This window comes from Plecotus auritus (genome assembly GCF_963455305.1).
Source record: "Plecotus auritus genome assembly, chromosome: 1".
Lineage (NCBI taxonomy): Eukaryota > Metazoa > Chordata > Mammalia > Chiroptera > Vespertilionidae > Plecotus > Plecotus auritus.
Window position 1 is genome coordinate 61499926 of NC_137770.1, and position 63237 is coordinate 61563162.

At 46.3% G+C, this 63237-nt stretch overlaps 1 protein-coding gene across 1 annotated transcript; it reads left to right on the forward strand.

The window, feature by feature from the left end:
* The first annotated feature begins 17233 nt into the window (after positions 1-17233).
* Positions 17234-60394, forward strand: ONECUT1 (one cut homeobox 1). The gene is made up of 2 exons (XM_080649173.1): positions 17234-18656; positions 53028-60394. The coding sequence occupies exons 1-2, from the start codon at positions 17543-17545 to the stop codon at positions 53315-53317; spliced, it is 1404 nt and encodes a 467-aa protein (XP_080505299.1). The 5' UTR covers positions 17234-17542; the 3' UTR covers positions 53318-60394.
* Positions 60395-63237: the final 2843 nt, after the last annotated feature.

Below are 63237 nucleotides of genomic sequence, written 5' to 3' on the forward strand. Positions count from 1 at the left end.
ATTTACTTTAGATTAAGAACAGTGTAAAGTAGAGAGGGGGCTCTCTATGACTGGCTATTAGGGATGTTAATTAAATATTTATAATGTCTAAATTAGCATAGTGAAAGCTCAATTCATCAATTTGTTCTGGTCTGTTTGTGAGGGGGGAAAATAACTCCAAATGCCCCTGAAGAAAGATGCTTATGTGAGTCAATAGGAAGATGACTGAACAATTTATTATGATTGTGGTAAACTTTTTATTTTGATTTTATTTAAAGGTACTTGTTGCAGCACCTTACTTTAAAGATCATTTACCACAGTCAATATACTAGTGGTCTATGCATTATTCATTGTTATCCAATGAAAAATTTGCTAAGGTGCTTCAATTCTGAATGTCTGATTGATTAATTGATTTGATAGTTACTTCCAAAAAGTAGGGACTAGGTTTAACGTTGAGAACTGGGGCTGGAAGCCAGAAGCCCTGGGTCCTTCTATAACTCACTAGCCTGCTAAAGGACCTAGTTGTCGATGCCTTGAAACGATATCTTGCTTTCAAGCTTCATGGTTAATAATTGAGAGGAATAGTTGGATCTTCTACTGAAAACTGCTGTGTGACTGCTTCTCCCTCTGCCTAGTATAGGGAAGCCAAAACTACTACCAACTAAATGTCCACAGCCTGTGGATGCTCAATGAATGTATTTTATGAATTCCATTCGTTAAGAAAAATGTGTTACCTCATTTTATTATGGGAAAATCCCGGAAGAGAAAGACCAACTGTCCAACCTATTTTCAACTGTAGATGAAGCTGACTGCCATGGAGACTTTTCATCACCAACACTTTTAATGGAGTTGTCTGTAGCTGCATACTCCTCACCTCTCATACACATTTGAGCAAATAAACTTAATTAGGGGAGGAAAATCTGAAATTTTTTACAAACCCACTCTTCCCACATTGGCCCATTAGTTCCATAATCATATTTAGTAATGTACTCTTCCCCAAAACTGAAAATGTTTTAAATAACACTTTTGGTGGGTGGGAAGAGCTCAACCAAGGAACTTGTATGTATATATGCATAACCCACGGAAAGACATTAGGATGGTGGAGACCTGGAGGTGGAGGTGGGCTAGAAGAAGTCATGGGGTGGGGGGAAAGAGGGACATGTTATACTTTCAACGATAAAGATTTTTTTAAATATAAAAATGAAACTTTTGCCCTGACCATGTTGCTCAGTGGTTGGAGCACCAGCCATCCACCAAAGGGTCATGGATTCAATTTCTGGTCAAGGGCTGATACCTGGGTTGCAGGTTTGATCAGGCCTGGGCAGGCACCTATGGGAAGCAATTAATCAATGTGTCTCACGTCAATGTCTCTTTCTCTATCTTTCTCTCTCCCCATCCCTTCCTCCCTTCCATTCTCTGTAAAAATCAATGGGAAAAATATCCTAGGCTGAGGATTAACAAAATAATAATAATAATTTTTAAAAAAAACATTTTAAAGAACTTTTTGTTTGGGCTGCAATTAACTGTTCTTCTCTTGTAAGTTTTCTCCTACGGAGAAGTGACCAGAAATATAGTTTTATCCCTCATTATATGGGTACATCCGATCGCTCTTCTCTATCTTTCCTCCTTCCCTAGAGGGAGGGCTGGTATGAAAGGGTTAAAGGTTCTCTGGTCAGAATGACCCAACAGAAGGAGCCGGGCCCTGAGCTGAAATCTAAGTGCTAATGACCGTTGCCCTTCACCCCCCTGCTGTCCACCGGCCAGACCTGCGGCCGGGCGGGGGCCGGGACTGGGAGAGGGCACAATGTTCTGCATTTAACATTTGAACTTCTCCTATCCGAGGCAGCAGGCCGTTTTGTCCTGGGGTCGCTGACCCTGGCTCCCCCATCAGCTGCCCTGAAACCTTAATTGAATGACAGATGGTCATCTTCGGGGGGCGCCAGAAGCTGCGGGCTGCCCGCCGCGCGGGGGCAGCGGCCCCAGGCCCCAGCGGTCCTGCCCCTGCTCTGCCAGCGAGGGGCGGCGGCGGGGTCTGTGGGCCTCCGCCACACGCGCAGCCCGCACTGCGAGAGGAAACCAGATCCTAGCGCCTCTGCCAGCCTCCCGGGTCCAGCGGCCGACGCAAGCCTGTGGCTCCGTGTCCCCTGGGCATCCACGAGCCCAGACCGGCCTCGGGCCCTGGTAGGCGGCTGAAGACGGACAAACCTCGCCTTCTTTGCCGGAAGGTCCAGGGTCCAGCATCCTCGGCCCCGAGCGTCGAGGTCTGAGTCCTGCACGGCCCCAATTTGCCCATCCCCGCCGCACGTAGCCTGCCCCGAGTGGCCAAGAGCTCCTTCGCGGGACCGCCGTTCCCCACGGGAAGCCTTGGTAGCCTCGTGGTCCCCAGCCTAATGCACGCGCTCTGTGGTCGCAAAAACACCCCACTGTGGGGAGACTTCTGGAGGGTAAAAGGCGTCCCAAAAGGCGCCCGGAGGCATCGCTGCCTCAGCCGCCCGCCAGCACTCTAGCGTCCTATTCTTTAAAATAAAAGCTGCGAGCCCTACAATTACTGGGATTACAGGGAGCGGGTATTGATCTGCAGCCCGCATTGTAGAATCATCAAGCAGGCGGGCGAAGGCAGACATCGCCGCCCCCGCCCTTCGCCGCAGCCTAGTCCTGCAAAGCACTAAAAAAAAAAAAAAAAAAATACCGTTTCTAAATGTTTTATTTCAGACGCACCACCAACACCTGCTGCAAAGAATGACATACACTCCGCCCGAGCGGCCGTACCTCCTCCCCTCCGCCCGTGGGCCTCAGGCCCGAGTCAGCTACGCCGCCACCTTCGACCTTTTGTGTGTGTGTGTTGGTGGTGGTGGGTTTTTTTTTTTTTTCCTTTTTTTAATTACTGAGGGAAAATATACACATAAGCAAAAGAAAAAAAGAAAAGCCTCCCGGGCAGGCGCGAGCGGGGGTGAGGAGGGAGGCGAAGGCGGTAATGCAACCCTAATGCACAGATAGCTGACATCAACTTCCGTCAGGCAGCTCCTAGAGATCGAACCTTTCGATTGTAACTGGGACAATTTGCATAGTGATTCCCTTTCAGAGCTTTCCCGGGTCCATAACGAGCCCAGGCAGCTATTCAAATGCAAGTTGCAACCCCAAATGCAAGGCTGGCCTGACCAAAAAGAGCCGTCCGGCGCCGGCGCCTGGGCAAGCGAGACCCACGCTCCGGCTCTCGTCTTTCTTTCTCCTTTCTTCTCTCTTATTCTTCTCTCGTTCCTGATTTAGCTGGAAGCTGCTTATTTATGGCTGCAAATGTGTGCGAGCAAGAGAGAGGGAGAATTGATCTTTGCTTGGACTTAAAGATGGAGCCGAAGGCGCTGAAGGGAATTTGGGTTTGTGCGTCTGGCTCAGACCCCGGGCGCCGAAGGGGGCTGCTTGGCACAGAGCCCGAGATCGTTCTTCCCTTCGCCCCTCACCTCGCGACCTTGCAGGAATCCGCGGGCCCCGGAGGGGCCTGGCTGACCCACCTGCCCCGGGCTGCCGAGAAAGGCTTCATGGAGGGGGCCATCCTGTCCCTGTCTTTAAAATGAGCGCAATAAAAGGTATCACCCGCGACGTGTGCGGATTACTTTTTCTTACTGTGCCTTGAGCGTGGGGGGTCGGGGGCTGCAGGTTAGGGGGGAGGGGGCATTAGGGCTTTTGAAATTAGAGTCCCTGTTTGTGGTTTATTTCTCATTTGAAATTATGCAGATTGACTCTCCTTTTCCCTCCCTCCTAGGGGGCAAATCCTCAAACGGAAACCTGACCGCTTGTCACCGAAGCAACTTGCCATGAAATCCGCTAATGCGCTGCGACTCGCCCACTGGGGTAAGCCAGTCTCACAGGCGCAGGCCGGGAGTGGGGGAGGTGGTTAGCCAGGGCAGGGGCTCCACCAGCCCGGCCACGCTGGTCCACTGCTGAGCTTGTTCCACGCAAACGGGGAGGGAGCAGAGGGCGGAGGGCAGCAGCGGCGTCACAGCCGGAGAGCCAAGCGGGGGCGCCACCCTCCCAGCCTGCATCCCAGCCAGGGCCACTAACAGATCCTCCTGTCGAGTTCAAAGTAGCAAATGAGGGCAAGGGAGGAGGCCTCCCAAACAGGGTGTAAATATCCGGGTGCGCCCAGCGCAGCGGCCGGCCGTTACTAGAACCAGTCCGCGGGTTGTATGCGGCTCTCCTGCTAAAGCACCGTGCGGCGCCACACACACCTGGTCGGTGCGAGTTGTACTAGTGGAGCCGGCCACACTCCCTCACCCGGGGAAATCCCCAAACTGGAACTTGACTACACTTTCCTAGGCTGGTTCCCGCTCTCTAAATCTCCCAGGTTGCTGGCTGTCTCTCCGGATCCGCCCAAACATGCTAAAGATGACCACAGTCCACTGTCCTTGCAGCACTGACCGTTATCGGTGGCAGAACCAGATCCTCTGGTCAGACTGACATAAAGCGGCGGATGGATAAATGCGTGTCTTTTTGTTCTTAAGTGGTGAGAAAATGTAGGCTTCTTAAGCCTACAGAAATACCCAAACATACTTCCCAATGTTCTTTGCTTATTTGGTTCGGTGCCGGAAGCTATCTGGCTGTAAGCTATTTCGCTGCTCCTGTTTTATGCAGAGCACTCGGGATATTTTCTCATTTTTTAAAGTCTTGGTATCAAAAAAAATATGTATAGAATGCTTCTCCGGTGGTTTTACAATAGGTTTCTTAGGGACCGGATCTGTAGGGGAGGGTTTGAGGATTGAATGATGAGGAAAGCAGTACAAATAAAGCCAATGCAAATTGAAAAAAAAAAAATTGAACCGACTAAATGATTATGAAAGAAGATGAGAGAATTAACTAATCTTGAAAGAGCATGTTTAAGGTCTGAATTTTCTAATGTAATGGCCACACATAACAGATCAAAAGGAATTAAGTCTATTTCTTTGCCTTGTATGCACAACCAAAGAGCAGAGGCCCTCCTGAGTGTCTCAGCCAAGTGTACATTTAGAGGCATTCAAAGGACAATTCAGCTTTAGGATGTTTCCCTACTTTTTTTTTTTTTTTTTTTTTGTAAACGACAACCAACTAGATGACCTTTAGTTCTGATGAAAAACAATTTAAAATTTATTAATGGCTGTAGGGAAAAAAATAAAAAATTAAAAACCCTGATAGTTAAATTATCATTGGTTTCTAATGGGTTAATGTTGATGTAAATAACCTACTTGCCTTTGAGCTGGGAGGGAGGCAGGTAGAGGCCTGGTGGCAAGAAGCTGCAGTCTGATAGTGACAGAGCTTTGTGGGTTTGAGGGGGCACGGGGAGGCTCTGAATCTAGCTTTGGGTTTGTTGCATCCCTCTTGCTCTTAAAACAGTAACTCAAGATGTAAGTAAAAGTGTTTTCATTTTTTATTGATCCTGCTAACATCTTTCATTATCCAGCATGTAGCCACAGCAAATTATTGCTCATTTGATACCGAGAGTTCTATTGACCATCACATTCATTCGAGAGAGAATTCTAACTACTTGGCTGCTCTGTAGTCCGTCAGAGCTGAGGCTGAGGATATTCTCAGCTAAAAACAAAACAAATTGAGCCCTTTGCCTCCAGGAATTGATGGAGATGTGTTCATTACATTGGGCCACGTGAACATGCATAGAAATCTGCTTTTTACTCTGCTGGCCTTGCCCCCATTCACGTGAAAGGTCGACCCCTTTGGAAGAGATCTGCCTACTTGGAGAGCTGGGCTTCGTTTGTCTCTTCTAGATTGCTTCTGGCAACTTCTTTCCAGCTCTGGCCTGGCTTTGGGCAACAGAAATGATAACTACACCAGTTTGATAACAACACCAGGTCATTTCTGTAATGATACTTACAGAAATCATTAGACACCCCCCCATCTCAAATAACCACAAATGATTTTATACTCTCAACATAATTTCCTAAATTAACCTGCCCCCCAACCGAGACCCCCGGTCATCAGAGAGGGCTACATAGAGGAGGAGGGAGCTCTGAGATCTGCTTCTGTTCTCTCTTGGGTGGGCAATGGGCAGTCAGCGGGAAATGAGAGACTAGGCGACACAGGACCGACTGAGCTGGCAGCAGTGCTGGGAAGAGGCCGGGCCTACTGAAGCCCTGACCTTTGACCCTCGGACTGGCTGCTTGGGGCGAAAGGCTAGAGAGGGAGGCTGGTAGGGGGAAGAGGCTGGAGAGAGGGACCGGAGAGGAAAGGAGAGGCCGGGTTTGTTCCCCAGAAAGCTGGTGGCTGGATCTGCCTTTATGCAGAAAGGAGCCTGAGCTACCCCCTCCCAGAAGCGAGGCCACCCAACGCCCCAGCCCACAGGCTGCCTTCCTCCACCCCAAGGCGACCTCCTCAAGCCTGCCTGTCCGGAACCGCGCGCCCTCGCCGCCTCCAGTCGGTGTCCGGGCAAGTTGCACCGACGCGAGGGTGCTCTGGCCTGGCACCACAAAACGTCGAGCCGAAAGTGGGCGGCTGAGCTGGCGGGGCTGGACCACTGGCGTGGAGGCCTGTCAGATTTTCAAGTAATAAGGGCATCCACGTCCGCTTCTCCTGAAGTCCTCGGCCCAAAAGAAGGCGTGGGAGGAGCCGTGCCCCAGGGACTCCGTGGAGGAGATGGTTTGTTTGGATTCATTTTCGCAACCACCAGGAGATAAGCCCCCTCCGGTCCAGAATCAAAGGAGGACCCATTAACGTCTTTAACAAGCGAGTCTGAGGCGCGTGAACCGGCGAAACTGCGCTGGTTCCAAACGCGAAGGCGCGCGTAGGGGTTCCGAGGGACCCGGCTTGCTAGTTATTTCCCTGCTGATGCGCGTGAAGCTATTCGCGCTCGCTCGTGGGCCGCGCGCCGTGAACCCTCGAGCGTTTGGGAGCTACCTTGTTCTAGAACAAGGCGGGGAACGGAGAGGAGCGTGTTCTGCGTTCGCTGGGCTCTCACCGAAGAGCAGCAGTGGAGACAGAGGATAGATTCTAACTCGGCTTTGGGGGGTGAGGGCGTAGGGGAGGGTAGTTTAAGATGAGATTCACACGGTGCCTGTTTTTTTGTTTGGTTGGTTGGTTTTCCTTTTTGTTTTTAACATAGATAAATAACCCCATGCGTTGGTGTAACCAGCGCGAGCCCCTATACAGCCTTATCCACCGCGCTTCACAATTGGAGAATCCAGCTCAGAGGATTCGGAACCCCTTGATCCCGGTCAAGCACCCCCACACACGCTCAAACGAGGCAGTGCTTCGTGGGATCGAAGATGCAGGGTACTGAATGGGGATCTAGGAGGCCACACGTGCGTGAGCCAGGAAGGCAACCACTGAGCAGAGTCCTCCTGAGAATTCCTTTTGAGGACAAGACCTGTGAGCTGGGGTGAAGTTAGAGAGGGGGCTAGGGCCAGGCCGCCAGCATTTCTTTGGAACGCAGCAGAACGGAGAGCCACCCAGCTGGACCGGCGTGGCTAAAGACTGGACATTAGGAAATGTATTCTGCAGCACACAACAGCGCGCATCTCCTCCCACGGTGGGACGAACTAGGGGGTAGTGGAGGCATGGAGTGGCCTCTGCTTTCCAGCCGCCCTTTCGGCCTCTTCCAGGTTTTGCCAGGCAAATGAAACGAGCAGAACTCGATAGTAAATTATTTTGTTCAGCCTTCTGTCTTTTTATGAAAATAAAAGGCAACACTTTGTCATTTTTAATCATATAAACAGACAATAAACCTAATTTCGATATTGATTTTTCCCCAGAATCAAGTGATTTTGTATAGTGTCTGTTGTGTTTCCTTTCGGAGGAAGGGCCTTTGCTGGCACAATGTGCAGCTTTATGGCTGTGTCTACATCGGTGCTCATCTGAAACACATACTGTGGTTGATTGTAGACTTTAAAGCTGGATAGCTGACAGGGGGCTCTTGCTGGGTGGCAGGAAATTTTATTTTTGTCTACTTGTCTAGATAATGGTTTCAACTGGGCCACCTCTGGTGCCCTAGAATAGATGTAAGGCTCGGCAGGTGCTTTTAGGAACTATGGCCTCAGCGATTCACTTCGTTTAAATTTTTTTCAGAATAAAGTCAAATAAAAATAAGCCAACTCAAAAATCTTGGTGATGTTGGGGCGGGGGGGGGGGCTGATGGGGAGCCTCAGCAAGAGGAGGATACTCTCCCGATTTCCCCCGAACCTGAGCCCCAGGCTCCAGAAAGGGGCCAGACCCTGAGCCGTGGGACACCCACTGCTGCAAAGGCCCAACAGAGTAGTGTTGGTTACAGTGAAAGGGCCCAGAGGCACCAGTGCTCCCTCCACATTCTGGTGTTCATTTGCCTCTTTCCTTTTTCAAAAATAAAATTATTTTATATCAATGCCAAATGGAGTTTGCACTTTTTATATGATAAGTCTCAAGGAGCAGAGAGGCCGGCCAGGCCTCCACCTACCTATAGAAGGAAGAGAAGGAGGGAGGGAATGGGGGAGGAGAAGTTAGGGGGGAGGGGGAGAGAAGTGGAGAGAAAGAAAGGGAGGGAGGAGAAGAGGAAAGAGAAAATAAGAAATGAGAGGTGGGAAGAACAAATGGAAGGAGGAAAAGAAAAGGGAAAGGGGAAGTGAAAAGAATGATGAAAGAGATGAAGGAAAAGAAGGAGGAAAAGCAGATTTTAATAAAGAAAATGTGTAATATTACCCATCCTTTGGAGGAAAACTGTGATTGATTGCCCTGGTAGACTACCTGGGCCTTTTACTGCAGATGCAGGCGCCTTCTCCTCCCCCTGAAATGCAGAACAAATGGCAGTCCTAAGCATAAATTAAAAGCCCCCAACTTCCTACTCCAAAAGACCAGACTCGGTGACCTGACCTGGAAGTCCCGCAGGCACCCACCCGCTAACCTAGCATCACCTGGCCTCACCTCCTCGCCTCCTAGGGCCAAGGGCCCTGGCTGGGGGAGGGGATCAAGCAACTCAGTGCCTTGCGGTGACCCTGGGGCTCTGACCTTTCCCGCTGTCCTCTAGGGTCAGTATTTAACCTTTTGTTCCTCCACCCTACTCCCCCGCCACTCAGTGGCCCTCAGCAAGTGAGAAAAGGAGAGTGGGTAGATGTTTGAGACCATCAGGGGAGGGGCGGCGCCTGGGCGGAATGGCGTGTGGGTGCAGCCCAAACCCGCGCACTCATTTTCTCCGCAGGCGAGGAACCTGAGTCTCAAGGATCCCACACTTGCCAGGCAAAGCCCAATTAAACCCTGGCAAAGTCCTAACTAAGGCACGAAGGAGAAAAGTGGGCATCTTTCCCAGTTTTTCTGTCCTGTTTAGAGCAGTTTTTCTTCATCCAAAACCCCACCTCCAAAAACCAGCTACCCGTTTACATTTTGGGGCTCCCGAGAGCCTGGGCCAGATGGGTGGGAGGCGACAGTGCAGAGCCAGATCTGTGTCCCACTCAAGCCCCAAGCATTTGACTCCTCTCGGGAGCGGGTGCCAAGAGCATTAGTAAAGCGATGGAGCCCAAGGCTGCAGGGACCGCTGCCGGACTCACTCCTCCGCACAGCAAGGACTAGCCTCCAGCTGCCCCAATCCACCAACTTCCAAAAGCCCCACCACGTCGCCCCCGGGGGCTCTCCCGCAGGGGACTGGGGAAGGCGGCAGCAAACCGGAGGCGGCCAGGGCGGGGGAGAGCGCCCCCCTCCCTGCCCCCCAGCTCCCAGCCGCTTGGGGTTTTCGCGGTCTCCCCAGCTGGAGCCAGGGCCGCCAGGAGCCGAGCGTTAGGTTCAAATGCATCAAGGCTCTGAAGTCATTTATCCGGTTTCATAAATAATTTTCTTATTACACTTAAGCCCGTGTCCTGCCCCCTTCCCGTTTTTACTGCGGGGTTTCAGCGGCAAAAAGTTTCTAAGTCGGGTGGGCCCTTGTTTTCCTTTCTCCATCATTAACATCATTAATATAAGCTATCAATAACCCTGTCGTTCGAAGCCGAGTTTCACGGTATTGATCCACGCGGCTATTCATCTCTGCCATGCAAGACACGGAATAATTTTCGCATTACAGTAGCTTGGATTTGCTTTTAATTCATATTTAAAGCTGCAACCGGCTCAGTGGAGCGCTCTGCGAAAGACTAGAGGCGCCTAATTAATAATAAGTTAGAAACGAAGGAAGGCACCAGCGAATAAATAATTAATACAGACATCTATGTCTCTTTGAATATTGCTCCTTTAAAAATTTAGACTTACCAGGACCATACTGTAAGTCTGCAATTTATATTGCGGGGATGATTTAAGAAAGCTATTTTTTTTCCTTGAAATACAATACTAAATTATTTACAGTGTTTTGCAAACCTAACTTCCTTCATTAGCCAGCCCCTCTGGTTTGTTTTTTCCAGGTGGAAAACACCAATTTAAAAAAAATAAGAAGAATCATAATAAATTCCCTACAAGAACCGCAGGCTGCAATTAGCTTCAGGCGGCTAAGGTGAGGAGGACTGGCAGGGAGGGTTCTCCGGCTGTGGGAGGGGCGAGGGGCTGCCATATAGGGGGTTTTGTTGGAGAGGGAACACAAAATCCAAAGTCACTGAGCAGTGACTTTGGGTACCCACTGGTGCATAAAGGGACAGAATTTAAGGTAAATCCTTGGAGTCCTCAAAGGGCTTTGGGGAGAGAGGAGGCTTGGATTTTAAGGGTTCCAGGTTCCCCCCAATGGCAAAAAAAAAAAAAAAAATCAAGATTTTTAGAGAAGGCTATTGAAAGTCAGGACTGAATTCCAGGCTAGCCAGGAGCTCCAGTGGGCTAGGAGAAATAACAAAATTCAAGTGGATAGAAGTGACTGAAAATCTGACGAGGTTTTTGTATCAGAGAGACTAGGATTTGTTTGCAATATTGTTAGCAATATTGATTTTTTTGTTACTTTGGATTAATGTATGTTAAACAGGAAAATACAGACGTTAGTCAAGTACATTATAATCATCTATTGTTGAGAGCAAAGCCTCTCAGGTGAGCGCCTGAGACCTGGCACTGGGAGGCAGTTCCAGGGCCCTTTGAGACCCTCCAGGCTCAGGTTGCGACCTCTGGAGCTGCCAGTGTCTGGCAGTGGTGAAGGGGAAGGGCTTCACCTCCAGCTCATTCTTTCTCCCCGCCTTTAGAATTACAGCTGGTATTTATCCAACCCGCTACCCAGATGTGTCAGGCTCGGCCTCTCTGCTGGGTTAAATGATGAGAGAAATTGAGGAGTGGAGGTGTTCTTGGCCAAAATTCTCACTGCACCCGCCCCCCCACCCCCCACATCGTCCCCACAGCCTCCCAGCCCTGCTTCCTGGTCTCTTGGATGACGGCCATCCTACAACCCTCTTGGGGCTCCCACATCCCAGCCCTGGTGGCCTGAGACCCCGAGGGCGCACAACTAGGGCCTCTACACAAATACATGCACACACGTAGACTGCACCCCGCGGCCTGAAAAAAGGCACGAGGTGGGGAGGGAGACACAGGAGCATCTACTCACGAGCTCCTGGGCCCCTCCGACCCCTAGATCTTGGGCGCTGGCCCTGGCGCAGAGAAGTGTGCCTCAGGGGTAACACAATCCTTCAAACATCCGTCTCCAGGGACTGCACCTTCCGCGGTGCGGACACCTCGCCAGGCTTCAGGGGTTGGGGGCCAAGGCCACACTCAGCTTTTCATCTCAGCCCCAATCCGCGCCCCACGTCACCATACATATAGAGCAAGACCCTGGGAGGCACGCAGCCCACCGCGCTGGTAAAGGTCTTTTCCCAGCGGAGCGGCACCGAGGCTAAAGGGCAGCACAGGCCACTTAGGTCTTGGATGGTTCAGGAGGGGGTGAGGGGGTGAGCATCAGAATTAGAGGGCGAGGGTCCCTGGGAAAAGGCTTCTGGGTGCTGGAGGACTCCATCGTCCTGCGTCCTGCGCAGGGATGGCGCTGGGGCCAAAGGGCAGGCAGGCGCTCTTGCCCAGAGCCCCAAGGGTACCCCCGCCCGCCCCCCGCCCCCAGGCTGTCAGCCACGCAAGTGAAGGGATGAAGAAGCCGAGACAAGCACCGCGGACAGGGCAGGGTGGGCAAGAAAAGAAGGGAAAGTGTGCAAAGTGTAAAGAGGAAAGAAAAGACGGAAGGAAGGAAAGAGGAGGCGAGGCCCGAAGGAAACTGAAGGCCTGGAGGGAGGTGCAGGCAAGGGGTGGGGAGCCAAGAACACAGGCGTTTCATTTTTAAATCATCTAGGTGTCCGCGTGTCAAATAAAGACAAGGGCGGTAACGATTATTCTGTTAAATCTATGGTACTTGACTGCGCAAACACTAATTGATTAGACACCAAAATGATTTGTTTAAAGAGTTTTCCTTCCCAAGTGCAGCTGCTCTCGTCATCCTGCGGAGCTGTGGAGGAGTTTGCCGAGTGGGCCGTGCGCCCCCGGGCTGCAGAGCCCCAATGGGCCCAGGGGTGGGATGGGTGGTGCAACTGGTCCTGTCCGCCGCCGCCGCCGGAGGCTCCAGGCTGGGCTGCAACCCGTGACTTGTGTCCTTCCTTCCTGTCCTCAAGGCCCGGGATGGTGCATCTGGAGACCATCATGAGCCCACTTTGGTCTCCCACCGCCCTCTATGCTCTGAGTTTTCCCACCTCGGAGTAGACCTGCACCAGCAAGAGCGCCCCTTGCCCCTTGCCCTGTCCTCCTAGCCCCGAACCCTGGCACTCTACCCTTGCACCTCCTAATCTACATTCTAGGCACCAGAAGAGGATCCTTAACCATCCCCTCAAACCTGGAAAATCCGTCACTTACTCCACCCCCGGGAGTCCCCACAGACCTCCTTTGCAATGTACTTCAACGAAATAAAGATCAAAGAAAGAAAAATCCACTGAAAGTTTGACAAGAGAAAGGCCAACTCCCCCAGAATCCAACTGGCTGAGGAAAGCAGCGTGGGGTTCTGCAGCTGGAGCATCACCAGGGAGCCTTGGACCCCTCCACAATATTAGGACACTCCTTCTCTCTTCAGCACACTGGGCCTGAGGCCTTGAAAAGTCCTCATTGAAATTGGGACCACAAGAACATATTTAAACCCAAGAGAGCCACTTCTAGTTTATCCGATGGCCCAAGAGATAAAGTAGCTGGAGATGCTCACAAGGGGTCGGAATTCCTGGCAGCGCTGTCCAAATCGCAGCATCAACTGGAGATGGCACCAGCTGTGGAGAGCCCTTCACCAGAGCACCTTCTCTTTGGATTTGGAGCGGGTAGGTAGGCAATAAAACAAAGGAGAGTTCAAAAACACAGAGTATAAATTATACAGATTGTCATGGGCAAAACCTTTAATTTAGGTTAAAGAAGGGAAAAAACTGAACAGACGAATTAAAAACTATATGCTAAATAGAAGATCAAAGATTGATGAAGAGGGCTAAAAATAATTGGTTACCCTTTCCTTGGCCTCCAGAGAGTACAGAGAAGTCATTGATTAATTTTTTAAATGGTTTTCAATGTGAATCACCAGACCACCCCCTTCTGAATTTCTTGGTGTCTATTCTAAGCCAACAGCAATTTTCTGAATTAAATTTCTCCAGAGGTGGGAGGAAGACAAGAGAGCCTGGAAGAAAACACCACCAAATCCTTCACTCCATAGTTATCAAGTTGTGGCCAGTATACTGTTGCCAGACACCAAAGAAATGGTTCCTCGCCAGGAGTTTAATTCTAGACTTGCTTCAAGCATCAGAAACACTGGTGAGTTACCTCCTGAAACTCTGGCCAAGGAGTCAGCCTCTTACTGGAACTTGGCTGGGGGGATCTGCCCTGACACCCAGGCTTGCTGTTTATGTGGTCAACAAATGGGAAGTAAACATTTGATGTCTCAGAGGGGCTAGAAAACTGTGATGGGCCGTATGTTAGCTCTCTATTACTCACAAAGAAAGCTAAAGCAGGAGCTCTGAAACTGAAGGAAGTTTTCAGAAAAGCTTGTGTGGCCAGCATTTGGAGGAATGGACTTACGTTCATTCTCTTTTCTAAGTTTAATGGGTTCACCTGGCATACTCTAGCCTCCACATGGGAAAGATTTTACCTGCCCAATCACCATCACCACCAGCACCCCAATATTTACAAAATAAGCAGTCTGAAATCCTTGTTTCCACACTGAAAATATTACCAGCAACAAGCATCTAGTAGTCAGTAGTCTTATTTCCCTTTTTCTTAAATATATACAGGCATGTAATTTTGTGATGATGATTGACACTATTTTTTTTTTTTTTAGTTCTCTGTAGCTACTCAAAATCTAACCAGTTGCCAATAAGCCCTCCTCTCAAACTTCTTGGCTGTCATAAAGAATCGTGCAGCATACTGTAATACACTTGATCAACCAAGTAGTTTCAAGGAACTTCTCCTTGGGTTTTAATTGTTTCATTCCCCCACAGTACACCTGATGGGTGCCAGGTATTCTGCTGAGCTCTGGAAGGGGGAAGGGAGGAGAGAGACAAAATGACAAAAAGCTATCTCAGCAGTTGGCAATCTGTCTAGTCTCTCTCTCTCTCTCTCTCTGTCTCTCTCTCTCTCTCTCTTTCTCTCATTTTAATCTGGCCTAAGGGAATCCACCCCTTTCCTTAATAGAGGAAAATTTTCCAAGAAGTCAAGTAAGAATAAAATGTTTCTGAGAAATCACTGTAATTCAGTCAACTACAGGAAAACCATGGTTAAATATAATAGCATGAATAGCCAAGAAAGATTAGGGAGATTTTCAAACCAAAGCAAGTCCTGCACACATATTAGCTCAACATATATAATGATTGTCTAAATCTTTCCTTTGACTTCTCCTTTAGGGACCAACACTGAACCAGTCCCCCTTTTCACAAAGGGAGTAGGGGAGTTTTGCTCACCTGATCCCAACCCTCTTCAGGTAGCCTCTAGGGGCTCAGCCAGAAGCTTCCTGTGAAGGAGGGTTTCCAGGATCAAGTCCCTAATTAGATACACAAAGAGAAAACCATGAACAATTTGTGCACTTGGTGGTGTTTACTTCTTTCTTTTAACAAACTGCCTTTTGGGAAAAGACTTGTCATACAGTCAAGTCAATAATTTCCAATGGATTAAAATATGGGGGTATGGGGAGACAATCGTTTATTAGTAGCTCAAAAGCTGCCTGCTACTTTAACCCATTGTCTGCTCTCATATGAGACCCATACACTCTATGCTATGACAAAAAAGAACAGAAACAATAAGGAAACAAGAATGCAGCTTCCCACTAACATATTATGAGCCACTAGGCAGAAAATATACTTTATGCTTGTTTCTCTGAATAAACCTAGATAAAAGTTTAAATAGAGTAATTTTGTTTTCTGAGTTCCTTTATGTCAGTGTATTTTCCCCAGTTGTCTTTTTCTCTCTGGGACCTTAAATTCCTAAATGTTCACTGTGCAAGTAGATGCTAAATCCATTGAAGTAGATTCCCATTTCCAGGGCCTCCATAGGCATTGTTTGGACAAGAGTGTCTCTGGTGATCAAATCAGCCAGATTAACCAATTCCAGGACATGACCATTTTCAAGGATGTCAGGTTGACTGACTGTACCCACCAGTCTTGACCTACCTGGATCATGACATCTTGATGGTGACAGGAACCTAGGCAAAGAGATGGGCCTGCTCATGCCTTAGCTGGTGGGAAGTTCCCCCAAGGGTGGTCCTGCCCAAGCTTTTGCCTAGGGGAACCAGTTACCTTTGCTACTTCCATCCCAGCCCTGGTGTCTCCTGGGGTCTGGGAGCATTTTCAGTAGAAACACCACTGGTGGGCTCTGACTGGGTATCCTAGTAAAGGGAAGTACAATTTGAGTTTGGACCAGTGCAGGCCACACACACTTTATTCCATATCCGGGCCCAGATACCCAGGCTTTGAGAGGCAGGCCCCCATTGTGACCACCTTTCGCCCTGGGCTGAGGCTTGGCGCTGACCCGGGCGTAACTGCCAAGAGCCTGACAATGGGCACATCTGTCCTTTCTCTGAGGGATGAAAGCACCTAAGCGGACACGGCTCTGCCTTTTGTTACAGATTTTTTTTTCTTTCCTTTGTAAATGAAAGAAAGCCGCGGCATGTGGCGGCCGGGTGTACATCCCACACTGGGGGCCTCCCCACGCGTCCCCACCAGGCCCAAGGACCAAGTTCGTTTCCAGATTGGAGCGTGATTATGAGGAGCGGACAATTACGCCCGAAGCTGAATTGATTTTCAAATCTGGAGGCTTCTCACGCGGAAGGGAAGAGGGCGTCCCTACGGGCCAAGCAGAGACCGGAGCGCCTGGTCCACCCTGCGGGTATCAGTCCTTCCCGCAAGCAGTGGCTTCTGGGTGCGTTACCAGGAGGGCCAAGAAGAAGTCACAGGAACGGCCTAAGCCTCGGCGGCCCACCAGCACCCAGAAGTTAACATGGGAACCCAGCAGGGCACTCCCCGCCCCCACACACACACACACACACACACACACACACACACACACACACACACACACACACACGTGTCTTCGGAAGCAGACTCACTCGCCGACTTAATTGTCAGCTGAGCCAGAGAAGGAACCAGCCGGCAGGAGACAGCCAGGTAGGGCCGGGCTGGGACTCTTGGCACCAAGCGCTCCTCTCCCACATCGTGGAAGAGGAGAGAGGGGTGGGCAGAGGATTATCAAGGAGGTCCGAGATTTCTGGGTCAACAGCCACAGAGCTGACTGAGGCCTTTAAGATATTTGTTCCCCGCGGATGGGGAAAATGCGGACTCCCAGAAGCCCTCCGGAAAATGCACCTTAGTGGGCCAGGGTGGAAGGAGTGGTGACAGCCTCAGCATCCCGGGCAAACTGCGCCTGGAGGGAGGCAGCAGCTGGAGAGAGCGCCCACGGCTCTTCAGCGCACCACCCGGTAGGAAAGCCCAGCAAGTGCAGCCGGGGGCTGGGAGGAGAGCCCACCCGAGCCTGGGAGCCGAGAGGGACGCGAGTCTCCCAGGGTTGTGGTGGCGGCCCAGCTCGCTCTGTATACTGGGCCTTCCCACGTGCGCGCCGCAAATCCGGCCACTCGGCGCCACGGGTGAGGCGCAGGACCCCCTCCTACATTTGTAAGGGGACGTCACGGGCCGCGCGCGCGGGGGCCAAGGGGGGCGGGGCCGAGCCGCGCGCCTGCGCGCTGCGCCCAGCGGGCGTGAGGGCGGGCCGCGGCGGCGGTGGCGGCGGCGGCGGCGGCGGCACCGCGGCCACAGAGTCTGCAACAGTAACCCAGCCATGGCTCGAGCTGGCCAGGGGCGCGGGCAGGCAGCAGCCGCGGAAGGCGCGCGGGCTGCGTCAGGGGAGCAGGGGACCTCACAATTCTAAGAAAGAGAGGGGCGAGAGGGGGCCAGGGGCGAGGGGGCTGGGGACACAGCGCTCACCCAACGGTGAAGATCCTTTTTGAAAATTAATATTTAAAAAAAGAGAACGCAGAGGAAAAGGTGGGGGCAAGAGGGAAGGCGATACATACAGAGAGGTAGACAGAGCCCCACAGTGAGAGGAAAAGGAAGGAAGCAAGGAAGGCAACAGTCGCCGGCAGGCAGCCGATGTGAAGACCGGACTCCGTGCGCCCTTCGCCGCCACTGTCCGGCCTCATCGATGTTGTGTCCGCCGCCCGCTCGCCCGGATCACGATGAATGCGCAGCTGACCATGGAGGCGATCGGCGAGCTGCACGGGGTGAGCCATGAGCCAGTGCCCGCCCCTGCCGACCTGCTGGGTGGCAGTCCCCACGCGCGAAGCTCCGTGGCGCACCGCGGTAGCCACCTGCCCCCCGCGCACCCACGCTCCATGGGCATGGCGTCCCTGCTGGACGGCGGCGGCGGCGGCGGCGGCGATTACCACCACCACCACCCGGCCCCTGAGCACAGCCTGGCCGGCCCCCTTCACCCCACGATGACCATGGCCTGCGAGACTCCCCCAGGTATGAGCATGCCCACCACCTACACCACCTTAACCCCTCTGCAGCCGCTGCCGCCCATCTCCACCGTCTCGGACAAGTTTCCCCACCATCACCACCACCACCACCACCATCACCACCACCACCCGCACCACCACCAGCGCCTGGCGAGCAACGTGAGCGGTAGCTTCACGCTCATGCGGGACGAGCGAGGGCTGGCCTCCATGAATAACCTCTATACCCCCTACCACAAGGACGTGGCTGGCATGGGCCAGAGCCTCTCGCCCCTCTCTGGTTCCGGTCTGGGCAGCATCCACAACTCCCAGCAAGCGCTCCCCCACTATGCTCACCCTGGCGCCGCCATGCCCACCGACAAGATGCTCACCCCCAATGGCTTCGAAGCCCACCACCCGGCCATGCTCGGCCGTCACGGGGAGCAGCATCTCACCCCCACCTCGGCCGGCATGGTTCCCATCAACGGCCTCCCTCCGCACCACCCCCACGCCCACCTGAACGCCCAGGGCCACGGGCAGCTCCTGGGCACAGCTCGGGAGCCCAACCCTTCCGTGACCGGTGCGCAGGTCAGCAATGGAAGTAATTCAGGACAAATGGAAGAGATCAATACCAAAGAGGTGGCACAGCGTATCACCACCGAGCTCAAGCGCTACAGCATCCCACAGGCCATCTTCGCTCAGAGGGTGCTCTGCCGCTCCCAAGGGACCCTCTCGGACCTGCTGCGCAACCCCAAACCTTGGAGCAAACTCAAGTCTGGCCGGGAGACATTCCGGAGGATGTGGAAGTGGCTGCAGGAGCCGGAGTTCCAACGCATGTCTGCGCTCCGCTTAGCAGGTGAGCGGGTCAAGGAGTTGGGCGAGCGGGGATAGAAGAAATGGGGACGCCTAGGAACCGAAGGAGGGTGGGAAGAAGAGAGGACTGGGCCTCTTCACCCCTCCTCCTTTTCCCGAAGTGGGGTCCTTGGGCCTGGAAGAGCCAGTGCGGGGCTCCAGGCAGCAGACCGCCTCCTCCAGGACTTAGTGCGTTGGGCTGTGGAAGGCTCTGAGTGGCGCGGTCTCTGCGACTGCGGGGCGCATTTGTGCTGGGAGACAGCGCGGGAAACTCTCACTGCTCGAGGCGGAGAAGAATCCCCACACCTGGGGAGACACCGTCTGTGCGTCGCTTCTCGGTTGAACACTTGGGCTGGGGCTGCCTGCCAATGTTGATCTGAACTCGCTGCGGTAACCCCCCTTCCCGCACTAACTCTATTGGGGCGGGAGGGGGCCGCAGTCAGAGTTAGAGCAAAAGGTTCTAAAGCCGCGAGCCCGTGGGTGTATGGCGCGGACTCAAGGGTTAGCGCGCGCTTGCAGCGGGCTGTGGAAGGAAAAGGGAGACGGCCGGTGCGGAGGTCCTGGTCAGCCCAGAGACAGCTTTGCTGCTTGCTCGCTTAGGACTTCTCGTTTTCATTTTATTCCTTTCCATGATTTTCGTTTAAATCCCATTGCAGGGAAGGGTGGGGTGTGGAAATGGCTCCCGAGTCTGCGAGCATAGGTCTCCCGGACCCGAAACCCCGAAGCGTTTCGGAGTTTAGCGGGAAGGTCTCGGCGGCGCTGCACAGACACGGTGCCTAGCTCCCCTCGCCTCTTTCGGCCAAGGTGAGGACACGGCTCTGGCGGGCGGAGTAGCCGAGGGGACAGCTGAGCCCAGCCTGAATGCCACAGAGGATTTCGTGCGGCTTCTGCGTCCTCCGAGGGCGGAGGACACGAGGGGAAGTAGAGCCAGGGGTAGCCTTGAGCGGACTCGGTTTGATGAGACCTGGGCTGAGCTGAGTAACTCCTGGGTTCATCCCCCCTCCCCCCCCCCCACAACCCCCGATTTTAGCCCCGGCGCCATGGCCTGAGTCCTGGCGAAGAGAAAGGTAAAAGCCGATATGCGGGTTTGTTAATTAACTGATCGTTCTCCATTAATTCGTCCCTGGAGAACGAGAGACAGTCAATCCGCTCAAAGCCGAGGGCACTGAGCAGTTTCACGGACTAAAATCAAAGCCAGAGGCCAGAGCCCCCTCCCCCACCTCGTGCGGGCCAATGAGAAGCTAGAGGGAGGCAGGTGCTGGCGTGCCCGCGAGCCCGCGACTCCAGCCGGCAGGCGACCCAAAGCAATCTTCGGGTCTGGGCGCTTCTGGCCTCCCCTCCCGAGCGACGCGCTGGCTGAGCCTCAGCCCCGTGCTCGTTCGCTCCAAGCAAAGACCCCACGCAGGGAAGACAGGGGTAGGGAGACAGGAAGGAAGAGGTTGAGTGGGTGCCCTCTAGGTTTCCGCGATTCCGCTCGCCAGCCTCGTGTGCTGCCACCGTATCGCCCTCTCCCGCCCCTCCACTACCCCTGCGGGCTGCCTGAGACCCGAGAGCCGCTGAAGTTCCAGAGAGGGTGGGAAAACGGCTACTCCTCTCCCTGACTGCTCCACTAATGCGGGTGCCTAAGGTGATCAGAGCCTGTTCACACGCCTGCGCCAGACTCCAGCCAGGCTTTTTACCCGGGCAGTACCCGCACAGGCCGGCGGAGGTGGGGGTGGAGGGTTGGTGGAAAAGGAGGGGTGCCCCCAGGGAACCGGTCCCCCGCCCGCCACGCCGTGTAGGCGCTTGCTCCGGGACTTCAATGACCCTTCCCTCATTGCCTCCTGTTGCCGCCTGGAAGGACAGACTCTCGGGTTCTGTTCAGAGACGACCCCCGAGCCCTGGAAACCCGGTCTTGGGTCCTGTCCTGCGTGAGCGCCCTCTGATCTCCATGCCTGAGCGCCCCAGTGCTGTTTAGGGGAAGCCCGAATACTGCGACCCGCACATGGGAGGCGCGGGCAGCGTGCTGGCTGAGGCTCATGGAACCGAGGAGGCTGTCGAGTGGGCGCCTGATCCAGCAGCCTGTGCCGTGTCATTCTCCGCCCCAGGCATGTGGTCTTTTTTTTGCGCGGGGGGGGGGTGGAGACTCTGGTAGGACACACGTTTGAACCCCTAATCCCAAACGGACTCCGCATCCTAAGACCCGCGTGGAACGTTGACCCTTTCATTTCCCTTTCTTTAGCTTAATTAAAGGGGTGGGGAGGGCTGAGATAAGATCTGGTGCGGAGGGAACCGGGAGCAATACCATTTTGCTGCAAAAGCCACGATCTACTTTTAAGTCTCTGAAGAACTATGAGGCGTTCTGTTAGCATTGTTATTTATAAGAAATAAAAGTGAGGCCGTTTCCTGAACCCTCTCCATGATTTCCACTGGGCTTTGCAGGAGACTTAAAACGGATTTCAAGGCATGTTGGTTGCAGCTGTGCAACATTGTTGCCTCCTCCGCACCACCACTTCCCAGGCACCCAGAAGCTCCCTGCAGCTGTGCTCGCTGTTGTACTCAAAGACCTGTCAACCTAGTCCCTACCCCACGCGAGGCTGGGGCCCACCGTGGTCGGTTCCAACGATGGCAGGAGAGTGGTTTCTCTATGCCCCTCCCTGTACCCTAGGCTCCGCGCAGTTGGTGAGAGTCAAACCCTCCACACGTGGCAACGTGTTTGGGGAGGTGCCTTCTCCTTAGGAAATTACATCTGCTGGTGGAAGACGGGAGGGAGACAGGAGGAAATTCTCACCAAATTAACTACCTTTTAAAAATCAATATACGTTCCCTCAATGCAATACTTGCTGCTGTCCCATTAAAGTGCAGCACAACCAGATTCGCGCCGCTCCTCGTCCCAGGTGGGGGTGGGAGGTCTTGGCTGCGCGGGTGGGTGGGTGCCCCGCCTCTGACGTGGGCGCCTATTAAGATGCGAGGAGATTAGTTTCCAATTAAAGATTCCAGAAGGCCTCCACCACACTAGGGGAGCTGCCAGCGCAGGAAGAGGCTGCAAAGCGCACCTGCCAGCTGGCGCAGCACCCGGGATTGGGAGGCGAGGCTTGCAGGCCCAGGATTCGGGCAGGGGTGTGTGCTGGGCCACTCGGACCCTTTGGTACCTGGAGGCAAGGAAACCTCCAAATGCCACGGAGCTGGCTGGGTCTCCGGAATCCGGACTGTGCCCCTTCCTGTCCAGAATTTGTTCCAGAGTGACTTAGAAAAGGGCCTGGGGGTAGGGGGTAGAGGGGGGGGGGGGCTCGGTCAGGCCAGGAGGTGGCCATGAGAAAGTCTGGCCCAGGCCAACCTGGACTGTGTTTGCCGTAAGTGGCCTTGCGGCCTGGTTGATTGATAACAGGCCCCTGCGCAAGTTCATTTGCTTTTTGTTAATATTTATCCCGGTGGGTGACATTTCAACTGTCCTCATGCTTCCTGGGGCCACGGGAGCCAAGCAGGAGTGCGGTGCTGGCTCTGGGAACCCCACTTCCCCAATCCTCAAAGACTCCAGCCGGAGCCGGGGAGAAAAGCCGGGACTGGGTGTGGGGACGCTGGAACTGGAAGAGCGCCTGAGTCGCAGGGTGGGAAGAGAAGGCGCCAAGTGGATTGGTTCCCTTGCGCCCCAGGTCTCGCGCAGTGCAGCTGCTTCCAGCAAGCTGCTGCTCGAACAAAGGGCTGGCGGGGTGCGGCCGGTGGCGTCTGGGCTCGAATCCCGTGAGGAGTGCCTCTTCCGAAGGCCTGGAAGGGCCTCCTCTCAGAGTGGCTGAGATTACCCACACCCCACTCCCAGGCCCAATGGTGGCCGAGCACCCGGGAGAGTTGGCCGGAGACCCCACACATACCAGCTCAGCAGGAAACCAAAAGGCCTCGCTCTTGGGGACAGTTAGTGGAAGGTTCTAAGTGAGCCTTTCTTGCAGCCATGTCTGAACCCTCGAGGATATGAGACAAAAGTTTCCTCTTGCTGTCCCCACCAGGGAGCACAAACACCCCGGTGAGGAGAGAAAGGAGCGCATGGGGTTAAGAAGTGTGCATGTGGTTTGACTAGGGTGGGGGGACCTGCTTTGGGGGCTTAAGGAGGCCTGACGGTTATTGTGTGGCCACTCGGGTGTCAGCTTATCTAGGATGGCCACCTGAGATGAGTAAACACCGCAGCCTGTTCAAAGGGTGACCGGCTGTCCTGCCAGCGGTGCAGCCCGGAGCCCCTTGGAAGCACCGGGAGGGTGATTGGGGCTGGCCTGAGCGACCCGCCTGGCCCAGGGCTGCTGTGGTCACTAGAGACCCGGCCCTGCCGTCGCTGCTTTGCAATCGGCAGTTGGGACGGACTGTGCCATCCCATCGCAGGTTGTTTTGTAGCCTCAGAGTGACTAAAAACCCAGGACTGGACTTTATCTTCAAGCTTCCAGCCGTGGGCGCGCCGCGGGGAGCTGGACTCCCGCGCTCCCTTTGGGCTCACCTTCCCTGGGTAGCGGCCGGGCTATGCTGCGGTAGCCGCGCGCGCCCCCTGCGGGCGGCGGGCCAGGCGCCCAGCAATCCTCCGTGGTTCATCCTGCCACGGAGCTGTCCCAGGTATTTCAAACGGTAACTATTTTGAGAGGAAGAGAATGTGGAGGAGGAAGAAAAGGATAGCTAGTGGATCTGTCTTGGTCCCCAACAATGCTTTAATATTACCCCAGTGATGACACAAAATTGCCACCCCATCCCCCAAAGTACACACCAACTCTAACCTATCCAGACAAGACGCGAGTTTGGATTTTCTAGCGTAATGATACTTTTGCTGGCATGTTTTTATCTGAGAAACTCAGAGTCAGAGTAGAGAAGGTGACTCTGGCTGTCTGAAGAAGGAGGTTGGGGCTGAGGGCTGTAGGACCTGGAGGACGGGTTAGCGGTTCCTTTGTTTTGTTGTTTCCCCTTCCAGCTAACTGATGGAAGTTTGGAGGCTGCTCAGAGGCCTTGAGCTGAAGGTCTTTGTTGAGTGGGTGAAAGGGCGTCCGCAGGCCCACCGGCTTGGAGCCTTGGTGCAGCGTCAGGACCCTGGACAGGGCCCTGCGGGCGTGCTGCCTGGTCAATCCAGTTTCTCATCGCCCCTGCAAGGTGGCTGGGATGTCTTTGAAGAGATATAGTGAGAAAAGGAAAACTAACAGCTATTATTCAGACGTTTGTGAGAGATCCTAAGAGCCTGCCAGAAATATACACCATCACAATCAAGTAATCGAAAAGATCAAACCTATTCTCGTCGATCAGGTGGTTGATCTTTACCTCCCTCTCTGGCAGCTTTCTGTGTGCATCTGAGTGCACACCTGCTTATAAAATCGGAATTGGAGTCCCTATGGGTGTGACAGGGGTTGGATCATTAGGCTAAAACGTTCAATTCAGTCCCTTTGATCCATGCTGGGGAAAATCTATAGTCATCTCTAATCTACCAGGTCTTTAAGGAGGTTGTTACAGGGGCTGTTTTGATGTCATCATTTCCACATTTGTGGTGAGTTCAGCTAATCAAACAGACCCTGCTACCCAAAGTTCTCAAAAGAAACAGTTCTTACAAAGTATATCGGTAAAATTTATTGTTGATTTCCTTGAAGGAAAGAAAATCCTGAAATCCGATGAAGGTAGGTAATTAACAGGGAGGTTCTTGGTGTCTTGCTCCTCGGAATCCATAGTTAGAAGCCTTGCCCTTCAAGTAACAGTGCTCAGTGGTTTTTGTAAACTACACATATCATAATAAACACCAACTTAATGTTTAAATTAACCAAGAAGCCTTGTTGGATTGGGTGAGAAATGACTAGTTTCATTGCAGACCCTGTTAAAACAGTAGAATTTCCACTCTTTTGGTAAAATTGAAAAATCCCCTAGGGTAGCAACAGAAAGAGGGTCTTAATGAAATCATGGTAGTCAGAGGGTAGATCTCATATAATTCTGGATAAAAACATTCAACAAGTATTCATTAAATACTATTTCATTATGTATCTATTTGAATAAGATGAATAAGCACATGTGGGAGGAGAAAAGCTATATTATTTCCACATGGAAAGAGTTCAGTAACAAGAAAAAGACTTATTTGTAATATGAATAAATTTAGTGAACAATCATAAATTCCTGCCTTCTATCAATATATTTGTACAGGTTTTTACTTTTAACTCGAGCATGTTAATATTAATGAAGCTTTATTTCCTCCTGAAATGATAGGATTGGTTTAGATGACCAATCACAAGACAATCTGATTATTTTGATATGAACAAAGATTTGTTTTATCACAGGGTCTTGCTATAAAGTGATCACATTATATTCCCCCCAGGAGATATTATATTATCATAAAGTTGGAACAAATTAGCTTCTAGAAATTTTCTTCTCATTTAGGTGAGACAATTTGATAAGACAACAGCTGAACAGAACCAGACCCTGAAGTACAACCCATCAGATTTTCATGGCAATTGATAAGGAAGGAGCTTATGTCTGCTGTGCACTTTCTGTTTGCCAGATATATATGCTAGGCACATAGATGTTCTCATTGAATATTCACTGTCTATGCCAGTGGCTCCCAAATTGTGCTAAGTATTGGAATCACTTAGTGATCTTTAAAAAAAAATGATTCCTGGCTACAACCTTAGATAGTCTGTTATAATTGCTATAGGGCATGATCTGGGCATTGGGATTTTTAAGAGTTTGAGTGATTTCAATGTGCAGCAAAATTTGGGCACCATTAGTTTATGTGCTAGTTACCACACTTACCCTGTTTCTCTGTACAATGAGATTAAATAACTTATCTGAGGTAGCACAGCTGGAAATCAATGATGCATGGAACTCAGGTTTCCCAGCCATGGCCCAGAACCCTCTTATCCTCCTCCTTGTGCCTTTATTACTAGTACAAGTCTTCCAGGTCAATGGACCCCAAATGCAGAAATGTCTGATTCTCTGTCATAAACACCCAATCTAGAAAGTCTCTGCATAATAAAGGTCTTGGAGTTAAAGGGTGTGTCTTCTCTCTGGGACTCTCAAAGAGAGTTACTTATGGAAACTTATTTCCTTTTTACTCAAGACTTATCGGAGAGACTTTTTGTTGCTCTCTTTTGAAGAAGCAGCCAGAGGGAATGTAAGGCAGTAACAGAGCTAGATGTGGAACCCAAGTCTCCCTGAACACTTGTTCACTTAAACAATTATTGATGGGCAAGACCCGTCTCATTAGATGTGTTCTGTGGGTAGGACTGGCCCATTGGGACCCATGCCTGGAGGAGGGCCCAAATGCCCAAACCTCCCATACTTTCAGGCATTGGTCTTCTGATCTGCACTTGCACTTACATTTCTTGGCTTCACATCAACGCCAGCCTTGCTATTCCAAAGCTTGTCTATTATTCATATTTTAGGACTCTTCACTAAAAAATAACAAATTGACTAAAACTCTGTATATATGTTGGCAATCATCCAGAGGGCAACTTAACAATTTGCATCGAATACTGTATGTTTCCAGTTATCCATGTGTTTCTCATCTCCCTTTGCATATGCCATAGGGCACTCAGAATCAAGTTGCTGAAATCACTGCTTTCGTTTTCATATCTGGTGATGAGCTCATAGTCCCAAAGAGGGATTATCAAAGAAACACAATAAACTATGTGCTTTTCTCTTTCTTTCCTGTTGTCTTCTAAAACAGATCAGTGGGGGGAAATCAAATAAATAAACCAGCGAAGCGCGCCACCTAGTGGCCCCCGTGTTCACTTCAGGTAAAGTGCGTGAGAGGAGTGGCTAACGCGATTCAAGTATTGATGGAGTCACAAAAATCGTTCATTAAGGCAATTTAATCTTTGCTATTAAATGTCCCTTCAATTCATTTGGGGTAATTAAGATGCAGTTAAAGTGATTACATTCTAATTACTTATGCTAGGCAAAGACATATTTGTCACACTAATGCGGTTAACTAAGGACTCAGAAAGAAAGTTAACATTTACTTCAAATGATGCAACTGGAAAAATCAGTTCCTCTTTTCATCATTAATCTAGTGAGCTGGGTGATTATGTAATGGCACTACAAGCTCATTAAATAGGGGAAGTGCTGATTAAAATGACTGCTAGGAGGAAAACCTGAACCAGGAGTACCTCAGTACCGTTTGCTCAGCATTCCTCGAAAAGTTACTTGGTGTTCTTTCCCATCTCACAGCAATAAACAGCTCCTGAGTTTTCTCCTGATGCTAAAAGAGGGATGGGTTCACAGAAATCTTTTATTGCCAGCCTATAGACATTGTTAAACCAAAAGATATTTTAAAATGGTAAATAAATTCTTGGGGTAGAGATGAGTAAGGGAAGTGAATCTGTCTGTCTGCATTGGAGGGTGGGTCATTCCTGAGTTAAAATGCCCACTGCAGGCTTCCGAACCACATTCCTTCACACAAACACCCTTGCTATTAAGCAGTCCTTCTCCCCCTCCCTAGTTCCACTTTACTGCCTTTGATGCCTGGAGACAGATTCCTTTGCACAGGATCATGCTCTGTTTAATTATTAGGTGCACTCAGCTGCAAACTGGTCCCTTTTCAGTGTTTTTCTACATTCGCATGTAAAGCCATGTGAGATGAGACTAGAAGCCATAATGTGTACATAGTTCCCAGCCTCTTGCGATAGCTTAATTATGGGTGCTCACAAGAGTAGGATGAATTGAAACTTATTAAATTTGACGTTTGCCTTCCTTACAAAATGGCTTCTTTTTTAAAAAATATATTTTATTGATTTTTTACAGAGAGGAAGGGAGAGGGATAGAGAGCCAGAAACATTGATGAGAGAGAAACATCGACCAGCTGCCTCCTGCACATCCCCTACTAGGGATGTGCCTGCAACCAGGATACATGCCCTTGACCAGAATCGAACCCAGGACCCTTCAGTCCGCAGGCCGATGCTCTATCCACTGACCCAAACCGGTTAGGGCTACAAAATGGCTTCTTAAGGCAGTGCCTAGCATTTCCCTGGGGTGGGGGTAGGGATAGGGGGCAGATGATCCAGAAACAAAAATGGTCAGTCAAAAAATTGGGGATTCTTTTCCCTAGGATATAGGTGTCTTTTAACACTGTTAAATTTGCATATTGAAAACCATAATTGTGGAGCTTGCCTTTATCTCATTGAAATTCAGTATTACCCTGTTGACTTCATAAGCAAAGAAGCTAATGTTATCAAATGTATCAGTCTGGATCATCTGCCCCCTATCCCTACCCCCACCCCAGGGAAATGCTAGGCACTGCCTTAAGAAGCCATTTTGTAGCCCTAACCGGTTTGGGTCAGTGGATAGAGCATCGGCCTGCGGACTGAAGGGTCCTGGGTTCGATTCTGGTCAAGGGCATGTATCCTGGTTGCAGGCACATCCCTAGTAGGGGATGTGCAGGAGGCAGCTGGTCGATGTTTCTCTCTCATCAATGTTTCTGGCTCTCTATCCCTCTCCCTTCCTCTCTGTAAAAAATCAATAAAATATATTTTTTAAAAAAGAAGCCATTTTGTAAGGAAGGCAAACGTCAAATTTAATAAGTTTCAATTCATCCTACTCTTATGAGCACCCATAATTAAGCTATCAGTCAATTAAGTCAAACCACCACCTTTTAAAAATAAATGGGAAGTTATTTGAATATTTAGAGTCATTATTAATTTAATAGAACATGTTATGCCACCTTAGATTACTAAAACAAACAAAACATTTTTAAACACTGGAGTAAAAATCAAGAGCCCTGAAGACAGGTTCTTGCACTAATTAGCTCTGAGAACTTGTCAAGTCCTTGAACCTTTCTGGGCCTCAGTCCCCTTAAATGTAGAATGAAGGATTTGGCCTTAGGGTGCTTCCAGGTCTCACATTCTATGATCGATTGCCTTCTATGGTGACTGCACATCCACAGCAAAGTCTGTTTTCTCAGTTCAGTGCTCTGTCCCAAAGTCAGGATTCAACAGGATGTAAGGCCCATGGGCCCATCTCTTGGGCAGAGTCTCAGGACCAGGCTCTCCTGTCAGATGGCCAGGAGGAAACAGTCCATCCAGTCAGGAGAGCTGCCTTCTAGCACAAAAATGCTGCAGTTTGAGATTGCAGTTCCTGTATCCTAATAGTACAAGCTGTTGGCAAGGATATGGATCACCAGGAAATCATACACTGCTGGTGGGAATGTAAGTTGGCACTGTTACTTCAAAAGATAGTTGTGACATTATCTTATAAACCGGAATCTACCCCTATTCAGAAATTCCAACTCTTTGGTATAGACTCAAAATAAATTTACAGATGTTCCTGGAAATGCATGCAACACTGTTAGCAACATTGTTCATTAGAAGAAAAAAGAAGAAAAAGGAAAAAAAAAACAGCCCAAATGTTCACTGACAAGAAATGCATAAATTGTGATGGCCCTGGCTGGGTGGCTCAGTTGGTTAGAGCATCATCCCATGCACCATTGTTAGTTCAATTCCTGATTAGGGCACATACCCAGGTTCAAACCTCCATCCAGGGGAGTACAGGAAGGCAACCAATTGATGTTTCTCTCGCACATCAATGATTCTCTCTTCCTCTCTCTCTAAAATCAATAAACATATCCTTGGGTGAGGTAAATAAACAAACAGACAAAAATGTCACAATATATTTAAATAAATAAATAGATAAATAAAATCCTATCTAATAAAGAGGGAATATGCTAATTGACCATCATGCCCTCACAAAGATGGCGGTGCCCACAGCCAATAAAGAGGGAATATGCTAATTGACTGTCATGCCCTCACAAGATGGTGGCGCCTCATCCAGCCGGAGTCCCCCAGTCCCCTCAGCCCCACCTCATCCAGCCAGAGTCCCCCAGTCCCCTCAATCCAGCAGGGAGGGCAGTTGGGGACAATCATGCTGGCATGGGAGCAGTTAGGCATCAATCAGGCCAGAAGGGGAGCAGTTAGGGGGCTATCAGGCTGGCAGGCAGAGTGGTTAGGGGCAATCAGGCAGGCAGGCAGGTGAGCGGTTAGGAGCCAGCAGTCCCGGATTGTGAGAGGGATGTCTGACTGCCAGTTTAGGCCTGATCCAGCCTAAACAACTGTAAACCTACTTTTGCTCATCCCTGTATTTAAGCTATGGAACGATAGGTTATTTTAGAAAAAGGGTAAAATAAATGATAAAGGGGCAAAAATAAAAGTCATTTTCTCTTAAATTCCCACAGGGATTGGGCCTAAACCAGCAGTCGGACATCCCCTGAGAGGTCCCAGATTGGAGAGGGTGCACCGGGCCTCTAGTAAAAAATAAATTGTGATGTATTTATATAATGTAGTAGTATCCTGTGATGAAAATGAATGAGCCACAGCTACACACAACAGCATAGTTGAGTCTTAAGAACAATGTTGCTTTAAAAAAAATAAAAAAGACAAGATGAAGAAGATCATACCAGGATAATACCATTTTTACAAACATCAAAAGCAAGCAATGCCAAATAAGTTATTGTTGGGAGATACATAAGTATTGTTTAAAAAAACAAATGAATAATGAATACAAATTCAGGAGTGTGGTTACATCTGGTAGGAGAAAGCCAGGTGATCACATGGCAGCTGATGTTCTAGTTCTTTTGTTGAGTGCTGCCATCACAGATATTTATTTTGTTATTATGCTTTCTATCTTAAGTATATGATGCATATTGTTTTGTAGGCAATACAATAGGTTACTTAATTTTAACATTGGGGAGGAGAAAGATTGTTTTTGTCTGGTTCCCCAACCCAAACAAACCCCACAATTATATTCGGCCTATTTTGTACAAATTGAAAGAGGAAATGTCATTAGATATGGAAAGAGGGGACATTCTTTATTCGTCTGAGCAGCTGTTATAGCAGCACTGTGCTTAGTCCTGAGGATGGTGTGTACACTGGACTAGTCCCTTGCAGCTCACAGTCTAGTGGGGAAGAGAGAGAAATCACTATTCATATCCTTCTTCTTGGTCGTTTCTGTGTTGAGAAGAGGTTCAGGGGATGACAAAGTGACATTTTTGGAGATCTGGAAGATGAGTAGGACTTGGATCAGAAACAAAGCAAGATGCTTCCAGGCAGAGGGAACAATAGCATGTGTGGAAGCCCTGCCTGAAATCCCTTTGCAGATTTCTTGGATCTGGATTATCACAGATCTGGAGGCTTGTTCCTTCCCTGGCACAGCTGAGTGGCACCATCCCCTTCCGTCAATAGCAGAAGGCTTCTCCGAGTCTGTGGTTTTCAGTAGTGGTCAAGGGTGGGCAGAGTTTTCATATCCTTCTAGGGGAGCAAATCCGATTGGGGGAGGAGAGGTCAGGGAGAATACACGTTGGTTAAAAAGCCTCCCATATGATTCTAATATAACTCCAAGTTGAGAATTAGAATATTGACATTGGGAATTTAAGAGAAAATGACTTTTATTTTTGCCCCTTTATCATTTATTTTACCCTTTTTCTAAAATAACCTATCGTTCCATAGCTTAAATACAGGGGTGGGCAAAAGTAGGTTTACAGTTGTTCGTAGGGAAAATAATACCGTAATTAAATAATAAAACAAAAATAAACTCTTATTCTTTTTTATTATTTATTAATTATGGTAAACCTACTTTTGCCCTGCCCTGTATAATATTGTTATTACATAATATATAATGTTATATATCACTATAAAATATTATATAATATTTTGCCTTTTGAGATAAAAATTTACTCAAAAATTCAAGATTCCTGTAGGAATAATTGTTTCCATACTCTCCTCAATCTAAAAAATTATCACTGTTCTTTTGGTCCTCCCCACTGAAAGTGTGGTTCCCACACAACAGCACTGGCCTTCTCAGGGAGCTTGCAGAGAAATGCAGACTCTCGGGTTCCATCCCAGACCTACTGAATCTGAATCTGCATCTTGACAAGATCCCCAAGAGATTCATGTGCAAATTCAAGTCTGAGATGCTCCATGGAGGGTCTTATCACATCATCCAAAAGTTCTATTTTTCTTCACTCACTCACCAAAACATTGACTGGGTGCCTTCTATGGGCCTGGTCTTAGGTGCCTTCTATGTGCCAGATTTTGGTGCCTTCTATGTGCCGGGACTTGGGCTAAGTGCTGGAGCTGAAAAGAGGAACGATGTGTCAAATCCCGGAGGATATGGCAGGGAGGATGTCGGTTAATAGATACTTACAATGTCTCTGATGAGTGCTATGATCCTGGTAGGAATCAGGTTCTGTGGGAGCAGGAAAGGAAAGTGGGAAGAAGACTGACAAAGAGACTACAAAGAACCTAGTATGTCTGTGTGGTCTAAAGCATTTGGGCCTATAAGGGTAGGAGCTAAAAGAAGTTGTTTTTCTCGTGGAATGAAGTTTTGAGACTTGTCCTCTTGAAAGCAAGCTTGAGTAGGAGATAATAGGAGAAGAGGCAATAGCAGGGGACTAGCTGTGAGGGTCTGATAATATGTCATTGCCAACACAAGTGGAGAAAATGGGTGGGCAGAATTTGAGGGACATTTCTAAAGTAAAATCCAGAAGACATTGTGGAGAGTGGAAAAGAAAGAGGAATTGACCCCTGTGGTTCTTTCTTGGGAAGCTGGGTGCTTGGGTACATCTTTAGCCATAGAATGGCTGTGGTAATGTAAATATAAAGTTATAACATTCCAGAATAGTCCACACTCTGAATCTGTCACCTCTGCACAGATTTGATATGTAAATTAAATTGTCTATGCCTCACCAGAATATGTTACTTAATGATGTTAGTATGATGCTAATGAGGTAAAGATTGTAGACTCAGCCCTTGAAGTCTGGTTTTCACTGCCCAGTGCTGGTGGGCAGTGCTGGACCCTCTGATTCTAGCCAACTGCCTGCTGTTGGGCATACAATAACCATGAAGGACCAGGGTAAAGGTTAGTCCCAATCCATTCCTGCTGGTAGAGAAACAGAAGTAGTCTCCAGTAACTGTGGGTCAGGAGTCTTCTGTCTATAAGTGAAGACAACAGGAGAGAAGATATAAGCACAGACATGTTAGAGGGACAGACAAGTGTGGGCAAGTCTTGGTTTTCGTCACTTTCAGGTCACTTTGGGATGGCCCAAAGTCAAGCATCTTCTCATACAAAAGAAAATTTTGCTGTATTCTAGTTGTTTTCATGGTTGTTCACAAACCTCAATTTTTAAAAATCATTTTTAATTAATAGATACTTATTTTTGAGTATCTACTGTGGGCACATCATTTTTTTTTTAAAGTTAAACAGCATAAAAAGGTATACAGAGAAAAAAATGTGTTCCTCCAAACCAATTCCCTAGTTATGCAGTCCCCCTTCCCTAGAAACAATTCCTGTTAGCATTTTCTTGTGTATTCTTTGGAGATAGGGCTTTTCAAGTGTGTGAGCGTGTGTGTGTGTGTGTGTGTGTGTGTGTGTGTGTGTGTGTGTATGTGTCCATATTAAAAAAAAAAAAATCAAGGGCCTCTTCCATCTCCCAGACAATAACACTCTGGGGGAAAGAGTGAATGCCTCTTGCTTCCTCTTGCAAAATTCTGCTCTTTTGACTGACAGTTGCCTTCCTGGAAATATGTATACATGCCTGACAAGGTGCTACTCACTGCTATTAACTGAGCATTGAAATTAAAGGATTAGCACAGGGTGAACACCCTTCTGGGTATGTTGAAAATTGTCTTATAAAAGAGCTTAGTCCAGCTCTTTTATGAAAGTCAACTCAATATACCAAAATGGTCCAAAACTTAAGCTTATAAAAATACTAGAGGCCTGGTGCATGAATTCATGCACCAGTGGAGTCCCTCGGCCTGGCCTATGGGATTGCTGAAACTGGCTCTCCGACATCCCCTGAGGGGTCCCGGATTGTGAGAGAGTGCAGGCCAGGCCGAGGAACCCCACTGGTGCACAATCAGGGCCAGGGAGGGATGTGAGAGGTTGGCCAGCCAGGGAGGGACCACGGGAGGGCTCCAGGGCATGTCCAACCCGTCTTGCTCAGTCCCGATCCCCATTGGCCGGACCCCAGCAGCAAGCTAACCTACCGGTCAGAGCGTCTGCCCCCTGGTGGTCAGTGCATGTCATAGCAAGTGGTTAAGCAGCCTTAGCATTTCATTAGTATATTATGCTTTGATTGGTTGAACAGACGACCGGACACTTAGCATATTAGGCTTTTATTATATAGGATATTCTATCTACCACCCAGCCTCCCTATTTTAAAGTAATGCAATACCCAGACACAACTACTATGTCACTTTAGGGCCTTCAACACAAGGGTGAAGGTTTTTTCCAATGAGTGAATTATTGTACTGTGTATATATATATATATATATATATATATATATAATGTTGGATGCTGCTTTTATCATGACATAGCCCTACTAAAGTTTTTTACCATTTTTGCACACTTACCATGTCTAATATCTTGTATCTTATTTTTAAATTTTACTTCAATGCTTTTTAAAAAGTAACTTATTCTTATAACAGTATAATATACTAATCAAGGAAAAAGAAAACAAGCCCTAGCTGTTCTGGCTCAGTGGATAGAGCATCGGCCTATGGACTGAAGGGTCTCAGGTTCGATTTCAGTCATGGGCACATGCCCGGGTTGTGGGCTTGATCCCCCAATGATCTCTCATCATTGATGTTTCTATCTCTCTCTCTCTTCCTCTCCATAATCAATAAAAATATATATTTTTGAAAAGAGAAAAAGAAAACAAGAATCACTCATAACACCCCCACACAGAGATACCCCCCTTTTGTTGTGAATATCCTTCTAATCTTTCTTCAATGAGATGATGCATACATATTTTTTAAATATTTTTATTGTTTAAAGTATTTCATATATTAGTACATATATCTCCTCCCCCCCCCCATTTACCTTCCCCCAGCCTCCCCTACCCCCTGTCGCATGCCCTCATCCCACTGCACGCCCCCAGTGTCTTGTGTCCATTGGTGTGCTTATATGCATGCATACAAGTCCTTTGGTTGATCTATTTCCCTCCCTCCCCAACACTCCCCAGCCTTCCCACTGTAATTTGACAGTCTGTTCCGTGCTTTACTGCCTCTGTATCTATCTTTTTATTCAGATGATGCATACATATTATTTTGTAACGTTTTAAATTAAAAAATTCCATGTTATTAAATTTATGGTAGAATATTTGAAAATACATAAAAGAATAATGGAGCCCCTGCTGGTTTGGCTCAGTGGTTGGAGCATTGGCCTGCAGACTGAAGGGTCACGGGTTAGAGTCATGGTCAAGGGCACGTTCCTTGTTTGCAGGCTCAATCCCTGGCCCTGGCTGGGCCAGTGCAGTAGGCAACCAATTGTTGTGTCTCTCACATCGATGTTTTTCTCTCCTCTCCCCCTCCATCCCACTTTCTCTAAAAAAGGAAGACGAAGAAGAAGAATGGAGACAATAAAAATCCCTGGTAATTCCACCATCTCTGCCCACTCCCAAATACCTAATAAGTAGCATCCATTAATTCAACGTATATGTAGAGATAGAGTTTCACAATTTGGAAGACAGCAGAGTGCTCCATGTCAGAAAATCTACCCATTTTCTGTTTTATAGCTATGCTATAATTTAATCAATCCCTTATTTGGGGGCACTTAGGTTGGCCCATAAATTGATTGGGTAAACATAAATTTGTATGACTTTATAGTATTTTAGTATCATGATTTACACAACCTCTCCGACAACTTTCCCCATCATTGGAGATTTCAGTGATTTCAGGATTTTGGTTTTGTTTTGTTTTTGTTCTTACTAATGTCAGCAACATTATACATAAAACTTTACTGAAATATTATTTTCCTCTTTGAAAGCTAATTTTTCTCTAATTATTGAAGTAATACTTGCGCAGTGTAGAACTTTGGAAGATATGAAACATTATAAAGACTACAACAGAATCAAATCACTTATAATTTCATAACCCAAAGATCATGCCTGCTTATATGTTGGTTTGTTTCCTTTCAGCTTTTTAAAAGTACATAAATATAATACATTTTTAATTTTCACAAAATTGAGCCCATAGAGAATTTACAACTGAACATATCTTGATGTCATTAAAATTTTTAAAAAAATTAATTGATTTAGAGAGAGAGAGAGGAAGGGAGAGAGAAATATCTATGTGTTTTTCCACTTATTTATGCAGTCATTGGTTGACTCTTGCATGTGCCCTGATGGGAATCACACAACCTTTGAAACACACAACCTTTGGTGTATCAGGATGATGCTCTAACCAACTGAGCTACCCAGCCAGGTCAATGTCATTAAATATTATTCAAAAACATGATTTTAAATAATTTTATTTGGAAATTATTTCAAAGTTTTCAATGGTATAAAAATAAAATGGTAAAAGAACATCCATATAGTCTTTGACCAATTGTTAACATTTTGCCCTACTTGCTTTATCATTGGCTTGTTCACATTCTCTCTCTCTCTCTCTTCCTGAATTTCTATATGCACCAGTGGAGGGTAAATTATAAACATAATGCCCCTTATGCCTAAGTACTTGAGTGTATTTCCAAGGGTAGGGGCATTCCCTTACCTTCCGTAGCCACTGTTTACTTTTGTCAGTGGACCCAGTAAAATCTTCCATGGCATTGTTATCCTCCATTCAGTCAAATATTAGTTTGTCATAGATCTTCCTTTTTCTTTAATCTGAAACATTTCCACAGCCTTTCTTTACCTTTTATAGCATTGACATGTTTGAAGAATACAATCTCCACATTTTTTAAAAAAGATACTTCTCATTTTGTGTTTATCTGATGTTTCCTCAGTTAGATTGAGGTGATTCTTACCCAGAAAGCTGCATGGTGAGGTGTGTCCTTCCCCAGGGATCTCATTTGGAGGCCCATGAAGTCTGTCTGTTCCTTATTTACTGGAGAGTTCATTTTGATCATCCAGTCACGGTGTTGTCTACTTTCTCCACTGTATAATCGCTGGGGCTTTCCCCCACCCCCACCCCCCCACCTCAGTCCCTTACAACTAATAAGCAATCTTTGGGGATACTCTTTAAAACCATGCAAATCTCCTTCTCCTCATCAAAATTCCCCATTGGTTTAGCATCTATTGATTCTTGCCTGATCTAGTCTTTATCACAATGGTTTCAAAATGATTTTCCATCTCCAATACTCCTGCCCATTTAACAGTCAGCTCTCATCTTTCTACTGTGAGCAAGAGTCCCCTTCCTTCTCATTTACATATCCATTTATCATTGGTGTAGACTCATGCATTCCTTTCCCCCCAGTGGTTTATAATTCATTACTATACTTCACTATTTCAGTGCTCAAGTTGTCCCAGATTTAATCCAGCTTCTGTGTTTTTCCAACTTTTTTCTTTCTTTCTTTCTGGCATTATAACAAGATATTTCAAGCTCATCTGTTGCCCCAACCCTAGAATTTGCACCTTCTTTGATGAGCCCTAGTTTATTTTGGTGGGGTATGGTATTAGAGACAAGATCAGGACAACTAGGTGTGATCAGGGCAACTAGGTGTACTCAGGGCTTCTAGTGTGACTTTGTTTTTTGGCCCTCTCAGACAAATCAGGAAAAATAAGCATGTAAATGTACACACACACACACAAATGTTCATACACACTGATACATACATAATGCACATGTGCACATAAATATGCTTATGCATGTTATTTTTTTAATTTTTTTAAATTTTTATTGATTTTAGAAAGGAAGGGAGAGGGAGAGAGAAATAGAAACATCAATGATAAGAGAGAATCATTGATTAGCTGCCTCCTGCATGCCCCCTACTGGGGAGTGAGCCCAAAACCTGGTCCTATGCCCTTAACCGGAATCGAACCTGGGACTTTTCAGTCCGCAGGCTGATGCTCTATCCACTGAGCCAAACTGGCAAGGGCTTATGCACATATTTTAAAAATCATGAGTTCGCACCAGTACCTCCACATTCCATTGCTATATATCCCCATGTGATTTTTTCTTGCCTTCACCCATTCCATATTTATATGTCGCTTCCTCCATAATGAGAATCTGGCACCCAATAACATTTCTCTCTCTCTCTCTCTCTCTCTCTCTCTCTCTCTCTCTCTCTCTCTGTGTGTGTGTGTGTGTGTGTGTGTGTTATAACATGCATTTACTCATTTACTCAATTAAATAATACATCTAAAATACTTTCAAAATTGCTTAGCCCATACCCATAAAATAAACAAACCTGCTAAAATATTTTTAGATAGGACTCATCTGCAGTTCTTCCCACACATATACATCCAGGCCTCACTTGGGGCTTTGTTAGAAATCCTACTGACTCAGAGACTCTGGCATAGAACCCAGGAATCTGTTTTCACAAGCCCTTGAAGTGATTCTAATGCAGGCTAAAGTTTGAGAAGCATAGCCTGAAATATGCAGCATGGCTTTATGATATAGATATATGCGTGTGCCCATGTGCCCACGTATTATTATGTAACATAATACTTTCAACATATTCGAAATGTAACACAAAACAGGGCCAGTGCAGACTAATAGGGGTTCTGTAGTCACAGCTGGGTGCAAAGGTGTAGATGTGAAAGTAAACAGACCCTCCAGTCTTTGTTTCTCCTCCAGGTGCCAGCCAAGAGGAAGGGGGAGGGGTGCGGGTGGAAGTGCTCTTACTGGGATCAGGGTGCTCTTACTGGGATCGGGGCGCTCTCCCATTCCACAGCCCCCACACCTCCCTGTAGACCTGTGCAGCAAACTGTAGATGGAGGAAGCTCTGTTAGTGTTGAAAAACTCACAGCCATTAATCTGACCCTTTCCCCCTGTTCTCACCCAACTTTCTCTCTCCTCAGAATCAGAACAAAACCCTCTGTCTCCAGCATTGAACCCCATGGACTCCTCTGCCTGCGGGCCCACCCCAGTCCCCACACATCCACTTTTCCTCTGCAGGCTGTCTATGACAGTCACTGGAGCTACATTTGACAGTGAGCATTTCATTGTGGAGAGAGGGCGGAGAGTTACCTGGACCTTCCCCAACTCCACCAAGCAGCCTTTCCTAGGCCTGAAATCAGAGCCATTATCTGGTTCTTTTCTTAGAGTAGATTCCCTGGCCATTCCTAAAATTCTGATTCAGTCCATCTGCATTTTTGACAAGTGTGGGACGTGATTCTTTGGATCTTGGCAAGTTTTGAAATATTAGCCTAGGAGCAAATGGCTCTCCAACTTTATCGGCCCTCTAAATGACCTGGGTGGGAAGCTTGTTAAAGTGTGTGTTCTGGGATCCCACTATCCAGGAGTCTAATTCGGTAGCGATAGGAGGGCGTTCTGTGCATTTTGAGCTCTGGACCCTGGTTACTCAGAGGGGGGTGCTGGACCAGCAGCTGGGCAACACTTGGGAGTCCTACCCAGACCTGCTGAATCAGAATCTTCATCTTAACAAGATCCCCAAGGGGTTCCAGTTTTTGAAAGTTCAGGTTTGAGAAGCACTGATTTAGAGTTGAGGTTCTCAGCTTTGGATATGTGTTTGGATCAATTGGGGAGCTTTCAAAAATCTCAGGAGATTCCAATTCATAGACACGGATGAGAACTGTGAGGGTCCCTCCAGCCTCTCCCACTGCAGAATTCATGCCAGCCGTGAAGTCTGGGGGAAGGAAGGACACCCTCACCCATGGATCCAGGGCACCAATTAAAAAATTCCAATGACATGACAGTCACTAGAAGAAGAAGAAGAAACAAATGGTATGTCATTTCATCTTATCTATACTAGTAAAGCATTCTTTACCTATGTCCTTTATCCCTTAAACTTAAATTTCCCCAAAACTATTCCCTGCGGATCATCTTGTTAATTTATTGTATGGCTTCCACCACACAGACTCTGTGTGGTTATTTGCTGACATTATCCATAAATTGGATCCTTATCAATTCTATATTTGACTAAGGTATATATGGACCAATCAGCACCCAGAGTTAGCAAGGACAGACACAGATAGCATCCCCCTGCCTCCTGGGACCCAGTGACCCCCGACCTGGGCACCTCATCTGGGAGGGGCTGGTTACCCTATTCCAAGCTCATTTAAATGCCCCAGCCCAAATTCAGCCCCTCTGAACCTTAAGCTTTCTTTACAAGGTCTCAGCCTCTTTCAATGCCTTGTCAATAACAATTCAGAAATATCCCCCAGAGTGCCATAAAATAACTTCAAAATAATTATCCAAAATAATAAGAATTAAGGAAAATGTGTACTGCATTCTATGTACACATTTTCAAAAGATACTATGAAGACTTGTGTCTTGGGTGTCTCCATTTTCTATGGGGCCACATTCAGCTTATTTATGCAGCAAGGATGCTGAATATGCCAAAGAAATAATCCATGGTATACTCTTATGGATCTGATGATCTAGTGAGAGAGATGGGTAGGTAAGTAACTAATTATCCAGGGGGCTCTATGAGCACAGGAGAGAGCAGCTCTGGATGGGAGAGGAGATAGAGAAGGCTTAGCAGAAAATGAGATGCTTAAGCTGGGTCTTGATTATATAAGGAACTTTTTACATGGAAAAGAAAGAGAAGGAAGGACATCTTGGTGGGGGTGAACAACTTGAGCAAAGGAATGGGGTCGTGAAAGTTTACATGTATTAAGGACTGACTTCTGAGTGGTGTGGATCACTGGGGTAGTGGCTGGGCAGTAGTGGGAAATGAGATGGGAAAGGTTGTTGGAGTCAGTGTCAAGATCCTTGAAGATCATGGTTTTCCTCTCAAGGGCTGTCCTCTCAAGCTTTTGGGAGACCCTTGTAAGGCTGGTTGTGTAATACATGTCATTGGGAGAATAGCATTTACAATTGGGCTCTACGGACAACTTTCCAGAAATGCAAACCACTAATCTGAAATTACTTGTGGAAAATGTCTGCTGACAGTGCAAAATCAAAATTGTAGGTTATTTTGGAAGGAATTCCATTTTATAACTTTTAATTGCTTATTATAAGGTATTCTACACAGCTATTCATTAAAGAAGTTGGATCATGAAACTAAGACTTACAATTCATAGTAGGTTTATATGAGAAAATAGTGCATAATAATCATGTAATTCATCAGGTGCGTCATTTGTTTTGTCTTCTAGAATCAACATCATAACTAGGGTATCAATATCATATATTTCTAATTATTGAGGTCCAAACTGTTGAGTGGCTCTTCAAGATGAGGGATACTGATGTAATAAAATTCCAATGGATCAGGCATCAACTGGAGTTTAGGAATTTAAAAATCAGAATTTTTTGCCCTAGCTGGTTTGGATCAGTGGATAGAGCTTCAGCCCATGGACTGAAGGGTCCCAGTTCTGATTTGAGCAAGCGCATATACCTCAGTTGCAGGTTCGATCCCTGGCACTGGTCGGGGTGCATGTGGAAGGCAACCAATCGATGTGTCTCTCTCACATCGATGTTTCTCTCTGTCTCTCCCCCTCCCTTCTACTCTTTCTAAAAATCAATGAAAAAATATCCTTGGATGAGGACAACAACAACAAAAAAATCAGAATTTCTGAGCTAATCTTTCAGAAAAGTCACATGACCTTTTGTTACTGACTAGACAAACAGGTGCAAAACAGCAGCTTCTGTTCGCACTGGTTCCTTTGAAGCTGCAGTGCAGGGAAAGAGCTTTGTGGAGGGAAGGGTCAGGTGGTGGGTGTCTCTTCCTGACAGCATCAAAAAGCTTGAACCTGTGCTGCAGAGAATGTATGCATGAATGGCCAGCAAGACAACAATACAAGTATCATAGGAGTATGAAAATGCATTCATTCATTGAGGAGTTCCAACTCACCTATCTGTCTCAGGTGTAGCCTGTACACAGAACAAAAGAGAGAAGACAGCCCTGGTCAGTGTGGCTCGGTGGTTGGAGCACAGGCCTGGAGCACTGAAGGGCCTCAGGTTCCATTCCTGATCAAGGGCATGTACCTACCTGGGTTGCAGGTTCTATCCTTGGTCCTGGTCTGAGTGCTTGTGGCAGGCAACCAGTCAGTGTCTCTCTCTCTCTCTCTCTCTCTCTCTCTCTCTCTCTCTCTCTCTCTCTCTCTCTCTCTCGCCCCCCTCCTCCTTCCCTCCCTCTTTCTTTCCCTCCCTTACACTCTGTCTAAAAATCAATGGAAAAAATATCCTCAGGTGAGGATTAACAAAACAAAAGAGAAAGAAGACAAGGTTTGTGAGAACTAAGATAGTCTGGAATCACATAAAAAGGGCTGTTTGAGGGGCCACGCAAAGTGAAAGCTGATACTGCAAGTCCTCCAATAAAGTAGTTTCATTATAATGTTGATGAGATGCTAGGAATGTAACTCCTATTTATAGCTATTAGATTATGGTAAAATTGGCTTCATTGTAAGTCGTTTCACTTAAAGTCAAAGAACCTACGGATGAAGGTCAGTGAGGACTTATGTATGATTCTCTGATTTTCCCCCCAACATGTGCTGAGGAATACCTGGGCCACACCTGGTCTCCTCCAATACCATCCCTAGGCCCCACCCACACTGGCTCTAATCCCAGCTCTACCACTTACTGTAAGGGTAACCTTGGACCAGTCTCTTCATCTCTGAGCCTCATTCGTAAACTAGACATAATAATGGTTCGGACCTCCCATAGTTGCTGTGAGGCTCTGGAAAGTACTAACAACACACATGGGCTTAGCACAGGGAAAGCAGCCATAAGTTTTGGTTGATCGTGTTCCACCACCCCAGGCCCAGCAGCCTCTGCCCTCCTGTGATCACAGGTTCCAATGGATTCCCCTCTCCTGGACTACAGCTATGGAGCTTTACCTGGAGAAGAGAGGTTGATGGAATTATTTTATTTGCTGACTCTAGAAGGACTCCAGGCAGCAGATGCATGGGGAAGCAGGACTCTGTTCTGGACAGCTAGCTCTGTTAAAAAAGCAAATAGGTTGCCGAAACCGGTTTGGCTCAGTGGATAGAGCGTCAGCCTGCGGACTGAAAGGTCCCAGGTTCGATTCTGGTCAAGGGCATGTACCTTGGTTGCGGGCACATCCCCAGTGGGAAGTGTGCAGGAGGCAGCTGATCGATGTCTCTCTCATCGATGTTTCTAACTCTCTATCTCTCTCCCTTCCTCTCTGTAAAAAATCAATAAAATATATTTAAAAAAAAAAAAAAAAAAAGCAAATAGGTGGCCCAGCTGGTGTGGATCAGCAATTGAGCATCAACCTGTGAACCAGGAGGTCACTGATTCGATTCCTGGTCAGGGCACATGCCCGGGTTGCAGGCTGTCATCATTGATGTTTTTGTTCCTCTCTCCTTCTCCCTTCCTCTCTCTGAAATCAATAAAAACACATTTGGGTGGTAGGGGGGATCAAATAGCTGGAGTGGTGATGGGTTTGAGTGACTTTTCCCACCTGAATTTGATGAAGCAGACATGTCCTGGCTTTAGCCTGCTCTCCCTCACCTTTCCTTCTCCTTTGAGTCAGCAGTTCCTTCAGCTTCCTCCCAAAGCCGATATCTATTTGGAGATAGCTGTCTCATGCTCCTCTGCTGTCCTACTGAAACTGGACTCACTCCCGTCCCTTTCCCAGGCCAGCGTGAGGGAGCTGTCCCCTACACTGTCCAACTGACTTCCGTCTCAGCTTCGTGCAGCCCGCTTTCCTGATGGGCAACTGCAGAGATGCAGGTCTGACTGACAAGCAGCCTGTGCCTGCAGGCCACCTGTTCCTGCTCTGCACACCGTGGCTGTGGGTTCCCTGGACTCCCTTCACCTGCTGCTCCTGCCTTTTTCCCCATCCTGCTCAAAGGTTGCGTGATGCGTCCACCATGCTGACATTTGCCTCCAGGGCACAGTGGATTTGGAGGTCCCCCACTAACCAGCTGTGGTCCCATAGGCAAGTGACCTGCCCTCTCTGATACAGTTTCTTCATCTATAGAAAAAGAAGTAACACCCATTTCTACCTCACTTGAGGGGTAGGTTTAACACAGGAGTTTTAAGTAAAGCAAGATTCAGGGATGGGTTACTGTGCTCATTCCTGACTGCGAATGTCTGCTCTTTTCGGGTCTTGTTAGGCCTTTCATGCGCATGCCCAGAAGAATTTCCGTCGGTGCTTTGGCTGCCCACAAACTCACAGACATGAGCAAAGCAAGCATGCGGCCAGCAGGCGGTGTTGGCTTTGTCTCTCTGCTGGCATCTCAGCCTCCAGACAATCTGCACGAGTCGCTTCCCGGGCAGGGGCCGCCCTCGCCATATCCATTAGTCTTGCTGGAGTTGCTTTTCAAATTGTACATTGTGCTGTGCCCTCTGAATTGGCCACTTAATAGCTGCCTCATTCCCAAAACTATTAGGAGCCCAATCTTACAAAATTATGCCCAGTACAGCAAAATAACTCAAGGTAGATCAGATAACATTATGACCCTGGACTCCTGGAGTCCGAGCTCTAATCCTGCAGCTGTCCTGGCCCACCTTCTGGCTCTGTGTTCCCCAGAGAGTGTGTACTGGCCTGGGAGATGGGCTCAGGGGCAGACCGGCCATGCTCACTTCCACTGTTCCCCCTTTACGTCTCTTTTGACCCCTACCTGACTTACTGAAATCTGTCTTATTTGCATGCTTGCTCCTCCATATATATTGCCCTGTAGAGTTTACTTTGAAAAGCAGCTTCAAGAGAGGATGTTTGGGGACTCAACAGACATGCCATTCATTTGGCTCCATTTCCATCTTATTCTATCAGATACCACAGCTTCTAGAAGCGTGCTGACCACTGATTGTCCCTTGTCTGGATGTGCATCCACATCCTTCCCAAAAACCACACGTCTCCTATCCCTCCCTCGTGTAACTAACATAAGCTAGAGTTCTCTAAAGGACCTTTATAAATTATGCCTAAGAATAACTCAATTTATGAAGTCCAATTTCCTGATTATACTGCTTACTAAGCACAGAGGTCTTGTCCCCCTTTTGACCTCATCTGAAGGTGCTCTGCCCCAAAGGCGTCTGTGCCCAGTCCCACCCCATCTCTGCCCACCAGGAGGGAGAAAGCGTCAGTGGTACCTGGATCATCTGACAAAAGAGGGGCATGGACTGGAGGGGTGGCCCAGTCATCCCCCTCACACTTCAGAGGCCCATTTAGGACACAAAACCAATAGTCCTGGGGAGTCTGTACCACCTGCTACTTCCCTTGGAGTTGGAAGTGTTTACACACATCTGGTCATATTTAGTCCAATCCCTTCATTAACAAGGAAGGAAGCTGGACTCTATTTGGTTAAGGGGTTTAATCTAGTCATTCAGCTAATTAATGACAGAGCCAGAACCCAGAGTTTCTGACACCCAGTGCAGAAGCTTCCTCCCTCAGAGACCAGGAGTGTGGAGAATGCTCCGACCACACCTGGACCCTCAGTGCACTTGTAGTGAGTGCATGCGGAAGCATCACAGCTGCACTGCCCCAAGAAGACAGCCACCCTCTGAGCCATGGCTCCATCCTCTGTGAGGCAGCCAGCGCAGGGACAAACAAGTTAAAGAAATTGTCCTACAATTTTAATAAAGAAGTAGAAACTCACTAACCATACAAATCAACTATTGTTTAATGGCTCAGAGTCCTAGGAAGGCAAATGCTTAACTGTTTGCAGGGTCTGTTTGAGTGGCCTTGTAAATGTTTCCATCTATAAAGTTCAAAAACTCAGAAAGTGAAAGCAACTGTGAGGAATGTGAGTTTATGTTTTATCACCGTCATGGAGATGGATGTGGATCTGGATTCTTTGCAGGACTGGCTAATGTCCCTGCAGAGCCAGTACCTGCTCTTTTTGAGAAGCCATAAGGATGGAGAAGATGCAGTGGAAAAGTAAACGTTGTGGGTGTATATTTTAAAGACAGACTACAGTTACCTTGGAAAATTTTTTTTTTAAATCCTTACTTGAGGATATGTTTATTGATTTTAGAGAGGGGATGGGAGAGAGAAACATGGATCGGTTGTCTGCTTACTGTATGTGCCTGACCAGGGGTCGAACCCGTAACCTAGGTACGTGCCCTGTTCAGGAATGGAATCCACAACCAACTGAGCCACCTGGTCAGGGCTACCTTGGAAACTTTTTAATTGACTTTGGAAACCAGGAGACACTGCAACCATGCATTTATCGCCTCACAGGGCTTTCATGCCTGCAGGGGACTTAGAGCACAGCCTGTTCATTTAAAGGATGCCAAGAAAGAGACCAAATGACGCATCCAAGTTCATTCCACAGGCTGGAGACAAAGCAAAGGTGCCAGCCTGCTGTGTCAATTCATTAGGTATATTTGTGCCTTGAGTAAAGAAGGAAGAGAGCACCTTGCCGGTGCGGCTTGAGCATCCACCCATGCACTAAGAGGTCCCTGGTTCCATTCTCAGTCAGGGCACATGCCTGGGTTGTGTGCTTGATTCCCCAGTAGGTGAAGGAGGCAGCTGATCATTGATGTTTCTATCTCTCCCTCTTCCTTCCGTTCTAAAAATCAATAAAAATATTTTTAAAAAAAGAAGGAAGAAAGCATCAGAAAATTAATTTTCAAACAACTAGATTACTCCTCAAGGGTTTAGAGTTTTAATAATTACTTCGACATATGTTATCTTGCTTAATGCTTATTATAATCCTGTGAGGAAAGAAGGTCATTCCCTCTGTTTGCAGCTGAGTGAACTAATAGCCACAGAAGGTGAAGGGCTTGCCCAATATCACTCATCTATCAGTGCCTACAGAGCTGGGACTTGAGCTTGTGTCCTCTGAGTCCAGGTTCATCTGAGAAGTTGTATTATAAATCTATCTGGCTTTATAAATGTCTTCCAGGACGATATGTCTGTGCCCACATATTCCTGGACATGTTCTTGGCAGACTTTTGTATAGCGCGATCAGCACTTTAGATGTTGTAAAGTCTTTTATGTCATTAAATTGGGGAAATGGATATAAGTTGGTTACACAAACACTTGGCTGAGAGCTGAGTCTAGGATGTTATTGTATACCATGTTTTATAAAATGTGTTCTAAGGCCAGGCTTCTTATGCTCTGTCTAGTGAAGGAGTTTCTTTCTAATTTCCATCTGTCCTGGACCAATAATTTTTATAATAAAATAAAAATGTATTACTAGAACAACAATCACATACTTGAATGTTGCAGTAATGTCAAACTGCCACAAAATTTTCTAATTGCTAATTCTCAGTTTTCTGTACTGCTCTTGCTTCAGGTTAGTAACAGTTCCCAGACTAGCAGGGGGTCTGCCAACCACAGGCCGAGAAACACTGTTCTCAGCAATGCCATTCCTGAGAGGAATTCTCTGAATAAAGAGTTCCTTAGTCAAATAAGTTTGAGAGACCCCATAAACTAGAAAATATCCGTGCACATTAGCATATTGAAGATTCTGAGAAGTCCTACATTAAAGAAGCTTGTTTAATCATCAATTACTTAAACCTTTCCCAAACTCACTGGCCTCAAAAACTCACTGTTCATGAAATAAAATATCTTTCAACATCCTGCAGAATTCATATTTCATGAAATACCCTTGGCTCTGTCTTGCCAACTGTAGATAGAGCCCAGACCCCAGGTATGCCTGAAATGAAAGCCTCTGTCCTTTGCCCTCACCCTCATGTGTTTCCTTTTAAACATTTAAAAAATATATATTTTTATTGATTTCAGAGAGGAAAGTAGAAGGAGACACAGACATCAATGATGAGAGAATCATTGATAGGCTGCCTGTGGCATGCCCCCCATCTGTGATCGAACTTGGGCATGTGCCCTGACTGGAAATCAAACAGGGATCTCCTGGTTCATAGATCGATGCTCAACCACTGAGCAACACTGGCTGGGCTCATGTGTTACCTTCTTTTTTTAATTTAAATTCTTTATTGTTTAAAGTATTACATATGTCTCCTTTTCCCCCCATTGACCTCTCCTTGTCCACAACCACCCCCTAGCACATGCCCTCAGCCCCCTACTGTCTTTGTCCATGGGTTATGCTTATATGCATGCATACAAGTCATTTGGTTGATCTCTTACCCGCCCCCACCCCCACCACCTTCCCTCTGAGGTTTGACAGTCTGTTCGATGCTTCTATGTCTCTGGATCTATTTTTGTTCATCAGTTTATGTTGTTCATTATATTCCACAAATGAGTGATATCATGTGATATTTATCTTTCTCCAACTGGCTTATTTTGCTTAGCATAATGCTCTCCAGTTCCATCCATGCTATTGCAAATGGTAAGAGGTCTTTCTTCTTTCTTTTTCACAGCAGCATAGTATTCCATTGTGTAGATGCACCACAGTTTTCTAATCCACTCGTCTGCTGATGGGCACTTAGGCTGTTTCCAAATCTTAGCTATTGTAAATTGTGCTGCAATGAACATAGGAGTGCATATATCCTTTCTGATTAGTGTTTCTAGTTTCTTGGGATATATTCCTAGAAGTGGGATTACTGGGTCAAATGGGAGTTTCATTTTTAATTTTTTTGAGGAAACTCCATACTGTTTTCCACAGTGGCTGCACCAGTCTGCATTCCCACCAGCAGTGCACGAGGGTTCCTTTTTCTCCGCATCCTCTCCAGCACTTGTCATTTGTTGATTTGTTGATGATAGCCATTCTGACAGGTGTGAGACAGTACCTCATTGTTGTTTTGATTTGCATCTCTCGGATGATTAGTGACTTTGAGCATGTTTTCATCTGTCCCTTGGGCTTCTCTATGTCCTCTTTTGAAAAGTGTCTATTTAAGTCCTTTGCCCATTTTTGATTGGATTGTTTATCTTCCTTTTGTTAAGTTGTATGAGTTCCCTATAAATTTTGGAGATTAAATCCTTATCAGATGTAACATTGGCAAATATGTTCTCCCATACAGTGGGCTCTCTTGTTGTTTTGTTGATGGTTTCATGTGTTACCTTTAAAAAAAATTCTTTATACTCTTTTGTTTATAGTGCACATAGTCATACTCTGCCTTCTACCAACTTCCATGCCTACTTCTGCTTCCCACAGAGGACTTGCTACGGGTGATGTCACCCATAAAGAAGGTCACAGTAATCTGTCTGAGACAGCTCCCACCACACTTTGCCACTGCATCTTGAAAATATATTTGCTTGCCCACCTTCACGGAGGTGACTCATGATAGGTCATCTTCCTCTTCAGTATTACCTTTCACAAACAAGAGGAATCCTCTCCCGGCAAATCCAGCTCTATGGGAAATGGGAAATGCTTGTCTGTTTTTCATCCAAACTTTATACCCACACAAAAAGTGTAACTTTCCCCTAAAACACATATTGTTGTTCCCTAAGCAGCAGTACCTCTTGTCATGTTCCACTCACACTTCTCTCTCTCTCTCTCTCTCTCTCTCTCTCTCTCTCTCTCTCTCTCTCTCTTTTTCTCGGACTCTTCTGACCCCCAGTTGGTGGTTTCCCACCTTATAACAGGTAATTTCCTATGGAAATTCCAAGTCATTGCTCTCATTCATATTCTCTTAACAGTCCTAACAACTATAGCTCTGTAAAGCTTCTAGAAGTATGATTTTATTTCTGAGGGTAATTCCTCCTAGCCTCCTTGTTGATGTCATCCAGGGACTCTCAACAAGCTTTAGTCCACTCTCTATTCTACCGATATCTCTGCTTTCTTGTTCAGTGACTCCAACTTCCACACAGAGTTCTTTCCAGGTATACCACATGCATTTAGTCACAGGCACCCGCTCTGGTACCCACATGGTACTAAGCTCCTCTTAGATCCAGGCACTATGCCAGGAGGCCCTGGAATATAGAACAAGTCAGCCAGGCTCTCTGCTCTGGGGGAATTTTACTCCCAGGTTTATATATATATATATTATTGATTTCAGAGAGGAAGGGAGAGGGAGAGAGAGATAGAAACATCAATGATGAGAGAGGATCATTGATGGGCTGCCTCCTGCACGCCCGCCACTGGGGATTGAGCCCACAAGCCCGGCATGTGCCCTTGACCAGAATCGAACCCAGGACCTTTCAGTCCGCAGGCTGACACTCTATCCATTGAGCCAAACCAGCTACAGCTACTCCCAACGTCTGATATTGTGATGTCTGCAATGCTTGAGAGCTCAAGGCAGGAACTTCCAAACTGTTTGCCCAGCATTAGTGTTGTGTAAGACATGAATAAACAGCCCCCACCAAGAAGACTTCTGTTTAAGAAACTTTGGGAAACAGAATTACATGTGCTAACATGTATTCGGAATTTTGAGGAGGTTTTTGTAAGTGTACTTGACCTGCAAACCATCTTTTCAAGGAAGCCCTGTTTGAGATATTCCTCTGATGCCCTTGGAGAAATGCTGGCTCAGGAGTAGCTTCAGCCTGCTCAATCCTTCCAAGTGCAAGGACCACATAGAAGTCATTCAAGCATACATCCTGGTTAGGTGGGAAATGGATATCTACGTGATTTCCCTTCACTCTGCCTTTTGAATGATAAGTAAGCTGAGTCTGCATCCAACACTCAGTTATTTACTTTTCCCCAGGTATGTGTTGTGTGTAATTTACCATCGGAGTCTATTCCTAGCCCAGACCTCTCCCCTTAGCTACACACCACATATATCCTCCTGTCCTGTGCCAGTGGTTGCCAATCTTTCAGACCTCACGGACCATCAGTTGGCGACCACTGCCAGGACAACCACCTAGTGGAGATCTTTAACAAAATGTCCAGTAAGCCCTAACCGGTTTGGCTCAGTGGATAGAGCGTCGGCCTGTAGACTAAAGGGTCCCAGGTTCGATTCCGGTCAAGGGCATGTATCTTGGTTGTGGGCATATCCCCAGTGGGAGATGTGCAGGAGGCAGCTGATCGATGTTTCTCTCTCATCGATGTTTCTCTCTATCCCTCTCCCTTCCTCTCTGTAAAAAATCAATAAAATATATATATAAAAAAATGTCCAGTAAGCACTTCAAATTTGTCCCACACAGAAGTGATTACTGTCTTTGTAAAAAGTATTTCCCCATCTGCATTGCCTAATGGCCTCCTTACTACCATCCAACCAGAAACCTGGAAGGTGTTCTGAATACCATCCTCTCGGCCAAGTTGTCATTAAGTCCTCTTGGATTTTCTCCCTATTATCTATTTGCTCCCTCAACTGCATTATCCAATTTGGGGTCCTCAATACAGTGGTTCTCTAATGGCTTCCATCTTAGGCTAGGTTTTCTGTGGGAAAGATCTGGTTTTCTGCAACGTGCATGCAGGAAGGCTATTGCAGAGAGCTATGGGGAGCCACCCCTGTGGGGGGTGGGGGTGGCAGATGTAAGACCAAACAGAGGGAGAAGTTGAATGTCAATGTGGTTACAAGAGTAGCCTCAATCAGTCCTACAGGGTGCTCTGGAACTGGCTGACCCTTCACAGTTGTCCCAACTTGATACAAGGGGCTGAGGTTGTATGACCTTAAACCAACACATTTCCACTCTTTTCAACCTCTACCATCCACACCAACCCTTCTTCCTCCACGCCCTCACTGGTTGTGGGCAGCCCCCTACCCCACCCCAGAGTGACATAACCTTTGGCCAGAATGGACCTCAACTAAGAGCAGCCAGCCACCAACTCTCCCAGAAGGTGGAAGATTGAGTGCTTTAGCTCTGAGGGGAGCAGGGTGGCATGCCACAACATCCCTATCCCTAATCTTGCTGCTTTTCAATCCCCCATGACACTACCAGAGGAGTTTTATTAAACCCAAGTTTAATCACCCTACACCCTTAATCGTAACCTTTCAATAGCTCCTCCTTACCTACAAGATAATTCAATTCTGATCTCTGTCTACCTGTGAAGCCTTGTCTCCCACAGCTTTCCTCCTGCGTGCACTCTTGCCCCACGAATACCAGTCTCCTAATACTTATCAATCCTTCACGGACGCTGCTGCCCCTGCTGAGTATGAGTTTGTCCCACTTCTCTCACTAGCAAACTCCTATTCATCCTTTAGGGCCCAGTACACGTAACCCCCTCCTCTGTGATGCCTTCCTTCATATCCTCAAGCAGAGGTAATCTCCTGTATACTCTTCTTCTACACTTGCAGTTATTTGCTTATGTGACTGACCTCCTGAAGAGCAAAGCCTGTGTTACATTCACTTTTGAATGCAAATGAATCAGCCATGTGCATCAGTATTGTATACAGCTGTGTCTACATGGGCTGACTCAAACTAACTAGAATTTTTGGTCTAGGCAGCTGTTTTTGCAGGGACTTAATCGACTTCTCCAATGAGGGTTATAGGCCTGTGGGGGGAGGGACTCTGCGGAAATGCAGCTGGCTTGGTATATATAGCTCTATGCAGTTAATAAATACTTCCCATTGTGTTGATGCTGTTCTCTCATGTTGGGAAAGGGATGCAGCCAGTAACATACGGGGTATGTCATGAAAGGTACCATGTGGCCTGACTTGCCCCAAAATCCATCTCTTATGACTGAGGTCTCCCCTCATGTTCATTCTGAAATTCTGACCAGGTCAGTGGTTCGTTCAGGGGGGTGAATGCACTCTAAGGCATGGGCAGGCTAATGCATTTGTAGAAGAGAATTCCTATGTCTCCTTATGCTTATTTTACCTCTTTAAAATTTATATTTCATATATGCTTTATAATGCACATAACATAGTATACACATGTATATATACATGCATATAATTTATAAATAAATAGTATTAGGGTGTCTACACTCAAATCATTTTTTACTAAGTAGCATATGGTTAAAAAAAAATACTTGGATACCCCTAGATTGGACTCCAAAGACTGGAAGCTTCTTTAGCCTTCTCCCAGTAGCTTTCCAGCTGATCTGATTGCTGAGCTAATGTGTGCTAATGGGCACTTAAGGTCTTAGGGGAACTCTGAAATCCGGGATCTGGGGCAGTTAGGAATGAAAGGTAGGGGCAGGCAGAGGAGCAGGGCTACCTGGGGAGAGCACAGAGGCTGCCTCTGGTCAGAGATGGTGAGCCGTCTCGTAAGGATTGAGAACCTAGACTACAAAGAGCCAGGAGGTGGAGCGGGAGACAGCAATAGGCCGGGCGGCCAACTGCAGGGTTGAGGGACTATGAAAGGACAACAGTCCCTACCTCCACGAGGAAGATGCCCACCCGGCTGTCACTGCGGCTGGAGCTCATATCAGAGTATAGCGAGCCAGACGCCACATTGCCTCTATGATTACTCATAGTGTGGGTATACATTTATTGGGAACACCCTATATACTATTTCCTACATCCTTACCACAACCCAGCCAGGTAGGTATTCTTATATCCATTTTGCAGATGGTGATAAAAAATTCAAACAATAAGTTTGTTTAGCCCAAACCCTATATTCTACAGATGAGGACGGCAGGGCCCAGGTAGGGTTAACTGATTTACCACAGATAAAATGCAGATACTGTCAAAGCCTCAAAGCCAGGACTCTGCGCAGGACTGCCAGAACTCCACCTCCTCCTAATGCTCCATCATTTTGTTACACTTCCCTGCCAGCCCACCATGGTGCTGAAATCAGAGGTCAGCAGGCAGAAGGCAGGCGTGTGGAATGGCTGACACGTCTTCTTGGCTGTGCCTTTCCAGATCTCCCCAGGCAGCGTGTTCTAACGGCCTCTGTGTTTCTTTGCAGCATGCAAGAGAAAAGAGCAAGAGCACGGGAAGGACAGAGGCAACACCCCCAAAAAGCCCAGGCTGGTCTTCACAGACGTCCAGCGTCGAACTCTACATGCAATATTCAAGGAAAACAAGCGTCCATCCAAAGAATTGCAGATCACCATTTCCCAGCAGCTGGGGTTGGAGCTGAGCACCGTCAGCAACTTCTTCATGAACGCGCGGAGGAGGAGCCTGGACAAATGGCAGGACGAGGGCAGCTCCAATTCAGGCAACTCATCTTCATCAAGCACTTGTACCAAAGCATGAAGGAATAACCACAAACTAAAACCTCGGTGGAAAAGCTTTAAATAAAAGAAATTTTTAAAAGACCAGGACCTCAACATAGCAGGTTTATACTTAGAAATATTTGAAGAAGGAAAAAAAAAAGTGTTATTTATAGTCCAAAGAAACCAAAGACTTAGTTCACCTGCATTCTGACTTTGTTCGGAGACACACACTTCAGCGGGGCGACGAATTGGCAAGAAAAGTTACGAGCAGGAAAACACCACTGGATCTCACACCTTCGATCCATGGTCCTTCTTGCTGTGCTTGGCTGTTTCGTGGTTTGGAGCAGTGATTTTGAGCCATTGAGTGGACATCTTTTAAGATCAGACTTTCTCATCTGTTCCAACTGCGCCATGAAGGTGTATGGTGTCTCAGTACTGCGTGTGGGTGCGTGTACACACACACACACACCACCACCACCACCACCACCACCACCACCACCAGTGGTCAGGGACTTAGGCAGGGCGGGCCTTCAGGAAGGGTTGTACTGTAGGAGAGCAACCATCATTGTGGGGTTGTCTGAGTTCATTGGATTAGGATGTGATGTCGCTCATCTAGCCTATTGTTTGAACCTGCCAGGCCTGCAACCTAAATGCAGATTCAAACCCAGCAAAGAAAATTTGAATGACACCTAAACTCGTGCATTCTCTTTGTTTGTTAAGGAATGTTCAGATATTTTTTAAGAAATGAAATAAGAGTCCATCCATTAAAAAAAAAAAAAAACCACCTAGGTACCAAAGAACACACTTAATATTATAGTGCAGGTATTTTATTGCAATGATTTTAATAACCAAAGCTATTTTTACACAAGATACTATGTAAAGTTATACATAAGAACTGATCTAGCTGTAATACACATGCCACGTAGAATCATGACTATTATTTATGACTCTTGAAGCATTTGAAATATTTGTTTTCAGAACTTGCAAGAAAGAATGTCACTTCAGGGAAGCAATTGCTACCATAACAGAGAGGTCAATGCAGTATTCATGTACGCCCAGGTGGCACACTCCCTTTGGGACCCATAAATGTCACTTAGGTAGACATATGACATGATTCCAGAATCTGTTTAGAGCTGGGAAAACCTGGGGATGCTGCCCAAGTAGGATCCCATTTGTAAACTAGAAAACTAAGTTTACACAGGGCAGGTCACTAAATTAGAAAAATTGTTTAAAGTAATGCTTTTCGGTAAAAAGACCATGGAACTAAAGGACTCCGTACTTAGATTAATGTGACAAATTTGCTTCATGCCTTTGACGCCAAATACCTTTTAAAAATACAAACACTCAAAGGGAGCTGACCAACTTTATTATTAAAATGAACTATCTAATATTTGAATAATTCTAAAAATATAATCAAATTTATTTTATTGCTAATCCCAAACGTTTGGGACATAGAAAAAGCCAGAGTTCTGCAGGTCTTCAGCTGTTTACTTCATTCAGCATAGCCTCTGGAGCGTACCACATTCTTTCCTGCTGCTGCATTAAGCTGGAAATTTTATAACATAGATTCCACTCTCTAACAGGGACATATAAAAACTAGACCTGAACCTCCAAATGTAAACATTTAATTTCCTATTTTCCCAAATCACTTAACCAGGCCTATAGAAATCAAGGCGAAAAGGAAAAAACAGAAGGTAATACAGTTGTACTAGTAGTACCCACATGAATCATTTGATTTCCTCCTCCCCCCAAAATTCTCCCTGAATTCCATTGAATTATCACTCATATAAGTGGATGTCTTTTGTACTATTGGGTAAAGAACTGCATAGTCTTGGTTAACTAGCACGTCTAACTAGAAGTATAAAATTAAACGTTATCTCAACAGTAAGTTGTTTACTGAGAGTCATTAAAATGCTTTAAAAAATTAAACCATCTTGTCTAGGTCTAGAAGAGGCAGGCACCTGGAGAGAGGAGGCCACACCAGCCAGCCACCTGTCTCCTCCATGTCTGCTGGAGGAGGAAAGGAAGCCGGCACACATACTCCCCCTTTCATGAAAGAACGTATTTGCTTTGACACATGTTGTCTATTTTCTTTCTCTCACCCCAAATTCCAGCTTAAAAATTTCCCTTCTAAACATGGCACAATTACAATTCAGCTATTAAAAGATACCATTTAAATGGCCACCCTCCAAGATTTGCTAAAAATTTAATCTTGTCAATGACATAAACTAAAAGGAAAAAACTGATTAACGTTTTCTCCTTCCATGAATAGAGGGGACCATGGGTACAGCTACATAATATAATTTAGGAGGGAGGAAAGCCTTATTTATTTAAAACATGAGAATGTTAAAAGCAGGGAAGTTCAAGCTGTGTCTACACCCAATCTTACCAAAGTCAATGCCCCAGGAAAAACAAAAGTAGAATTCAGATGACCACTTTTTTTTTTTGCTTTGATTTTACTACATGACCTTGCCCAGTTAATCTAACTGCATTTTAAGTTTTCAACCAATTCTTTTGGTACTGTGTAGACACAGTCTCAAAGAATATTACTACATTTTTAATATTCTCACCATGCTTTTTTGAAAAATAACCAGTGATTCTATTTGCTAACACCAAAGATAATTTTCATGCCAGCATTGAATGTGCACCCATTATGCAATTTCAGGGCCTAGAGATATATTTTCTCACAAACAGATGCACAAATCCAAGCCTGAAAAGCAATGTTTTTACTTGACTGTTTAAGCATCTTCACAACCTCTGCTTCTGAGAAATCACAATGGACAAACGCAGCTTCTCACAGCAATACACTTACCCATCAAGTATGGCTGGTTCTGTTCTGCTTCTGACTTGTCACAGAGAGAGGGAAGGCTTCCGTTCCTGTCTCACTAATTTACGGCTCAGGTTCTAAACCCAACATAACAAAGCAGATCACATGCTTTTGTTCACCCATCATTTCCCAGTCCTTGAACAAAATTCACCTAAAAACATATCTCACTCTTTTATTTGTATGTATATTTATTCCAAAACTGCACTTCAAATAACACATTTTGGTGTTTTTTTTCACAGAATGGAAATTAGACTGGTTTTGGCCATAAATCATTTATGTCCTCTCATGACCAAACGCTTCCCTGAAAGGGAGCCAAGAGAAAGAGTGAGAGGTCTGGACACCCCAAAAGCCCAGACTTCGGTAAATGTTCAGGTAAAAGAATTCTGGGTGCCAAGAACTGTGTGTTCCGGTCCCTGGATGCAGCTGGAATAGGCCCCCAAAACCAAAGAAAATGTGTGGGGAAGTTCTAACTGAACATGTCACTCACTCTGCCTCCTTCCCCCAAAAAACCATAATTAATTTTCCAGGAACAAAAGTAAAAGCACTATGCTATGTTTGGACTCATGCCCCGCTGCTCCCCCTCTCCACTCCCCCCCGCAATTGCTACCCGGGGTGAATGACCCATCTTTGCAGGTTAAATGCAAACTTTACTATACCAAAGAGTCCTAGGACATTTTCACATGAGCTATAAAGGCTTTTCCCTCAAAAAGATCCTCCCTTCTTTGTACATAAAGGATAAAAACTATGCATTTAGCAAACAAAGAGAAAGCACTTCTCCCTTTCCTATCTAGCTGTTTAGGGTGCATTCAAACACCAGAGGCCGTTTTGAGATGCGATTGGCCTTCTGGATTATTCTTGTGGTGTGGTTAGCTTTACAGTGCATTGGGTAACTATTTCCTAAATAGGAAGGACAAAGAAGCAGAAGGTAAGAAATAGCTACTTCCACGTGTAAAAAAAAAAAAAAAAAAAGAAAAAAAGAAAAAAAAAAGAAAAGAAAAAAAGTGTAAAGATCTACTATTTATAGTGTGAACCAAAGACGCTACCTCACTCGATTTCCATTGGTGATTTTAATCACATTGATATGATACCAAAGAATACCAAAGATATTTTCATGCACGGCCTCCGTCTGCAGAGGGAACGCCCCCCGACCCTTCTCCCACCTCCTCGCCCCTCCTCACTCTTCACTCAGTGCGTAAACTTGTCTTCATTCTTAATAATAATGATTCCACAACAACGACATTAGGAAATACTACTCTTATGACTGCTAGTTCTACTTGTAAATCTCTAGGCAAACATGTTGCAAACTTTGTAAACTCCTAGGACGAGTGCCTTGCTTGAACCAAAGTGTTAAACCGCTGTTGACCTCTCTCACCTTATACTCTTTGAATACCTCAGCCTCTTAGAAAGGCCACTAATGGAAAGAAAAGGAAAAAAAAAAAAAAGGAATAATTATTCACCGTGGTGCTTTTTCCGTGCAACCATGCAATGAAACTTTCTTTGATACCAAAGGATGACTTTTTCCCCCAATATCTTGCTGAGAAACCAAAGCTCCTCCTCCTCGTTCCCTCTTGAGGTCCCCCCACCTCACCGAGTCCCTTCACCAGGCAGGCCGTGCATCACTTTTACCAATTCCTCCAAATACCTCATAGTAATAAAGTTTTAGGGTTACGTTGTATAGAGAGTCTATGTGATAAGGCAGAACTTACTAGTTTGATAATTGTTAAGGTTACTTTGAAAACAAAAAACCTTTATAATTCGTATTTATTTTGTAGTTTGTATGTTTGGGATGTCCGCCCCCTCCTTGCTTCGGTTTGGGGTTGATTTTCTTGGCAGAACTGCTCTGTTGCTCAAGGAAGACTTAATTTCTGGATATGTTCCCCCACATGGGTTAAGGGTTGTGTAAAAAATGCAAGAATGGAATAAGAAATGCTTTTCATTTTGATGGTTACTTAGAAAGTTTTGTGTTTAGTAGTAAAATTTGTTTCCACAGGGTAAAAAATATATATATAAATATATATATAATCTCTTTTTTGTGAAACTGGTTTCTATTTTCTCTATAATGTGCTGTGATTTTTTTTTAATTTAAGTACATTTTATATGAGCTTATTTAATCACTGCTTTAATTTATGACTGTGTAGTTTTTAAAATGTATATAGTAGAATCCAAACGGCCAAAGCTTTGTGTTACAATCTTTTTGTTCTTGATGCTAAGATGAGCTGAAGGCAAGAGCTTCTCTTCACTGCAGGGTGTAGCTTTAGCTTTTCTTAGCAGGCACTTCAATGTGTGTTGTGAACACTGCCAGGTCCCCCCTCAGAAAACTTGTACATGCCAAAGTGAGTGTTTCAAGGTAGTCCTTTTCGTCACTTAGAAAGAAGAAAGGCATTATTCGTGATCCTCCTTTAACTTATTAAATTTTTTTAAAAGAAAAGATTACCTTGCAGGTTAGACCTGAAATTCCAAAGAATTTAAGACTTGTTTAATGTTCCAAAGTACTGGCATTTGTGAGATACTTAGCTACTTTTTTTTTTTTTTTTTTTTTTTTTTTGCCATTCGCACGGGTCTGAGAAGTAGAGTATAAAAACTCAAAGAGACAAGCTAACTTGAATTTGGAAATCCTCTTCAGTTTCACCAAGTGTCTGAATGGCTTCAAGGCAGCGGCAGGGCATGAACCCCTGTTCCTTTGGCAGAGCTGAGAGGAGTATACAGTGGCTTCACGCCCTTACAGAGAAAGTCCAGGCTGAGGGCAGAGGCCTGGCCCTGACTCATGAAAGAAGCAAAACATGATTGCTCAGCCCCAGTTACTAGTCCATTTTAAGGAAAATGTTTCACCCTTACATATTCCAAGCCTACATCTGTTTCTTGGAATCTGCTACTCACAATTCCTAACCAATTCTCCTCAAGTGTCAGAGTGCCCTGGCTGCGGCCCCTGCCTCGGGCCCCTTCACCCAGGCTGTTCAGATACTTGGCCCCGATTTAATTTAGATCAGCACACGCAGACTTCTCAGCCAGTTCACGGCATCCTCAGCAGACCCAGTGCCCGCCCGTTATTTTGCTGAAGTAAGTTGCTTCAGCTACATGGCACACATCCATAGATGTAAATACTTTTCCTCTCAATACAATAAATTTACATTCTTTTCTTTTGCAGGGGTGTTTGGGGTGGGGAAGGAAAGGGAGGGCTTAGATTTTGGGTCAAATGTTACACTTTCTTACAAGCATTTTTGTACTCGTTATGTATTTTAATAGGGCAATACGTCCGCCCTGAGTCGCAGGATCACTCAGTGCTCTGTGGGTCAGCATTGACTAATCATGTGTTTTTCATGCAAACACTGTGCAGTGAGTTACAGAAAGCCAGGAGAGTGGTGGCGGGAGAAGACTTGGACCCTCAGCGGTGAAACGCTGAACAGAGTGGTATGCACAAGCTCATGTTTCCTGTTTCTGTGTTAGTCTCAATTTTTTTGGTGGATGTTCTGCATTTATTACATAATCATTGTGGGCTCATTTTAGATATGCCTTTGGAACCACGTGATGAGTATTTTTTAACAAAATAAACTTTAAAACATTGTCTTCCACTTGCTTCGGTGATCGTCTTCATATCTCCCTGTGTTTTCTCATCCCTTCTGCAGTCAGCCCACCCGCTACTCCCTTAGGCCGTCCCTTCCCGCTTTCTCTTTTCCATACACCTTTGACTTCAGCTATTGTTTGAGTGTGACTCATTTTCCCTGTTCAAGTTAGCTTGATGGTTTGTTACGTAAGGAGGGTGCCTAAGACAATCATCAGGTAAAAAAAATATAAATAAATGGGGAAAAAAATAAAGGTCAATAGAGTAGAAAATCTTCCAAGAGCAGAAGGAGTTCTTCCTTAGCAATGGGGAGGGAGGGAGGGAGAAAAAGTAAATAAATAATTAAATTAATTTAAAACCTAACCATGAGGGGCTTAGACTTTTGATAAAAAACAAACGTTGTTGTCATTTTCTTTGTCAATTAGAAAGCAGTGGTAGTTTCTACGTTGCATCTACATTTCAGATGAAATGATTATTGTACCCAGTTATGGTTGTTTGCTAATATTTTGTCTCTCTCTTTCTCTCTGTCCAATGCTTCTTCTGTATTTTTGTGTGTAGCAACAAAAAGTGTAATGCATTAGGCGTTATTCTGGTTTGTTTATGAGTATTTCCTGTACTGCATTAAGGTTCCTTTCTTTTTTTTTTTTAAGCTTCGCTACTGTTCTCCCTTTATGCCGTGCAATATCATCTGCTGTGTTTGCTAAGCAAAAAAAGAAAGAAAAAAGAAAAAAAAAAAAAGCAAGTGATGATGCCATCATGCTTTTCAGTGTTAAAATGTTTCAGCATTTATGTAGTCACCAAAATGTAGTAAATAAAATGTTGGATTTTCCAGCACTTTAAATTTAGACAATTCTTGTCTTCTTTTGTTTTATTCTCTTTGTAAACCTCAGGAGTGACTAATGGACTTTCTTTGGAGGAAGGGTGAAGCTGAGAGGGCAACATGCCTGCAAACTAAAGCCAGGGCCATGTTTTAAAGAGATATTACTAGTAACTGCTTGGCCAGCATGGCTCAGTGGTTGAGCATCTACCTATGAACCAGGAGGTCACAGTTTGATTCCCGGTTAGGGCACATGCCTGGGTTGCAGGCTCGATCCCCAGTGTGGGGCGTGCTGGAGGTGGCTGATCAATGATTCTCATCATTGATGTTTCTATCTCTCTCCCTCTCTTTTCCTCTCTGAAGTCAATAAAAATGTTTTTAAATAAATAAAATAAAGAAAGATTAACTAAGGGTGGGGGGGAGAAGGAGGTGTTCTCTAGTGGAACAGGAGGAAGTTTTTAAATGTAAGTGTGGTGTTCTATTTGTAGATGTTAGCCATTTATTTTAACCTGATTGACTCTCAGAAGAAAGAAAATTATTATTAGAGAAGATAACCTTAAGAAGTCCTTCCTCTCCAGTAAAATAATGATTTGTGTGTTGGGGGAGGGTGTCTGTCTGTCAGTCTGCCTTAGGCAATGGGGTGTTGGAGGTGTTACAGGCAACCAACACACCAGGAAAGGTGTTATCAGACAGCCCCCTGCCTGAGTCAGAGCAAGAGAGCTGTCCCTTCCTCGGTTCTTGTCTTCTCCTATGAATGAATTCAAATGAGGGACCCCAGATGATTGCGTTGTGATAAAGTGAATTTATTAAGAAAGTAAAGCATGTTATAGAGCAGTGGTCGGCAAACTGCAGCTCACGAGCCACATGCGGCTCTTTGGCCCCTTGAGTGTGGCTCTTCCACAAAATACCACGGCCTGGGCAAGTCTATTTTGAAGAAGTGGTGTTAGAAGAAGTTTAAGTTTAAGAAATTTGGCTCTCAAAAGAAATTTCAATCGTTGTACTGTTGATATTTGGCTCTGTTGACTAATGAGTTTGCCGACCATTGTGATAGAGCATTGGCCTGTGCACCGAAGGGTGGTGGGTTCAATTCCTGGTCAAGGGCACGTACCTGGGTTGCAGGTTCCATCCCCATCCTGGTTGGGGCTCATGCACATTGATCTATGAACCAAGAGGTCAGGGTTTGATTCCTGGTCAGGGCACATGCTCAGGTTGTGGACTCGATCCCCAGTGTGGGGCATGCAGGAGGCAGCTGATCAATGATTCTCTCTCATCATTGATGTTTCTATCTCTCACCCCCTCTCCCTTTCTCTCTGAAATCAATAAAAAATATTTTAAAAAAATAAAAATATATTTTAGAAAAGAAAGTAAAGCATACAAATTTATTAAAGAAGCAAGGCAAACAAATCTATCATCCGACATAAAGCATGGATCTGCTCACTAGCTAATCGGAGGAGCAAGTGGGGTGGGGAGTTTCTACCTTATATTCTTTTCTGTCTATAGATTTTTAAATTCCTCTGCTGAATATCTTGGTACAGATTAATTTTCAAGGTCCCCCTTTTACTTTGTTGTGGCCTTCCCAGAATTTGTGAGAAGCACCTGGCAATTTTATCTTGCCAAACCCTGAGACTGTTGGCTTTTCTGTTTAGGGAGTGAAATAAAACTGCCCTTTTTTCCTTTCCTCTCCCCCCTCTTCCTGCATTCTCTCCTTAACAAGGCTTTTCTCACCATTTGCTCTCAAGTGTCTTTGGTTTGGGGAAGATAATGGCTTGGTATTACAAACCAGCTGCAAGCTGTCCAAACTGCTTGGCTTTGTTTAATTTTCTTGTCTCACTTTCCCTATTCCTCCTGCCCTGGAATTTTTCTAGCTTCTTGCTATCCTGTAATAAGGGGGCTGGGAAATTAGATCTTCTTCTATTTAATAGAGGGCAGTGATTGATCAAGAGGCCTGGTTTAAGGAAGAGAGAAACAAGGTTTGGAATTCCTGATGTGCTGATTGCTAGCTGTGTAACCTACCAGCGGGATGTTCAGCTCTGCCCCGAGGAGGATTAATACCAATGTTATTTTAATGGTACACAGACACCTTGCTCCTCCATAGTTCGGTTCTCTCCGGATATGGTCAGTTTCATGTGTCAGCCTGGCTGGTCTCTAGTCCCCAGTTATTCAACCGAACGCTAATCTAGGTGTTGTGACGGTATTCTGTGCATGTTATTATTGTTCATAATTAGTTCACTTTAAGTAAAGGAGATTATCCCACACAGGTGCATAAAGATGTTCTGATTCCCAGAAATACGTCAGAGCTCATCAAAGTTCTTTATGGGTCTCTCATTCCCAGCTCTGCCTTTTAAGATGTATAGTGAGTTTCTTGTTTCCCCCCGCTGTGGCCAGTGTCTCAGGCAGCTGCAGATTAGGCAATTGTTACTGATTGTTCTTGACCAATTCTCCAGAGACAAGGTTTTGGGAATTGAGCAAGCTCTGAGTTAGGTTAAATTAAAAAAAAAAAAAAAAGGCACTGTAAATGGAGGTTTTGAGGGAAATAATCTCCGTGGTTATTTTTATCATGCCAAGTCTGTTTCTCCACAGGGTAAAATACAAAGGTCCTGAGGGCCTGGACTGGGTACAGTGAACTGTGATCAGGGAAGAGGGTTCACGTGCCCTCTTCTGAGTTCACACATTGAGAACATCCTGGGATGTTATCTGAGATTCCCGAGAAAGCCAACCAACATTTCCACTCTGCAATTGTCTTTAGGTCAGCTCACT

Excerpts from the sequence above, each read along its gene's own strand:
- ONECUT1 (XM_080649173.1), top strand. The coding sequence starts at position 17,543 with ATGAATGCGCAGCTGACCATGGAGGCGATCGGCGAGCTGCACGGGGTG. Across the intron at positions 18,657-53,027 it reads GTCTGCGCTCCGCTTAGCAG|CATGCAAGAGAAAAGAGCAA; the intron begins GTGAGCGGGTCA and ends GTTTCTTTGCAG.